General features: G+C 42.6%; 2 protein-coding genes across 2 annotated transcripts; one reads left to right on the forward strand and one right to left on the reverse strand.

Annotated features, from left to right (window-relative positions):
* The first annotated feature begins 17,050 nt into the window (after positions 1 to 17,050).
* Positions 17,051 to 28,785, forward strand: LOC147439715 (uncharacterized). The gene is made up of 3 exons (XM_086485517.1): positions 17,051 to 17,223; positions 17,326 to 17,498; positions 28,344 to 28,785. The coding sequence occupies exons 1-3, from the start codon at positions 17,136 to 17,138 to the stop codon at positions 28,620 to 28,622; spliced, it is 540 nt and encodes a 179-aa protein (XP_086341643.1). The 5' UTR covers positions 17,051 to 17,135; the 3' UTR covers positions 28,623 to 28,785.
* A 1,214-nt stretch (positions 28,786 to 29,999) lies between these two features.
* On the reverse strand, positions 30,000 to 46,756 carry LOC147439716 (tail fiber). Its single transcript, XM_086485518.1, has 3 exons — positions 46,573 to 46,756; positions 46,222 to 46,447; positions 30,000 to 30,574 (listed from the first exon to the last, which is right to left on the reverse strand). The coding sequence occupies exons 1-3, from the start codon at positions 46,647 to 46,649 to the stop codon at positions 30,293 to 30,295; spliced, it is 585 nt and encodes a 194-aa protein (XP_086341644.1). The 5' UTR covers positions 46,650 to 46,756; the 3' UTR covers positions 30,000 to 30,292.
* Between the last annotated feature and the right edge of the window lie 25,333 nt (positions 46,757 to 72,089).

Here is a 72,089-nt window from a genome sequence, read left to right on the forward strand (position 1 = left end):
ATATGGTAGTGTAACCCAAATCATCCAGCTGTCCCAACAGACATCAAACTCTTTGTCAATTTGCGTACATGTCTGACATTATGCAGCATAGACTCAGTGCCATTTCACATAGAAAATATGATGTTGTCCACACCGCATATATCAAGATCAAAAGAATTGCCTAGCGGCATTGTGCCATATGTGGCAGTGTACATAGAAACCACTCCTTGTGAAGAGACACGTGAAAGCTAGCACCTGAGTCCACAATCCAATTCTGCGCATAACACTCGTCAAGAGCTAACAATGCAACAAGACTCAAATCCGATGTGAAAATCAACACATCATTTGGCACGTCAGAAACTGTCTCAATGGCTAGAGACTCAACCACATTAATCTCTTCAATTTTTATGCTGCTTTTAAGGGTGTTCAGAACACATAAAATGGACTCACGGAAAAAATCCGGCGGTGTGTCCTCTGTATAGGGAGAAAACTCTCAAACCCGACAGGACAAAAGTAAGCACATAAACTGCTCAAAACAACCAATGGGCATAAACTTCTCAAAACCAACTGTCGTGTGACCACCAACTTGGTGTCAAAAGCAAAAAGGTCCCACCAAATACATATCCTATGGCAAGGGTACCGTAAGAGGGGAATTCTAGCTACCAGTATCACCAAAGGTATCTCAACATTCGAGACCCCAACTCAAAGAAAACCTCATGCAATGACCCTCCAAAAAGCTAAAGCAGACTAAAAATGACTAGCCAGAATCTTAGAAAGGGCTCTTTCGGTTCGAGTCTCAAAAACGGCCGGGAAAAATTGCCAAAATGTCAAGCCGAAACTGCACCACAAAAGACGTACAAAGTCAAAGACCGCAACTCAACATACATGAGTGACTGCGCATGAACAGGCGCCAAGGACTGCTACGTGCAGTAAAAAGGACCCATGTGGGGATAGTACTCTCAAAAGAGCTCAATAGCACTATGTGTGCTCAAAAGAACAAGCATCTTTCAATGCATGGTCGAGAATTGCCAAAATGATCGTCAAAATCGCCTGAAAGGTGTTGTGCCTATAAGCATCTAAAAACCTGGAGAAATTGATGTATGTGGACTAGAAACTCCTTGTAAACCTCTGCCGGTGTAGAATGGGAATTTCGGTGCAAATTTTCACCGCCGGACAAAAATGTGCTAGTCGAATAGCCGCCAAAGAAGTTGAAGCTGAAAACTGTGCCGTAGAGCGTAATCGTGTGCTCGGTGCTGATGTCGGATGTCACTCCTCTGTGATAAAGGCACCTCACCCGTGCATGTTGCAAGCACATCCATCTGCAAGAAAATGCTCGTCCACAGGAACGCTAGTATCAGGGTCGGATGTCAAAAATCTGCCGCATAATAAGAGGTGTCGAGCCGATGCGGAGCACCAACAAAGTAAATGTGCTCTCTCTCACTCACTCTATACGCCGATGTCGATGCCGGTGGGGAGTGGCAAGCCGTCAATGTGTTGATGTTTCAAATCCCTACTCTCTCTCTCTCTCTCTCTCTCTCTCTCTCTCTCTCTCACACACACACACACACACACACACACACACACACACACACTCACTCACTCACACACACACACACATAGCTCTACTCTCTCTCTCTCTCTCTCTCTCTCTCTCTCTCTCTCTCTCTCTCTCTCTCTCAAGCTCTCTCATGCTCGTCATCCTAGTTTGTCAAGGGCTTGGTGGGATCAATGTCTTGCACACATTGAAGTGTGTAAGTCAAAATTTAAAAGAAAAGTCAATTCTCTGCAGAAAGTCCAAATTACACTATCAAAAACCCGAATTCTTTGTGACAAGTGACAGCAAGCAGTGGGAGTGTGGGTGTGTGGAGCACTATTCACTTCTCCTTGCTTAGTGATGCTCTGCTTGTCGAATGGCTGCCCGCTTGTGAATTTGATGCAATGTGTGTGTGTGTGTGTGTGTGTGTGTGTGTGTGTGTGTGTGTGTGTGTGTGTGTGTGTGTGTGTGTGTGTGTGTGTGTGTGTGTGTGTGTGTGTGTGTGTGTGCACATTCACACACTCTTCCTCTACTCTATCGATTCGGTTCTCTAATTCTTGCTACTGCTTGACCAAGGAGACTATTACCACACTCTGCAAGGCCTTGTCAAGCTCTCTTCAATTCCCTACTCAGTTTTCTTCAATTTTCAACTTGTCGACTCTGTCTGCTCTCCTGCCCGATTGTGCCCTTTGCTCTCTATGCTCAAGTGTGTGTGTGTGTGTGTGTGTGTGTGTGTGTGTGTGTGTGTGTGTGTGTGTGTGTGTGTGTGTGTGTGTGTGTGTACACAAAAGCTTTCCAAAGCTCTTTGACTTTGCTCGATGCTCCCTTGCTGCATTGACTTCACCTTCTCTACAGATTTGCTTCCTAATCTCCCAAAGATTTCAATCTTCTTCTGGGCGTGTTGCACATGTGGGTAGCCGAGAATGTCGACGGGCTCTTGTGCTTTAATACCACTTGTGGGAACCGATGAGATGAGTACAAGAGAGGGAAGGAGAGAAGGGGGAAGGAGAAGAACATACAGTATTGGGTGGAGCACTTGAGAGAAATGACTCTCAACTCCTTATTTCTATTATAAGCAAATAATGTAAGTGGGCAGAGGCCCAGCCAAAAATGGCCACGAAGCTTGAAACCTAACAGCAAGTACTAAACTGAAATGCCTTAGATTTGATAATGGAGTTGAATATTTTAGCCAAGCTTTTGAAATATGTTGTGCTAGCAATGGCATTCAGAAGGCAGAAGACAACCCCAAAGACACCTCAACAAAATGGAGTTTTGAGAATGATGAGCATGTTAATCGTGGAGTGAGCAAGAAGCATGAGGCTACATGCATACTTGCCGCTTGAGCTTTGGGGAAAAGCAATAAGTACATCTATGTACTTGATAAACCGGTCACCCTTAACGGAACTAGATGGAGGAATTCTAAAAGAGGCATGGGCGAATAAACCGATGAATTATGGATGATTGAAAGTGTTTGGATGAATGCCTTTATTCACATAGCTAGACAAAGATATATGCTATGGTGGAAAGATTTCTACTTCAACTATTGTGTACTCTTAGAGGTCACTTAAACCATCCATACAAGTGACATAAGCGACTCATATACTATGACTAACTATATATCTACTAAATAATCTACTACTAAGTGTAAGTGTATATTCTCTAGTATCTCAAAGAAGAAGAAGAAGAAGAAGTGAGTGCAACCATGGATTAAGCTTCTTGAGTGTCTATATGAGTGTATGGGCTCTCTTATTCTCTAGAAGTGGTATCAGAGACAAGTTGGAGTGAATATTTAAGCATTCCAAGCACCGGTGGTTCAAAGAGAGTGAAGTCATTTTTGGTAGTGTACGATAACAATTCAGTTTTTTTTTCACATTTCTCACTCGGGGTGTTTGATTGATCCACAAACTGACGCTATAGAATCCACTTTGAATGCTATATCTCTTAGATAAAATTTATAGAAAGTTTGACTTTATCAACCCAAAACAACAACTAAATAGAACTGTTTTTTTGCATACACATTTTTCCTAAATCACTTGGTTGATTTGGATAAGTAAGGAATGGCTAATTGAAAGTGTATGTGGCAAGTTGTGGACACTTATATGCATAAAATATGAGGTTCGTGTGAAGATCTAAGAGGTTGTAGAAAGTGTTTTAGTGATTTGAAACTTATGTGTGAAGTTATGGTTTATTGCACATACTTGCATATTAGAGATTGTGGAAGCAAAGAGACTTGCTTATGCATCATACACTGATGGTATTTGTGGTTTAATTTATTTGAATCAAGTATGCCTAATTTGTCTTTGCAAATAACTCAAATTGTTGGTAAAAATCTGACAAAAGATAACTACCATGTATGGACATATTGAATAGAGAACTTCTAGATTTGTTGGGCAAAGGTGTATGGGATCTTGTCGATAGGTGAAAATGTATGTCCAAAATTGCCTCTAGATCCTTTGAAAGTGGAACAAAAGCATACAAATTGTGGATTGAGGAATCACAAAAAGTGTTGCATTGGATCTCCATATGTATTTGGAAAGCTTAATATCTCATATCAAGAAGACTAGTACACCAAAGGATGATTGGGATTGTATAGATAAGATATATGGTACAAATACTGAGGTGCATAAAATTGAATTAAAGTAAAGGTTCTATTGAGTATGGCAAGGAAGCCGTACAATGACAGAATACGTGTCTGAACTTAAACAAATTGCAAAAGGTTTGGCATCCATAAAATGCATTGTTAAAGATGATGATCTTGTTTTGGTTATCCTAAATGGTTTAGAATCACACTATAATTCATTGGATACCTCTATTTTCATGAGAGGTACTACGTTAGAGATGCGGTTTTCTACCATAATTGTGGAAGAGGAAGAGATTCAATTCACGGAAGAGGAAATCATGTGCAAATGGAATGATTGGGATGGAACAGAGACATGATAGCCACATGTGAACTGAATATGTCACATGTAGCAGTGATACCTTTCCAGGGGCCGTTAGGTTCAGTCGATGCTCGGGTCACTTATGTTGTGTCAACATTGATTGTCCATATTACTCGAGGACAAGACTCTACAATGAGGTTCATTGGCGAGGCCGGCTTTCAAAGTCATCTCCAAAAGGCATGCTTGACATGCAGTCATTGCTCTGAAATGCCAGAGTGTGTGGCAACCTGTCCTGCAGTTATTTATTATTGTATGCCAAGGGAGAAACAAAAGTGGACCCGTTGTGTGTTGCATCTAGGTGAGCATCAACATCCTTGTGCGGAAGGGAGGTCAAGAGTAAATGAGAAAAAAGTAGCATCAGTGCTTCAAGCTCGTGCTGCTCAAGAACCATTCACTACAGCCAAACAGCTCGAGCGCATGACTGCTCAGGATATGATCATGGGAAACCTTGTAATGGAAAATGCAGACAACATCGAATATATTGAAGATTGTGAGTTTGTTGAATTTCTGGACACAATCACACCTTTGTCAAGTAGACGAAGGATTGAACGAAGCTTGGAATGTGCCAAAAGATCAAAAAATATAAGTGCAAAAGGCTTAGAAGCAGTGCTTGACTTGAAGAGTAAGAGTAGGTATCCATATATACATGATGTTCTCTTCCTTGGTCAACTTGGAAATGCCTAGCAACCACATGTGTTCAAGATGTCAATAATTGGGCCAGGAAGTGGAGTTGATCTGGTTAATCGAATGCATCCGGGTGGAAATCTTGAGCAGATGTGGATACACTTTGATCATGTGCATCGTGTGCAAGGATGGCCCACAATGTCTGCACATGTTTATGATCCGTTTGTGCATGAACTTATGACAATCGCAACATGTGAGTTTACTGTGGAGAATAAGTTTGCACAGATAGAGTTTTGGAAGATGCTCAATAAGGTGGTTCAAGATCAAGGATTTGATAAGCCTGAGTTCAGAGGTTTCATGTCTGATGAGGCTAATGCAAATTGGATAGCAATTAGAACAGTTTACTTTGGGGGTCCCAACAAGGTTGTACCATCTAAGGAAAGGTCTTGCGTGTTTCATTGGGAGCAATCCATGATCCGGCATACTACTAAGTGTATCAAACCTTCCTCACAAGAGGAACACAAAATTAAATGGCAAAAATGGCAAAATGCACCATCAGAGAATCAAGCAGATATTTGCAAAGGAGAGCTTCGTCGCTTTTGGAGAGCAGGGCATGCTGTTGATGGTGGTGAAGTTTCATGTTTGGAGACATGGTTGGCTTGGTGGGATATCAGAGTTTCACATTGGGGAGGAAGATTTGTTATGCAAGATGAGTCTGGAATTTTTGTGCCAAACACTAACTTGTCTGACAATAAACATACTAGCATCCAGGCATGCTTTGGTGTCAAAGAGAAAATTAGTTTATATGAAGCCGCAGGGGCAGGTATGGCAATGGCTGTACTACAAAGTGTTAAGTACAATGCATACCTTAAAGGTGCAAAGACATGTAGTGGTCCCGGAATATAAGACCTTGCGCAAAGATTTTTAAATCATTCATCCACTGCCTCGGCTGCAACGAAGTTGGTTGATCTTACACACTGCTCAATGGACAAAATGGGTTTGCAAAGTCCACAGATGAATAGTTCAAATATAACGGAGAAGAGTGTAAAGAAAAAGAGACCAATCTTTGTGGATGTTGGTTTTGTGCTAGAGGATGATAGCCACAGGCCCGAGTATGTCACATTCATTGAACCCATTGGTAGAACAAAGTATGCACATGCACATGGGGAAACAAAGAATTGGCCTGAGGTGACTGTTTCAAAAACGGTATGGGCAATTAGGAGAACTAAACCTAGACGTAAAATGACATGTTTTGGAATTTTGCAAGATCAAACAGATAGATGTGGACGATTCATTAATCAAGGCTCACCTAATATTAATTCTGGGGTAGCTGCACCGTGCTTTTGGGGTCGAAGAAAATATCCCTCGTCAGGATCAAAGCCTGGTTGGGTTGTTGAGGGTTATGTATGCTTCTGCAATGCTAGTAACATGCACACATGGAAGATTCATGACATGGTGGTGGGGCCCCCCAGACCTGCACCAGGGGTTTGGAGGGTCGCAGAGGGCACAAATCTACTACCACATGAGGCAGAACAACTCCAGGAAAATGGATTTGTACTTCAACAACAACATGGGGTAGAATGTGCAACTGTGAATGGGGGCATTCGAGCAGCAAATAGAGTTCCAAGTGCCTTTCGGCCCAAATACAGGGATGGCAAGGTTATTAAATGGCGCTCAAAGCTAACAAAATAATTTCATACCAGAATTGATATTGGAAAATGCATGGTAGCAACATTAGGAGGTTATTGTTGTGTGCAATGAAACACATGTTTTCTACATTAGCAAAGAGGGGTCAAGGGCAAAGGGAGTTTCATACTCTGTGACATTGTCTGATTTTCCAAGATGTACATGTGAGGACTTCCAAAAGAGAGAGTCCAAGAGGTTGACATATGTGCCATGCAAGCATATTTACTATGTGTTTCTCCAAATTTTGGGTTTGGACTCTCATACCCATGAGTTCATGCACCAAGCAACCCTAACGAAGGTGGAGCTGTCTCAAGCTTTGGGAGGATTGCGGCCAAATGTGCAGCAATAGTTAAAGTGCCTCTAGATGTAAACTCTTTGTGTGGTATGTAGTTTAAAATGCAGCGGTATTTTGTCTACTTATGATAAGCCCTAGTTTGTGAGAGATCAACCCTATGATAAGCCCTAGCGGTATTTTGTCTACTTATGATAAGCCCTAGTTTGTGAGAGATCAGCACAAGTTTTGAGAGTGCATCTATTAATAGTTTCTTGTAAATTTCATATGTGTTTGTAAAAAAATGAACACTATTTTGTTTTAAACAATGTAAGATGCAACGGGTTTGCTACATAATCTTTATTGAAGATTGGGGTTCTTCATTCAATTTCTTTGTCAGTTTTTTGGTGGCTAGGTTAGTTCAAGTGCCTCTCTTAAATTTTCCATATACGTGTGCGAACAAATTAACATTATGGATCTTTTGTTATAAACAAAGTAAGATACAACAAGTTCGCTTATCTAACCTATCTCGCTCGGTTTTTTGTTTGCTCGGAAGTACTTGCTCGGGGATGGGGATTCCCCCTTATTTTGTATGCCTTGGGTTTTTTTATTTTCAAGGAAAAGCGCCCACACCGGGAACCTCTAGGGCTCTAGTACCATAGGCGATACATGTGAGTGGAGTACCAAATCAAGCTGAGGTTTCTCTTCCAGCTTAAGATTTTACATTGTGGCACTTTGGTTTTTTTGTTTGTCCATTTTCAGCATTTTAATTTTGTAACTTTGGGGGGTCATATAACACTGTTACCCTCCCCAGGCTCATCACACTAGTAAACTCCCTTTATAATACTTAAGCTAAAGGTCAATAGGGACTAAGTCCACTAGAAAGCTCTAGTACATTGCACACAGTGCTGCCTAAATTGAATTAAGAACCTAAGTAGCCATAGATTATTAGGAAGGCATTCCCCATGGTATTAAGAGAAGATCTCTAACACCTACCTTAGTCAAACTAGCTTAGTCGAACTGCTTGATTTTTAAACCTAGACAAGTGATTATGACAAAAATTACATTGAATTTAATGTTTGATATTAAGCAAATGTGTTGAATATTATGCTACCAATCACAATTAAAGCAGACAAACATGGATGCAAAAAGATAAGGGGCAATGCTAATGGACAAGAAACACCTGATTGTGTTGATGGTTGTGCTTGATTTGAAGTGTGAACGAGAGAAAGATTCCATGAAGGTCCAAATCCTAACAACAGCAACACGTTCTTGTACACACTAAGAAACACAAAGAATACCTCTAGGAGGCACATCAATGGGAAGAAAGAACTTTGCTAATCACTAAACTCTAAAACAGAAACACTCCTATCGTACTAATCTTACCTACCCTCCATCACTCGAGTGATGAGGATCAAAGGTATTTTATGACATAGGTTTCTGTTTCAGTGTACTGGATGTGAATGTGTAGGCTTGGGTCAATGTTTTGACTTTTATTGTGCATACTCGTTTGCTAATTGCTCTTGCTCTTTATTATTTTTGTTTTTGGTGAGTATAAGGCTTTATATATACATTCCCTAAGATTGGGAGATTGAGAGGTCAGGGAGGAAGGTTGAGAGGGGAGTGAGTGAATGATGACAGTCAGCAAACACTCCCCCCTTCCTTGGGTAGATCATACCGTTTGAAATGTGCTCGTCACCCTTTGAAACCAATTGTTCCAGTTGGTAATAAGTGAGCATTTTTTCCAGTAGTTTTCTATTACCTTAGGTGCCTCGTCGAGTTGCAAGGGTGGTAAGGTACTCTCCCACGATCGACCTTGAAGTGGTTCATCAGGTGATTCTTGAAGACTGGGAGGTGTGGATTCCTTTGTAGCTTTATGGAGGTCCACTACTGTAGGTGGAGGTTGTGGAGAAGCTTTTACCTCTATGGATGTATTACATGAGGAGCTAGAAGCTTCATGGGACTCCCCCCTTCCTGAGCTAGGTGGAACAAATTGTTCTTTCTTCGGTACCCAAGCTAGCAGCATTCTGTGATTTTTTTCTTTCTGCGATCGTTGATTCATTTTGGAGCTACTGGATTGGGCTCACATGGGTCAGGTGACAAGTAAGAACACAATCTACGTTTTGGCACCCAGATTTGATCATTTCCTTGATAGTAGCCTTGGGCTTCCAATAGTCGTTTAGGAATCCACCGCCACGTTTCCTTACATTTTTTGGAGCGAGTGGTATGTTTCTTACAAGGCTTTTGTTTTTTAGCACTATCTATGGTCTCTAAAGAAGCTTTCGAGATCCACTTGTATGTTTTCATCGTTATATTAGGATGAGTCTTGTCAGAAGCTATATGCATTGCTTGTAGCATATTTAAGGCTACGGGCATTTCATCCCCCTCAGGTGTTACCCAGGTCGTCCCCCTATTTCTCCAAGTGTCTATGGTTGCTGCTAGGTGGACCCAATCCACATTGTCCGACTCAGTCATCCCAGGTAGTACATCCATATAAGGAGAATCTTCCCCAATATCAGTGTCCGCTTTACACGTGTAACAATACTGCAATGGGGCCGAGTAAACTGTGGTGTCAAATCTATGATCAATTATAAACCTGTTTCCTAGGGGATGTGCTCGACCAGTTACAAGATCCACTCGAATGACAGAATCTTGGAACTGTAGGTAGACATGGTTTTTAGACCAGTCATGCACCATTTTTGCTTCCCTCATGAAAGGACGTCCTAAGATCATCTCCGATGCCATAGTGTGCTCGGAGAAATCCATAACAATGAAGGTAATCCTTATTTTATGTCCAAAGACCTTGATCTTGAGATATTCTATCATCCCAATAGGTTTAACAATAGACCCATTGGCCATCTTCACTACTATGGCTGTGGTCGCAAGGTGAGGTCTTCCCATAGTTTCCCAGCAATTTTTAGTCACAATGCTAACCCCAACACCACCATCAAGGATTCCCTTCACAGTTAATCCCTTAGTAGTGATTGGTATGGTCGTATTGGATTCATCACCCTCAAAGTATTGTCCCAACTTGTTAATAGGTATTTCTATAACAAGGTTCTCATCTAGGTTGGGTTGTGGATCTAAGTGTTCCTCCTCTATTGGCATCTCCCCAGCTCCATCCATCTGTGCAAATTGTGGTAGCCCAAACTTCAATTCTCCATTGAGGAAGGCTCGAAGAGCTGAGACTAGCTCAGGGTCTTTATATAGTTTGGACATGATGGTGGTTCTAACTTCTGAAGACATGAAATCCATCAATTTGGCAATGTTTAACGGCACCTTTTGGGCTTCATCCCCTTGACATGGGGTAGATGGGATCTCCATTTCTTCGATAGGATCAAGTAGTCCCTCTGTAAACATTCTTTCCATCAAGAAGTGAGTACGCCCACTTTCCCATGACTTTAAGTCACTTTCTTCTTGGATGACACTAGGTATGGCTAAGGGTCTATGGACTTGGTGAGGTTGTTGTTGCGTAGGGAACATGGTGTCTGTAATCTGGATCTGCCTAGGTGCTGCTTCTAGATCCCTTTGGATCTTCTATCAAACTCCTTCAAGCACATCCATCCCATATGCAATATTAGGATCTATATCTTCCTCACAGTCTTCCAAACAAGCCAAAGATGACTCACAACCCACTTGATTCACAGAAGTGATTCTCGAATATGGTGGTTGCGGTCCTAGCACAGGAGGTGGTAAGGGTGTTGTTTGAACAACATTCTTGGCCCTAGGGACCATGTGTTGTGACGTTTGTTCAAGAGGTGGGGCCGGCATCAATGCAGGTACTCGAGGTGTGTTTGTCCATGCTAAGGTTGTTCTATTGGCCATCGGGCACTTAAATACTATGCAATCCTTAGCTTGATGACCATACCTCCCACAGGCATTACAGTTCCCAATGAATTCTACTCTAAAAGTAGGGCATTCACTTGTACTATGCGGTCCATAGCATACTGAGCACCATTGTTGCTCCCTTCTTGGATACATATGATTGTTTTGTGGAGCACAATTGTCTCTAAGACTCTCTTGAATAGCCTTGGTGAGATCTGCTAAAGTCATCTCAGATATCTTTGGCTCCTTAGCAATAGGCTTTAGGGTCATTGGGTAATGCCCCGATGCTTGCGAGCTAACATATTTAGGCTCAACAGATACTCTTTCTCCTTCAATCATTAAATTATCCTCCAATTGGATCACATTGGTGGTGACTGCTTCCCAAGTGGTGATACCTCTAATGACTAGGCCATTGTAGATATCCTCATGTTGTAATCCCCTAATGAATCTATCAAGCAATTGATTATTATTGAAGCGCTCATTTGGATTACAACGAGAATTCAAATGCTTCAAGCGACTAATAAAGTCTCTCACCGACTCTCCTTCCTCTCGTTGGGCTTTCTGGAGCTCAGAGACTACACCCCAAAGCACTCCCTCTTGTATGTATTCTTTCAAGAACAGTCTCCTAAGAGTAGGGTAAATCGTTTTTTCTTCCACCCTTATGGTTCTATACCAATCCCCAGCCTTCCCACTTAAGGTTAGGCTTAAAGCATTACTCTTATGCAGGTCATTGTGTTCTCCTAGAGAATCACATATTTGTTCAAACACTTCGATATGCTTTCTTACATCCCCGTCTCCACTAAATTTTTGTGTGAGCTTGGCTATTTGTACTGCTTTACTTCTAGGTTCTCTATCAGGTGTGTTACGCATATTCTCAGCAATAGATCGTCTGATAGCTTGAGCAAATGTTGCCAAGTCGCCTAAGTGAGCAGGAACCGTGGGTGGAGGTGCTCCAGAGACTACATGTGGAGTAGGTATTGGCATTGGGCTTGGCGCATAGGAAGCCCTTGGGTTCCACCTTTGGTACGGTGTTGTGCCATGTGGTGGCCCAAAGTTCATATGGTGGCCCTGGGCATAGCAAACGTTGGATGTGACATGCCAATGCTAGCCGGTATGGTCTCATGGAAATAAGAACTTGGGTGTTGTGGTTGTGGAGCATAGGTTGTTGAAACAATGGGAGGGGTAGGAACTACATGAGTACGAGGATCCATGGGTGTATACGATTGGTACACACTTGTAGGTAGGCATTGAGCTACCATGTAGTGGTGCTTTACTAACAAATGAGGTGCATGGCGTGTTTCTCGACATGCCCATTATTGGGGTAGGCATGGTAGCCGTGGTGTCATCAAGGGAAAGATGAGCTAGACTTAGAGAGGTAAAGCTATCACTTGTGGGCTCAGATTGCACTGAGACCCCTGGCGAAACAACATATGGAGGATCCATCAGACTTACCGAGGGAGTCTCCATTTGCGATAAGGTCGGTTGTTTAGCCTTCCCTGTATCCAAGAATCTCATGAGACCCGTTGAAGGCATGTGGATCCCCTTGTTCTGTCTCTCTAGCTCAATAACCCTATGGATGACCTCACAAACTCTTTGTTGTTGCTCCTCCACACTAGTAGCACCCGTTGTGGATTGTAGGACATCTAACCAACCCACGTGATAGGTGTGACTTGTGTATAGGTCAGTTAGAGTTTCCGTTTGTATTTTGTACTCCCAGTTCTCATTTAGGAACGCTCCATCTAAGCTTGAGGTGCTAGGGTGTCCTTTGAACTAGATGCAATGTGGCTCTCTATGGGTTGACCCTTAGTGATCGCTAATTCAAGAGCACTCGATTGCTCTCCTAGCAAGGATATTGACATAGGAGCTTTTGATTTTAACTCTCTTCGTTGCTCCCCCTTGCGTAAGCTCTCTCTTTCCTTTTCCCTCGCTGCAAGGATATATCGCTCAACCTCTTGCACTTTGGCAAGGCTTCTACCATCAGGTAATATAACCTCATAGGGGAATAGTTCTGAAGAGTCAGGGGGTGCAATGAATGGAGTATTCACGTGCACATTCTCTAAGAGCATAGGGTCTACGTTGGTCATGAATGGCGAATTTACTTCCCCACCCCCCTCATTTACATCATTAGCTCCATGTTCGGAGCGAGTGGCTCTACTAAAGGTTTCCTTCAAGAGGCAAAGCACGCTCGGCTCGGACCGTGGACCCATGGCATGCATGTCTTGGCTTGAGCTATAAGGATTAGACATTGGGTAACCCTCCATGATGTCGTAGTCAGAGGAAGAGTCACTAGCCGCTATGTTTGGGTCTGGGCTTGGGCTTGGGCGTGAGCTTAGGCTTGGGTCTGGGGGATATTCCTAATCTCGATCCTACCTTTAATTTTTTTTAATTTTTTTTGGGATAAGGTCGCCACGGCTGCGATGTGCACGCGAGCACACACACACCTAACCTACCTATTTACCACTAATACAGCTATTGTTACACACTAACACACTACTACAACAACTCACTAGCTAACAGAACTACTTACTGTACTTTACACAGAAATAACATTATGGATCTACAACCTTCATACTAACACCTTATCACAAAGAAAACACACAGTACCTTTCAATTCCTTATTAGCAAAATAATACATAGCAGTAAAACAAACTCCTTCTTCTCAACACACACACCTTCCTTCTCTACCTTTCCTACAATTGAAATTGCACCACAAAGAAGCATAGAGTGCCATTCAAGCTTAGTGTATGGCATTCCCCGGTAGCGGCGCCAAAAATGTGCGCGTCTATCGCATGTGTCAATGCAAGGAACTTGCCAATACACTGTGTGCGAGCCACAAATGGCTCCAAGCACGCAACTAGCTTAAACTAGTAAGCTCAAAGATGGCGATGGTGTGTCACTCACCGCTCTACGCTTGCTATCGTGGAGGATTCCTCGCCACGAAGAAGAGGGAGCTGCCATTGTGCCGCGCTCAATCGCTTCGTCGCCGCCGTGCCGTTGTCGCAATGCTCGATCGCACTCTCTCTCTCTCTCTCGCTCTCTCTCTCTCTCTCTCTCTCTCTCTCTCTCTCTCTCTCTCACGCATACACACACACACACAAGGAGATGAAGAAGAAGAAGATGGAGATGGAGCAAGAGCACTCTTCAATTTCACAAATGAGAGAATGAGTGAATTTTAGGTTTAGTTGACTTTTAAATGAGCTCGCCCCATTCACACTTGGACGCCCATGCTTAGCCAACTAAACCCTTGAATGTTCCAGTTAGAGTGCGCCTCTCATCGACGATCACTCTTACCCTTTTCCTATTGGACCGACAAGCCCGGTACCTGACTCTACCAAATAAATAATACGGCATCCATCTTAGGTGATAGGAATGTGCGTGAGCGTTAACATTAAATAAAGCTTATTATCTCTCAAAGCTTGGAAAATTACCTGGAGGTGTTTCTTGTGCTCCTCAAGAGATTTGGAGAAGATGATTATATTGTTGAAGAATACTCTAGTGAAGTTGCGATATGATAGAAGGATTTTCTCCATCGTGCGATTGAAAGTGGTTGGAGCATTTGTCAAGACAAAAGGCATAACAAGATATTCATAAACACCAAATGTAGTACAACGGTCTTTAAAATATCTTCATTGACTATCCTTATTTGATGATAGCCACTTTTTTTAGGTCAATCCTGCTAAAGTAGGTAGACCCTTGCAACTTATCAAATATATCTTCTACCCGAGGCACGGTGAATCTATTCTTAATTGTGATTCTATTTAGGGATCTATAGTATGCGCACATGCGATAGGTGACATCTTTCTTTCGTACTAATAGAATCAACGAGCAAAATGGGGATGAACTAAGCCTTGTCATCCCTTTTTCTACCAATTCATTCACTTGCCTCATAATTTCCTCTTGTTGAGCTTGGGAGACTCTATAAGAAGTCTTATTGGGAGGTAAACTTCCTGATAGTAGCTCTATGACATGGTCTTCATCCCCTCATTTTGGAGGTAACTCTCTAGGGATGTCATCAATGAGACATCTTGAAATTGGTTTATGAAATTAGATACCTCTAATTCTTCTTGATTTCCATCATTGTTATTTAGTAAAGCAGTAGTGTCATTTATAGATTCTCTAACAAAAATCATGCATGCGAAAATCAAACTTTTCATTGACTTGTCAAAAGCTTGTGTATGTACAAGGGGTATGGTGTTACCTTTGTCACTTGCATCTATATACATATCTCACTCTCTATACTTAAAGTAGATTTTTCTCTCAGGAAACTTCATAGAGGTAGCCATGCGATTAAAACCATGGTGCCCCTAAAATTACATCTTCATGTTGAGAGGAGAGATAAAGAAGTCTTCTTTGTCCACATAACTTTGGACATGGAGTCTCAATTTCGCAAATCAAGGGAGTGACCGAGGCTTTCTGTCCCTTGAAATCCCCATCCACCTGCACAGTGTCCCCCATCTCATAAGCTTGTATCCCGAACTTGGTGGCTATCTCAATTGATATGAAAATATGGGTTGAGCCAGGAGCAAAGAGGATAAAAGCATCATGTTCTCTCACCTTGCCCCACACATAGGCCAGTGGTGACCCTTTACAATGACCATCCTCTTAATAATAGAGGCTCTAGGTGGTTCATTCCGTACATTTCTTTGTGGACAAGATCGATAGCCATGTCCTTGCTCCCCACACTTAAAACATTTGTTATCTTTACGATAATGCTCTAGCTCTACGGGTGAGAGTTTGTTTTTACCTTTGTAAACACTTTGTCCTTTGCTTTGTTGTTGTTGTTGTTGTTGGGGTTGCTTTTGGAAGAATTTTGCATAGCGTTATTCGTCCCCTTGGGATCATTTTTTTCCTTAATTTCCGTGGGCTTAAAGTTCTTCCTAGCCTTGTTGGAAAATAATTCTTAAAGCAACCATGGTGTGGTGAATGACCATTGAGATGGTTTTGGGCCTTTGAGAATTGACATATTTATTCATGTCTTCGGGTAGCCCGACACAAAATTGTTGCCTTTGCTCTCCAAAGCCTATCTTTTCGTAGACAATGGCTTTGAGAAGAAGGTCCCAAAACTTGTCTACATACTTGTGGATAGACTCATATGGAGACATCTATAAGCTTCACCATTTGGTGAGAACTTTATCTTCAACTAGGATCTAAGCTAGCTCATGGAGGGCTCAATTCTTATTGTTCTCTTTGTGGGCTATTCAATGAGGTTTAAGCTTGATTTTATAAAGCTTAATTTTCATTGGTCCTTCAAATTGGCTACCCAATAGGTTGCACGCTTGATTGTGGGCAACATAGATAGGAGCCTGACATGTGTCCTTTATGCCTTAAGCGAAAAGGTGAGCCCGCAAGTGGGGGGTGCCACTTGACCCACTTGGGGTCCATTTCAACCTTAGAATTAGCATTAAAAGGTCTAAAACACCTAGAGTTGGCAATAGTCTTTCCCATTGATCCTAGGCGTAAAGGACTTCAGCAGTAACCTTTGGAGGCTTTTATGAAGCTTACCCTAAGTTCATTTCAAGCTTCATTAGGTTCACATTGTTCTTTGATAGATTTTCTGTCTCCTTGGTCCCTTATTTGAGATAAGTTTAGCAGCACACACATTAATATGCTAACTCTTGGTCTCCGATTCTCCCTATTTAAAATGGCCAATTTAATATGAGAAAAGCATTTGAGAAAGTTAGATATTAAATTTTATGATGGTTGTTGTGGATGTTTGCTACTAAATTGTCTATAATCTTAAATTACTCGTTCATCATTATAATGTCTTTGTTTTTCATGTTTATTAACACTAGTCTTGTCAGGGAATGAGCCACTTTAATGGCTTTTAGAGGCTTTTGTTAAAAAAAAACACCAAAATTTGTGAGAAAGTCAAAATGAAAAATCGTTTCAGAAAAACACGTGCTGCACATAGTATGAGTTGAATAAAAATTGGAGAGAGATCTAGTGGTGTAAAAGTTTCCAATCCCATACCCATCTTCAAGCAAATTGTATTTCAATTTTTGTTAAAATATCGATTTCTTTCTACGCACGGTCTACTATCGATAAGCAAAGCCAAGAAAGCGAAACTAGCCAAGTTAAGTTTTAAAAAATACAAAAAGGGTGGGGGTTCACATGTCCCGTCCGTTTGATTTGTGTGCGACAAGTTTAATTTTATGGAAACCGAGAAAAGCAAAATGGCAATGTCGCTGATCGACCACGTTCACTGTCCAGAGCATGCATTCTTTTTATCTTGCTTCTCCCTCGCTCTCTCAAGCGAGCTACAGAAGAGGAGGTGGGTATGGGGAACTCTGTGGGTAGATTGCTGGAGAAGCTTTCGTGCACGCACAAGGAAGTGCGGATTGTCATGCTTGGCTTAGATGCAGCAGGTATTGCGTGTGTTTGTGTGTGTGTGTGTGTGTGTGTGTGTGAGAGAGAGAGAGAGAGAGAGAGAGAGAGAGAGAGAGAGAGAGAGCTCTGTGTTTGCGCAGGGAAGACGAGCATCATGTACAAGCTCAAGCTGGGCGAATACGTGAGAAGCATCCCCACCATCGGATTCAACATAGAGAAAGTGGAGTACAAGAGCATCCTGTTCACACTGTGGGATGCGGGTGGCCAGGAACAGATCCGTCATCTTTGGAGACACTACATTCGAGCTGCCCAGGTCTTAAACTTACAACCCTGTGATTTTTGCTTGTTGGTGTTTGATTCTTGGCATGTAGCTATCTTGGTGTAAACCTTTTAGTCTGTATAAAGAGTTGGACTCTCGTGTACAAGGCAGACTAGGGTGCCACCCTCCTAAACATAACCATAAACCTAGGAAAGAACTGAGAGAAGAAGAAGAAGAAGAAGAAGAGTATTTTAACGTCGTAGGAAACTATCCCGAGAGACCTTAAAGATCTATCCGACGAGGAGAGTTGAACTCAAGACCTCTTATTCAAGAGGGAAATGGCACTGCATATGGAGAGAGCCCTGGCGCACCATCGCCATGAGGATGGCCGAGGAACAGCCACCACCCATGACAAAACATCAGCAGTCCAAAACTGAGCTAGAGAACACCAACTGAACCAATCTGCCACTAGGGACTAGGCCATTGAGGCGGGCCATGCACCTTGGAAGGGCGAAGTAGGGTCCCCGAGGATGCCACGAGTAGGGCTAAGCCGCCCCCTCACACCAGACTAACGAAACCCAAGCCGCCATTTCTACTCTGCATCAAGTAAGGAGGTGTGAGCTGCCACCATCATCCCCAATCTCCACAAACAACTTCATCTCCCTTGATACTGCAAAGCGTCTCTGTGCCTCATACCTGACCAGTTAGGCACTCCGATCTCATCCCGATCTGCATTTGAGAGGTTGACTACCACACTTTGGTCCTATTCTCTTCCACTTGTGCATGTCACAATATGTGGAAATTCCCAAAATACCCTGCAAATTTCCAAAAATCCCAAATACCTCTCATGTTTTGCCTAAAATTCCCAAAATGCCCTTCATACTTTTATACATTCCCAAAATTATCCTTGTTAGTCTCAAAGACATTTTTCTTTCATAAGAAAATTGGCGCTCTCAATAAAATAAGAAGAGGATAGAACTGTTTAACCTCGCAGTACACACAACCTAAGCGACCTCAAAGATCTATCCAATGAGTCTTGAATTCAATACCTCTTATTTAAGAGCACATGTTTCCTACACCTGACACAATATAGACTTTAGTGGTTTCTTACCATTTTGCCTACATTATAGAGACTTTGCCCGTCTATCAGCTCTTATCACCAAATTAGAACTTAGATAGCAACATAAACAAATTGTACTTGAATGTCTTCAAAAATGAAGATATGTAATTTGTGAATATGGAGATATGCAAATTAACCTTATGATGATCGTCTTTGTACAAATTAAGAGTGTCAAATTGTTGACTCATTGTAATACTATGATGTGCACACGAATGGGACCAAACTGAATGTGTCACCTCCACGAGAGGGCACCTCCTTGTATTATGCTTAGGTAGTTACATATGGGCATTCACACCACGACCTATCCGGCACTCACTACACTTCATGGCAGTGGTAAACGAGCTCCCAGACTTTGCTTTCTTAGCGTGATTATTATTGCTTAGATTAAGCACGCTCATTGCCTTCTAGGGAGAACCCTCTCCTGAAGCTTGGTGCATTTACCATTTGTCTGGCTAGTGCCTCTTATTTAATTGTCACCGAGCCCCTCAATGGGAGTTTCATCGCTAGCATGGGTGATTCAAAGCTCATGGCAGCTCTCAGGAAGTGTCGCCGGATTTCTTTGGATGGAAGGAAAAGGGCTTCTCACTCTCAAGCAAATGCTTCCAACCCAAAGAAGATTTTGAAGCCCTCTTTCTTTGGTGCTCGGACACTATCATAGGAAATTCTACATGGTGTGATAAGGTCAATGAAACCGGCCCGTGGTGGGGCGGTAGGCGTTGGCTTTCACCCGAAATTCTTTACTTTAGACACACACACAGAGCACTTTGCAAAGAGAACCTGCAACGGGAATTAACACTTAAGAACACACACGGCTCGGAAGCTAGAATGCCCCGAGCAGACGCCGACAACCTGTAGGCCCCAAGATTGGCGCCCCTTTCAGTATTTCTTTATACTTTGAGAGGGTAAATTTACAAAGTAGAGTCTTGGGAATCCTTTGTCTATATCCAACTAGATACCACTTGATTTGGCCAAATTTCGGCAGCATAATAGCCCCAAAACCTGCGCGAAACCGATTCCCCTGCTGGAACTCACTTCCACTGGCATAAACCCTCTGATTCCTGCCCAAAAACAGTAAATTCAGCACGCTGTATTTATTGGTTTTTGCCCTGTTTTCAGCCCCAAACAGTGCCCTGACTGTCCTCTGCCAGTGGGGCACTATTCCCAATGGTTCTGGCGTCTGTATGGCTGAAAAACAGTCAATTTACAGTGCATACACAGCGCTGAAAACGCACCTGTACGGTGAGGTTATGACCCTCACCGATGCCTGCTTTGGAGTAGCAGTTAGCTACCCCTGTTCCTGCTCAAGGTGGCTCTTGCCTCAGCACAAAAGCATGAACCCACATAGCTGTACATCAGTCAAATGAAGAGCCCTCTTGTGGGGCATCACATAACTGCACGTAGGGGAGAGAGAGAGAGCAGTGTGTAGTGTGCAGGTCATCACTCCTAGCACCACACTGTACATAGAGAGGAAAGCATGCACTCCATAGCTCTTAACCTGTGATAGGTTCTCAATGTTCTCAATGAAGCATCCTCCCAGCATAAATCGAGCGCCCCCTCTGCTGCCCTTGACTTGTAATGCATCTATGAACAAATAGATGCAAAAAGGGGAAGATTTCCATGGCTGCCAAAACTTGCGTATCGCTGAAAACGCAGCAAAACAGCCCTGTAAACACGCATCTGATGCCTTCCAATGCTGAAAATGAGCTCCTTGGACCTAGGCAAAGTCATGGGAAGCTCAAAAATGGAGAGAAATGGCTGAAAATCAGAGTTAACAGCCTCCAAAACTGCTCCAAAAAGTCAGTTACGAGTTCTGTTCTCCCAAACTTGGCAAATTGACCAAAAAGTGCCACTTGGCACTCATGCATGCAATTTTCCCGCATTGGGTTTCCTGCTTAAAAATCTCTCAACTGGTGCATCAATTGACTTTGCAGCAGAGTACTAAAATGTTCCCCTTGTCATACCGGAGGTAATGACGTGAACACATTTCACGGCCCAAAATAGCAGTTCCCTAATTTTTAGGAGATGCTTCCGTTGGGCTCTCGTTGGTCTTCTGACCATCTATCCTCATTGGGACCGCATCCAAAAGTGCAATGTGGCCCAACTGTCGGATACTTTCTGTTGGTGATCCCACCTTGACTTTATGCCTTTATTGAGTTCACTTCCTAGTATCCACCAACTTGCTAAGTGCGATTGGGGGACCTGTATGATCTTGCTCTGAGCCTAGACATCCTCTTACTGTACGAATTCCAGTGCCGACCAACTTCCCGTCTGCGGGTGAAACTACCGTTCACATTGGCCATATAATGTCCGACCATTTGCAACTTCAAAAAGAGGGTCTCAAAAAGTAAACAAAAATCATTGGAAAGAAACCAACAACTAAGGTTAGCAGTTGCCACGTCCTCGTGACATACCCCCCTCTTGAAATCGCAATCGTCCTCGATTGCATATCATAAATACATGCCACTGATGATCTTGTGTTGTTAGCACTCTTTTATCATCGCATGTATCCGCAAGAAAGACTGTCAAAACATATGTACAAATGACTTAATGAGACCTTCATACTTTTGTCAAACTGTACACTGTTGTTGCACTGAATCCATAAGTACATTTCATGTGCTAGCTCTATCATTACCCCTCTTTTGTAGACATTGTGTTGGGGCATACGTAGGCTGTAACCCAAAGGCCTCAAGGTAAAGCTGCAATACATTTGGTGACTCTGACAGTTCATGCTCTTCCATCCACTTTGCATCCATAGGTGGATAGTTCTTGAACTTCACCACATGGCATCTTGCAACCTGTCCCTTAACATTTTACCTGTGCAAGAGGCTCTTGCCTCTGCAAACAAGCATAATTCCACAACACTGACGTACCACCCACGACCAAGTAAAGCTCAAATTTCAAGATGATTTACCAATGCGTCATAGAATCCAAGCAATCACCTCAGAGAATCGACAAGCAGCATGTCACCTGGCAGACCCACATCACTCCCGCAGGAGATCTAGTGGCCAATCTACCACCGTGAGACCTCTCCCTATCTCATCTTGGTTCATACTTGCAAACCCTAAAACGCGGCAGAAAATCAGCCCTAATTTGACCACTTTTTGGCAGGGCGAACATGCAGAATTTCTTGTCTGTCTTGTGAAGAGGAACCCTCTTCCATAATGCCCTTCCCTTTGTTGGCCATAGTGTAATCCCCGCGTTCCTGCACTGTGTGTCTTTATCCCAAAACAACCGAGGCTCACTCTTTGAGGAAAAAGTGATTGGTGTCCCGGCAACGGAACCATGAAACCGGCCCGTGGTGGGGCGGTAGGCGTTGGCTTTCACCCGAAATTCTTTACTTTAGACACACACACAGAGCACTTTGCAAAGAGAACCTGCAACGGGAATTAACACTTAAGAACACACACGGCTCGGAAGCTAGAATGCCCCGAGCAGACGCCGACAACCTGTAGGCCCCAAGATTGGCGCCCCTTTCAGTATTTCTTTATACTTTGAGAGGGTAAATTTACAAAGTAGAGTCTTGGGAATCCTTTGTCTATATCCAACTAGATACCACTCGATTTGGCCAAATTTCGGCAGCATAACAGCCCCAAAACCTACGCGGAACCAATTCCCTTGCTGGAACTCACTTCCACTGGCATAAACCCTCTGATTTCTGCCCAAAAACAGTAAATTCAGCACGCTGTATTTACTGGTTTTTGCCCTGTTTTCAGCCCCAAACAGTGCCCTGACTGTCCTCTGCCAGTGGGGCACTATTCCCAATGGTTCTGGCGTCCGTATAGCTGAAAAACAGTCAATTTACAGCGCATACACAGTTCTGAAAACGCACCTGTACGGTGAGGTTATGACCCTCACCGATGTCTGCTTTGGAGTAGCAGTTAGCTTACCCTGTTCCTGCTCAAGGAGGCTCTTGCCTCAGCACAAAAGCATGAACCCACATAGCTGTACATCAGTCAAATGAAGAGCCCTCTTGTGGGGCATCACATAACTGCACGTAGGGGAGAGAGAGAGCAGTGTGTAGTGTGCAGGTCATCACTCCTAGCACCACACTGTACATAGAGAGGAAAGCATGCACTCCATAGCTCTTAACCTGTGATATGTTCTCAATGAAGCATCCTCCCAGCATAAATCGAGCGCCCCCTCTGCTGCCCTTGACCTGTAATGCATCTATGAACAAATAGATGCAAAAAGGGGAAGATTTCCATGGCTGCCAAAACCTGCGTATCGTTGAAAACGTAGCAAAACAGCCCTGTAAACACGCATCTGATGCCTTCCAATGCTGAAAATGAGCTCCTTGGACCTAGGCAAAGTCATGGGAAGCTCAAAAATGGAGAGAAATGGCTGAAAATCAGAGTTAACAGCCTCCAAAACTGCTCCAAAAAGTCAGTTACGAGTTCTGTTCTCCCAAACTTGGCAAATTGACCAAAAAGTGCCACTTTGCACTCATGCATGCAATTTCTCCGCATTGGGTTTCCTGCTTAAAAATCTCTCAACTGGTGCATCAATTGACTTTGCAGCAGAGTACTAAAATGTTTCCCTTGTCATACCGGAGGTAATGACGCGAACACATTTCACGGCCCAAAATAGCAATTCCCTAATTTTTAGGAGATGCATCCGTTGGGCTCCCGCTGGTCTTCTGACCATCTATCCTCATTGGGACCGCATCCAAAAGTGCAATGTGGCCCAACTGTCGGATACTTTCTGTTGGTGATCCCACCTTGACTTTATGCCTTTATTGAGTTCACTTCCTAGTATCCACCAACTTGCTAAGTGCGACTGGGGGACCTGTATGATCTTGCTTGAGCCTAAACATCCTCTTACTGTACGAATTCCTGTGCCGACCAACTTCCCGTCTGCGGGTGAAACTAACACAAGGTTCCAATCCGAATTGGAAAAAGATTATAAAATGAAAGTCGTAGCTAATGAGCTGAATTTTTTTCCCATATTTTTACTTTTTTATTTGGAGCCACGGTTGAGGAGATATGATCAAAATACTGGACCCCAGTCTGCCCACATCATGCAGCCAAAAACTAAGGTTAGCAGTTGCCACGTCCTCGTGACAGTCAAGCTAGAAAAAAGCGAATGACGGGTACGTGGTGCAGGCAGAGTTCATCCCAAAAGTAGCGTTACAGAGCCTCATGACGTGCTGTGTAAACTCGGTTGTGCTTTATTTTATGGGCCGTCATATGTCGACACAAGGCTTATGGGAATGGGCAGTAGCAGCGACAAGCAATAGAAATGTGTTCTGCTAGTTCAAAGCAGTTGGGAAAGGCTTCTATGTGGTTGGATGTGACTCCGAGCAGATTGTTCGAGGTTTAACTATGAGAGGAGGCATTTGGGGTGCTTCTCACTTTGCTTATGCTATGCCCTGGACGCCCAAGTTTTGTCCGAATGACGAGTTTATGGATTTTTCTTTGTGTGGGTTACATTCAAGGGTTTTCCTCTTTGGCTTCAAGGCTATATCAACTCCATAGCTGCCATGCTGGGCAGGGTGTTGTTCATCTTGAAACTGCAGCGGTTTAGATCGGATTTAGACATAAATGTCTGTATACTGTAGATTATGAGCAAGCCCATCCCCAAGTATCTGGATTTGAATATGGGCAATTTTGGCGCCTTCCGGCAAGAGTTAGTGTTTGCCTTGTTCCAAATGCTTGTTACAAATGTTGAAGAATCGGCCATTATGCTAGGGGCTGTCCCGAGGTGGATACGTCCTACGGTCAGAGGATCGGAACAACTTGGAGGAGGGTCAACAGAGAGGTCTCTAGGACGGAAGCGAAGTGCTGTGAACAAGAAGCGACTTGCAAAGAGCGTGCTGAAGAGACGAGTTTGGCTAAAGAGATGGATTGCCTGGCGGTGGAGGTGCAAGAAGAACCAGCTGCGACGGTCGGACCCTTTGAAGAGAAAAGTAAAAAGATAGAAAGCTCGATTGAAGAGATGCAAGATAGACCTGAGACGATTGATAATGATGCTCCAGTGTCACAGACGTCAAGTGAATATTGCCAGCCTGAGCCAATTACTAGCGATGCTCGGGGCGAAAAAATAGACATCATCAGTCATATTGTTAAGGTTATGGGTAATAAAACCAACACTAGAAGTGTCAACTGCTTAAGCAGCAAAAGAAGAAAAGATGAATTTCCTAGTTTCTTCTGATAGTGGTTAGTTATCGGTGCCCTCGCTTGGTGATCAAGGGGATTGTTGTGACAGAGCTTTCTCCTTGGTGGCAACCCCATGACAGAGTTGGATCCTTCTTGCTACTTATGGTCTTAGGGTGCTCCCTTAGTCTCAAGGTCTCAACTGATGAATGCACATTATATAGGGGGGTTTCAAATAGTGAATCTCTTGAGTCCGAGTGTAAATAGCTTTGTGTAACCACGACACTAGTAGCACTTTTTTCAAAAATCTTATTACTAACTTGTGTACGACGAGATTTTTCAATTATTCTCTCATGCTAAAGATCTCGTGGTTTAGGGCTCCAGAAACTCGAGCATTTGGATACTAGTTGTGCACGACAAACACAAGTTGGTATTTGCATTCTTTATATCCAAAGAGGAGTATATTGCAACTCTTTTTGTATACATGATTGAAAGACATGCAAACTATAGAAAACAATAGATGGCAAACGAAAAAAAAAGACATACGTGCACAAAATGTATATACATGTGCACGCACAAGCGCTTGTACACACACGTATGTGTATGCGTGCACACACAGTTATACACTAACTTATCATGCTCATTGAAGGATTGAAACCAAATATCAAAGACAATATCTTGTAAGGAAGAGGATAAAGGTGTGTGGGGTAGAGAGAGGACTATTATGTTCCACATTAAGAAGAATTGGCACCTTTCCTTATGGTGAAAATGAAGATGCTTAGTAGGACGAGGTATGCATGAGCTTGCATGCATGCATTCTCATTTTTTCAAAGCTCAAGAGCTCAGACTTGTATATAATGTGTGTTTAGAGGGTACTTTAAGAACGCCTCTTTTAATGACTTTTTAACTGGTTTTGTTTTCCAGATTTTATCATATTAAAAAAGATTGGTACCCCCTACTAGCTTACCTTGTTAGGGGCCTACTGGGTCGTTTCTCTTTATATTAGCTAGATACTTTCTAGATTCTTCCACCCACAATAATCGCAGCAGTGCAACCAATCTACCTCGTGACAGGAAGCAAAACTACCATCACCTCGCAGGTATCGATCTCTGGCAGCCTCGACCAGACCCAAGAAGCCTGGGCTAACCGTCCCACCACTCCCAGCCTTCTCCTCCTGCGGCAGCTGCTGTTCGGGCACGTCCTGGTCATAGCAGCATAGACGGAAAAAAAGCTTAGTGCACTCGTTCGCGTACAGCTGTGGCCTGCCCTGCTCCTCTATGCGCGTCTTTGCTACCGCCTCTTCACCTATTCTCCTGGCAGCCACCGGCTTCTGCAATTGGCAGCTATAACGGCTCCTGCAATTGGCAGCTATAATGGCATCTTATTAACCCTTTTTTTACAATTGGGTACCCCCGGGCCCCTACTACTACCTTAAACTTGTTAAGAATCCCTTTTGTTAGCACATTTTGTATTATTTGTTCCACAATTAAACTTAAAGACCCTTCCTATTGAATTCACAAGGTACAATATCATGATTAGAAAGTGCACCCCTTGAGCCTAAGACTAAGGTAGCATTCAGATTGCCACATGGAACACTCCAGTAGGGCCATTTGTCCTTCGTGGCATGATTTGGTTGGAGCCAAGAGAAAATGTTCATATCCGTACCTACCATGTAGCGAGCAGCCTCATACCCCCAGAATAAAACCTGCTTTTCAACGCTAAATGTAGGGAGGGCTTCGAATCCATGACCCCAAGACAAGGGGGTCTAGCCATGAGGCCAAAGCCCATGTGCTGTGGGAAAAGCATCTTAACATTGTCCATGCCCAATGTGAACAAAATGTGCATGGAAATGGGAAAAGGATGTGTGCGCTTGTGCGCAGTCTCAACCTGCCCTAAGAATAAGCCAATGGGTACCTCTGTTTTTAGACTATTTCTAGGCACTCCTTGTACTCTTAAGGCCTACTCTCTTGATTTAGCATTCTACCACTTACTTTTGAACGAATTTTTATCCTAAGAAACTAAACTACAAAATCTCTTATTGAAAACACTGATACTTTCCCATATACATTCTTCCTCACACCTATCTTGGTTCGAAAATACTCACTAGGATAATTGTGTCTAAAATGTTGGCATTTATTCCTAGTCATTTTCTTTTATTTTATGTTTTAATATGATGCTTCACATGAATTGGATTGCACCCACACTTGTATGTCGCAAGGGTTGAACCATGGAGAGTGCGCTTAAAGCCCCTCGCCTTTATTGCTAGGCAAACTCCCCTTGACTCCCAGTCATTTTATTAAACAACTAACATGGAAGAGGGGTTAGACACTAAGATTGAGCTAACTCATAAGCCACTTGTCTTTCCTCTTTAATTAACACTAGACTTGTAATGGTATTGAGACACTTTTATGTCCTCTTAAGTTGCCAACTTTCTTTATTTATTTAAGAGTTACAATTGAATTTATGAGTGCTTTACATATACAAAGTTGTCTCACGAGATGAAAAAACTTGGCATTTTTTTAGGCCCCCATTAGCTTTATTCTTGCAAATGGTTTCTCAACCTCGAATGTGCCAAAAAAATGTTTGTTGTCTTTGCCATTTATTAATTTTTTGCAACTATATCATCCTAAAAGCCCTCTAGGTGAGGTCTGGATTGCTACATGACTAGCCTTAGTAGTCCTCAACGTGATTACATGCTTTCAAGGAGAAGAAAAGGTAGACATTAGAAGTTACAGTCTATTTATGAAAATTTGTCGATGCTGTTTTTTGGGTAAAATATGTCCTTTCATGATTTTTTTGTAATTTTTTAACAGAATCCAAAGGCAAGATTGATTGTGCAAGTACATTCTATCAGATATAACTCTTCTTCCGAGAGTTTTGAGACACTTAATATCCCATATAGATAACAATATAATCCTGGTCAGAGTTTTTTGGTTCAACTTGAATCATTTTGAGTTGGAATTGATAGCTTCATTTACATTGCTATTTTGATAGAAAAATCATATTAACTTTGTACCTTATATCAATGTTTAATCATACCTTTTAGATTTACCTTTATATTGGGGGGTTTTCTAATAAATTGTAAAGGCCACGATGTGAAACCCAATTTTTTATGTGTGCTATTTTATATAAAATTTGGTGATAGATCAACAAAATGAAGAAAATGAGACTATTTTGTACCTTATTCCATTTCCCAAAAAAAAAAGTGGGGCTTAAAAAATCATAAGGCGTGATAGAATATCTAAGAATTAGGGTTCACAGGCTTGCAGGCTGAGAATGGGTGTGGGGCGGGGGGAGGCCCCAGTTACAAGGTACCTCCGAGGGAGGGGCCCTTGACTGGACGACCTTTCTTCTCAGGCTCGGCGACGTTTGTGACTCTCTATTTTCATAACCAAGGCTCCAAGGGGGTCACTTGCAGAGATGCGGGAAACCTTGTAGAGGCATGGCGTTCTAGCTTCGGAGAAGCCTTTTTTGAGGGTTGTTGGCTTGGTACGGGGAGTGGGCACCGCTAATTGAGTTTGGGGGCTACTACAGTTTTGCCAAGCCTTTGGTGCTCCATTGTTGTCTTACATCTTCTTTTTATATTTGATGGTAATCAAACTGTAAATTGATCCCTAGCACCTAGCAATTGCTTGAATTGAGGTATTGGATTGACATTCATTAACATTGCTAATATTTTCAATACAGGGGGTAATTTTTGTAGTGGATAGTTGTGATCATGAAAGAACGGAGCAAGCAAAAGAAGAATTAACACAAGTCATGGCAAACCCTGATGTGGCTCACATGCAAGTGCTTGTGCTAGCAAACAAGCATGACCTCCCACATGCCATGCCTCTTCTTGAGACTATCGACAAGCTTGGTCTTAGATCTGTTAAACAAAAGAAATGGCACATTCAAACTTGTAGTGCTAGAACAGGTGAAGGTCTTCATCAAGGTCTGGATTGGCTAGCCTCCACCTTGACCTAAGAAAATTAGAAACTATATTTTAATTCAAATTAGCTTTTCTAAGCCATATTCCATTTGATCTATCAATGCTTTTAATTGTAACGATTCTAGTCTCTTAAGGGTGCTACATTTGATTTTGTAATTAATTTCCTTGAATTAAACACAATCATTTTTCCTAGAGCCATCAAAAGCCCAATCAACTTGAGAGTCATTTCAAGGTTGCAATATGCAAAGACCCCAATAAACTAAAATTAGAGGATGGCCAAAATCAAGCCAAGGCAATGTGTGTGAGGCTTCATGACAACCCAAAAAAAAAGGCAAACTATTGCATAAATGTTGATCTAAAACCTTTAATCAAGCTTTGAAATTTTATAATTCATCACCTGAACTTGGGTGGTACATCGTATATGTAAGCTTTAAAGTGGTGGCATTCATAACCCGTGTGTGTGTGTGTGCGCGAGAGAGAGAGAGAGAGAGAGAGAGAGAGAGAGGAATGTGTACAGCTTCAACGTCACTAATTTAAGAAAGATTGACAGACAACTTGACCACAAACTTCCACGAACACAGATTTCTATCTACAAACTGTATGACGATATATCAAATATATCCACACGACAAAGCACCCCAATTTATGAGTCATTTTGGGTGCAAGAGCAACAACAAGTCCCTAACTGATGGGCTATTTCTCTCGAGCACTATCTCAAAAGGATTTCATTGCAGTGAGTCAAATGTTGTGAAACTCAAATGTCTCACCTCTCCAAAACACCAAAATCTTCACAACCGTCTCCTTACAAAAGACTCCAAAACTTTTTGTGTGACTAGAGTAGATTGTTAATTTTATCACCATACATGAGAAAAACGAAAGCGCATAGAAATAAGAGTAAAAAGGTTGCAGACTCAAACAAAACTCCTCATTCAAAGTAGCACGTTGTTCATTATCTTAAAATGCAAGATTGCGATACTAGACTCGGATCCAAATCATGTTTTAAGTGAAGGCTCAAGCCTTGTGTTCTGAATATTGGAAGTGAGTAGGTACCCCCAATCGATGTGTATAAAAAGAGCCTCTCTCTCTCTCTCTCTCTCTCTCTCTCTCTCTCTCTCTCTCTCTCTCTCTCTGTGTGTGTTTGTGTGTGTAACTTAGCTATTTATCTTTTGCATTAAAGTCCTAATTTTTTGAAGGAGAGTGAAGATAGCATGGTCATGGGGAAGCGATGACCAACTCATTGAGTTCTACTCGTAAAAACACTACACTAGAAGACACACAATGGGATGGTAAAATAGTTGTTTCTAGAAGTGGGCTTGGAGACAGCATAATAACATGACTTGTTCAATATCAAAATAACTCCCTGGAAGACATGATTCGAAAGATCGCCGAGCCCAAAAATCACACGTTACCACTAGATCAAAATCACTCCATGTTAATTATTGAGCAAAATATGTGAAAAAAGAATCGGTTTCTGAAATAGCAGCCTTTCAACTGAGGATGTGCTAGAACATCTTCTTTCAGCCCCAATGTCCCAAAACCTCGCAAGTCCCTTAATACAAAAAATAATTCTTAATAATGCCTTTTCACTACACACCCACAGGACATTCATCGAATGTCACCTCTTAACTCCTCATCTCTCAAAATCAGTCGTAAAACAGATACCCATTCAGGCATGCGAATTGGTATCAAGCTAAAGTTGAAGAATCTACTTGAGTTTTGACTTTGCTGAGCTTTTGAGAGGCCGAGCCACAGGCCTTGCTAGCCTTTGCACCTTTTGAGTATCATATTTCACCGACAGGAAGGCGCATGCAACAGCGAACAGCATAAGCGGAGACATGTATACTGATGATGGCTTACCTGACTTGTCAAACAAGCCCTCCCTGATGAGGCCCCACACCAAAAGCAAAACTCCAAACAAGCTCATCCTTCCTGGCTTCAATAATCCGGCCACCCCACCAGCTACAGCAAAATAGCTTCCAATCAAGAGCTGCAAAATTTAAAAGAAACCTTTTAGGGAAAATTAATTGTTCGATGGATTTGATCACTCCCCAGTAAAAACTTTCTTTTTGAAAAAAGAAAGACTACATTAACGTCCTTTGGAGGCAAAATCTGACATCCACATATTGAACTCTTGCCTGCTTTCCTTTAATATCAACATGAGTGAGGTCCTCGACAAAAGGAACTCGTGACTCTTTCTTTGAGTGCATCTGTGCACCTGGAATTTCTTCTACTGGATCGTTTCCTTTGGTCCGATCGTTTGGCAATCCCCTAATTCTCACATAGTTTTAATGCTTTCCACCTTGTCACGAGACTGTGATAAACACTAACTTTATTTGTTGGTTTCCTTCCCTTGATTTTTATTTAATTTTTGGGACCCTCTTTTTGAAATCATAAATGCCCGGACATTGCATGGCCAGTGTGAAACGGCCGTTGGCAGAGTTTCACCCGCAGGGATCAAGGCCAGGCAGGCTGGCAGCCACGAGATGGTTGGGCCGATCGACACTGAAGTGGCTAGGCTCAATCGAAGTCTTACAGACCCCTTGGCGATACTTCATAAGTTGGAGGGGGCTAGGAATTAAACCAAATGGGGCAAACTAGGCACATGTCAGAAGGAGAGCCACTTGCTTGACTTCTCTCCCCCCAGAAGACCTCTTCCCAGGCGGGGGCGCCCAAATATGAGAGTGGGGGGCCGATTTTCACTTTGTAAGTGGATTTTCAGCTCTGTAGCTTTAATGGAAAGCATGCCTTCTCCCTTGTCTCATGTAGCACGATAATTTTCTCTCGTGCATATATGGTAATGTCCCACAAGTTGGGCTATTCAAATGACCATGTACAGTTTTGTGGGTTTTAAGCGCGTTGCCAAGGCAAGAGCCTTCTGAACAGGAAAAAAATTAGCTAATTGCTAACCCCCCACAGGTACGCACAGTTCCATCACGGTAAATTGTGAAAATGAAGAGTTTTCTCACATGAAAACTCGTCCAAACCAAAGGGGAAATGTCCCATTGCGTGCGTGAGCTCTTGAGAGACGTGTATACCTGTTTTCTCTCCTCAAAACGATCCAAAACAGAGAATTACAGCCTGCTGTGTTTATTTGCAGGTTGAGGGTTTCTCACCTAAACTGCAGGATAACACCAAGGAAGCCTCAGGGAAGCCTTGGGGTGGTTATATAGGGGTTTGGGCACCTAACAGTGACCAAAACAGGAAATTACAGCATGCTGGAATTGACCTACAGCTCACCGGCAAGCTTCTAAAATGCAAGGAATCCATCCTAGACAGGTTTTGGCGCCGTTATGATGCTGAAGTTGGATCGAAAACCTGCAATTCCAGCCCTTGACACGTTTGAACAGCTTGGTAAGAGTTTGGTGTGAGTGTTCGGGTCATCTGTTTGCAATTGAATAAAGAAATACCATAACAGGCGCGAACCCTCTTTTTGAAATCACAAATGCCCGCACATTGCATGGCCAGTGTGAAACGGCCATTGGTAGAGAATTTCACCCGCAGGGGTCAAGGCGAGGCAGCCACGAAATGGTTGGGCTGATCGACAATGAAATTTGACTAGTAAAGAATTGGCTAGGCTCACTTAAAGTCTTACAGGCCCCTCGGTGAGACTCCATAAGTTCGAGGGGATTAGTAATTAAACTAAATGGGGCAAACTGGACACATGTCATCAGTAGGACACTTGCTCGACTTCTCTCTCTCCGATTGGCCTCTTCCCAGTTGGGGGCACCCAAATATGAGAGTAGGGGGCTGATTTTCACTTCGTAATTGGATTTTCAAGTTCTGCAGCTGTCACAACCCAGTGACGTGGCATAACCCTAGGGTCGCAGACCAGACACACACACACACTCTCTTGCAGGGGCAGAAGCTCTCAAATTTTTCGCTGTCTTGCTGACGTGGCAGGTCCGTACGGCAGTCCCGCAAATCACGCCAGAAAATGCGCTGCAGAGTTGACGTGGCAGATCTCCGTACGGCAGTTTCTACGTTAAAAAGACAAAAAAAAACTGGCAGCTTTTGGCTACGCAAAGCATAAGAGAAAGAGAGAGAGAGCTTTTTGCTTTACTTTATTGCAAGGCTTCTGATTTACAGCTTTTGGGCTCTGGTTTTGGCATCCCTTGTAAAACCTTTTTAAGTGTGGGAGAGCTCCCACTTCTCAGAGCATTTGGACGCAGAGTCTGAGAGAGACCCTCCCACTCCCTTGTACTTTGAGTTGCAGATTAATACAAAAAGAAAGACGAAAAGGGCGCCAGTCTTTGGGGCCAATATCTCTAGTCACATAACTCCGCCGGGCCGTGTCGAATCAATTGTGAACTGTGAACTGTTTTGAAGTGAATATGTCACAAAGTGTTGACGTGGTTACCGACAGCAAAAACCCTAATTTCTGGAAACCCTAACCCTAACTACTGGCTGGAAACCCTAATTAGGCGAAAATGCCACGTGGCAGCAGGTACGGAATCTCGGATTTTGCGGAAGCTGAGAAAAGCAACTAGCGACGCTACAAATGCTTTTTTTTTTGGCTACGCTTTGAGAGAAAGATAGATTTGATCTGCTTTATTTTGCTCTCATTGAGAGAGAGAGAAATTGCTTTTGATTTTTAAGCTTTTGGGGCTCTGCTTTTGGGCATCCCTTGTAACCTTTTTATTAGTGGTTTAGGGCTCACTTCTCAGAGCATCTGGACGCAGAGTCTGAAAATGAAACCTTAACCGCTCTCTTGTACTTTGATGATTGATTAATACATAAAGAAACACCGAAAGGGGCGCCAGTCTTTGGGGCCAATATCTCTAGGCACGGAACTCCGCAGGGCCAGTGCAAATCTATTGTGATTTGTGAATTGTTTTGAAGTGGTTATTTCGTGCTGTCGCAATTGATTCTTGACTTGGAGTGTCCCAGTATGTTACAGAGGTATCAGAGCACGGCCGATTTCTCTTCTACGGGAAATCCGATCCCCAATTTTTTTCCGCGGCACCTATGGCTTCACGCAAGGATCAATCGACTCCCTCTGCATCTAGAGATGCGGATGCGGGCAGGGATCACAACGAAGATTCTGACAGAGAGTTTGGCCTGCCTAGGCCTACTTAGGCGGAGCAAAGAGAGATGAAGCGTCGTCAATTGATCGGCGATGCAACAAAGATGATGCTCAGTTTTGCGAAGGATCCGAAATTGGCAAAATATATGAGCGAGACTTCTTTTCAGGAAGTGCATGCGTAGTGGCAGAAAACCACTACACCACCCTTGAAACCCGCTCTCAAGAAACCTTCTAATCACAAACAGTATTCAGAGAAGGAATTACAAGAGGTGGTTGATGCACGGATTCCTCAGCTTTTTGACACGCAAAAGAAAGCCAGAAAGTACGGCAAAAAGCAGAAGAAAAGCACTGACTTCCCACGATATTTGGGTCGTCAGTCGACTTTTGACAAGGCAAAGAAACAAAAGAAGCGTATTCGATTTGAAGGAGTACACAGTTCTTCTTCTCCTCCTTGTTCTTCTTCTTCTGACAGTTCTTCTAGCTCTTCAGATTCGAGCGAAGAAGACAGAAAAGGTAAAAAGCGAAGCAAGAACCAAAGCTTCGGAAAGGGCAAGAAAAAGGCAAAGAAGGCTAAATCTCGCCCAGAGATTGACAGTTCTACTGAGGACTCATCTACAGACAGCTCAGATTCTGATGTGACAGAAACTTTTATGCGAACAAGAAGAATTTTTACAAAGCCAACCAGTATGACTTTCTCGAAGATAAAAGCAAGAAAGTCCGAGAATTTAAGGAAGGTGGCCACTCGATCAAGTTTGATACTTTTTCAAGATACTCAGATGCTTCGAAGGCTTTGTCTTTTATACAGCAGTTTAACATCGCTTTCGCGGGAGGACGCTATTCAGAGCACTCCAAGATTCGGAGAGCTACCTCTTACTTTAAGGGGAATGCTCGTACTTGGTGGTCGACGCTTCTTTTAAACAAGACTGCGCCAGTTAAATGGCTGAAATTTAAGAAGCTTTTTATTTCTTCTTGGTTGACGCAAGAATATGAACGAGATGTAGGAGTTGCTTGGAACCATCTTCGGATGACCAAGAAAGATACAATCAATGCTTACTGTGAAAGATTCTGGAGCTCTTTTCTACCCGCCTCTTCATTCAAGAAGATCTCGTTCAGAGAACAGATTGAGCGGTTCACCTTGGGTCTACCTACAGAGATCCGAGATCACTGCTTGGAACAGAAGTCAACTTCTATTCAGGAGTTGATGAGTCATGCGAAGCGGCGCTTTGCCATTCACTCTCGCAGTCTGACCTACCCCACAGATGAGGCCATGACACAACGAGCCGAACAGTCTTCTGGGAATGAAAGTAGAAAGAAAAAGGGAAATCCAGAGAAAAAGGATGCACGACCCAAGCATACTCCTGAGGAGAGAGCTAGCTTCATCAGAAGGGGAAGTGCTTTGGATGCGGGGAACATGGACACATCTCCGCGCAGTGCCCTAAAAAGGCACAGAAAGAACAGAATGATAAAGACGACGACAGGCCTCAGAGATCGATAGCAGTTGAGGAACGTGGCATGAAAGGTAGATAGAAAAGCAGAACAGGTACCACATGGCGTGGGACCTGCACCGAATCAAATGACTGAAAGTACAAACTTTGCCGCTTTTGGGACAAAGTGAAGGATCAGGAAGCTCTTTTGAAGGAGCCAAGGCCAACTTCTTTTCACTTGGAATTGGCGGCTTGATTTGGAATTATGCCCGATAGATTGACGCCACATGCGGAGGTAGTTCGACTGGCACCCGGATGGGATGTTGCCATTACACCGAGCATTGGCAAACTGCCATTACACCGAGCATTGGCAAACTGCCATTACACCGAGCATTGGCAAACTTCGTTTGCAATGACAGGGGTGTTCAGGGCACGCGAGTGACGTTCTACTCAGGATCCCTTGGTACCACAAGAACTACGCTGTGGTTGACTACCGGGGTCGAGAAAGCGACTTTGATAAATGAAGGGCTCAGAGATTGTACTTGATGAACTTCAGTTTCTTTACTCATTCTTCTGGCGATGGATAAAGGTTGAATATGTTTTGACCTGATCAAAAGAACGCCACGATTTTTCTCCACACTCATGCCGATTGCTTTTTAGAGGGCCTGAAGATCAAACCATTGACCTGATACCTGGAAACACGTAACCAAACCGGCCACCTTACTGTGTGAGCCGAGTACAGAATGAAAAGATTATGAACTCAATGAAAGACCTCTTGGAAAAGGGTCTTGTCCAGCATAGTACTTCACCGTATTGCCCTCCACTGTTGTTGGATTTGAAGAAAAACGGATCTTGGAGAATGTGCATTGATTATAGAAGCTCTCAACAAAATCATCAACAAGAACAGATTTCCGATTCCTAGGATCGATGATATACTGACAGGTTACAGGGATCCTCGTGCTTTAGCAGGATTGATCTGAAGAGTGGATATCATCAGATCCGAATCGTGACGGGAGACGTCTACAAGACAACCTTCCGGACTACCTTTTGGATTATTTGAGTTTTTGGTGATGCCTTTTGGCTTAACCAATGCTCCTGCGACATTTAACCGGATGATGGACATGATTTTTCAAGAGTACAGGCTATTTGTTGGCACTTTCTTTGATGATATCATTGTTTTCTCCAAGAATGAAGCAGAACACAGAGATCATATGCTTCAGAGATACATTTTTTTTTTGGGACACTTTTGTTGAGCGCGCGGCGGTGTGTGCAAGTGAAAGAGCACACGAGAGTGTGTGGGGTGTGTGCAAAGCCTTTGGTCATTTTCTATGATCCTCTCTCAAACAAGCTGTTGTAACCATGGATATCCATCTGACCAACAGAAAGCAGACTCTTCTTGATTCCCGGCACATATCTAACATCATGCAAGACAAGCTCATTTGTGTCATCTATGGAGAGATGCACAGTACCAATACCCTCAATGGAACATGCATGATTGTTTCCAAGGTATACATGGCCACGCTCGCCTACATCAAAAGTAGAGAAACACTCCTTGATAGGAGTCACATGAAATGAAGCACCGGAATCAACAATCCAAGTCTGGGACAATGCATCATTGACACTCAACAAAGCATCAATAAGATCACTCTTGGTGATCTGCATGTCCTGTGAATGAACATTTAGAGAGGCATCAAAGTCATAAGCATCATTATCTGACAAAGTGGACACAAGATGTCCTCTACATCTGCCAGCTCCTCAATCACGACACTAGAAGCTACATTGGCCTTCTCTTTGTCCTTTGAGCTATCCTGAGCATTTGCCTTGACTTCCTTCTTCTCTTTCTTTTTGTCTCAGCCATTCTTTTTCCTTTCTAACTCAGCTTTATAGTACCTGCAATCGGATTTCTTGTGACCTTTCCTGCCACATTGATAGTAGCAAGTCACATCGCCCTTGCCTTTGCTTGCATTTCCCCTTTCTTTACTCTTACTCTTACTCCTTTGTGCATAAGCATTCTTCTTTTCTGTCCTGCCTCTAACCATGTTGGCAGAGTTGCCTCCCTCTCCACTTGCTTTCCTCCTGATTTCTTCATTCAAGATAGAACCCCTAACACCATCAAAGGTCAAATTGGGTTATTGGACAACGAAACCACCAAAGTTTCCCATGACTCACGTAAGGTCATAAGCAAGAAGATAGCTTTTAGCTTATCATCAAAAGGGGGCAAGCCAGAATCCTGTATTGCGACAAAGTACCTGCGAACAATGACAAGTGCTCTGCCGCGCTCTTGGACTCATCAAGTTGCATGCCAACAAGTTTTCGCATTAAGTGCACCTGGTTGACAGGCGTTGTATTTTCATACATTCCCTTTAACTTCTCCCACACATCAAAACCAGTCATGAGACCTTTCACATCAATGACGGTCTCATCCGTCATAACCATTTTAATGTATGTAATGGCCTTCCTGTTCATGCTAACCCATGCTTCATCCGTCATATCTGTGGCTTCACCTGTTCAAGTGCCCCTTCGCAATCCTTAAGAAATAGGATTCCCTGAATCCTGTCTTTCCAAAGATCAAAACTTGTTCCATCGAACCTCCTAATCTCGAAGAGGTTCTTCACATCCGAAGAAGATGAGGCCATAGTTGCACGAAATAAGAGGGATAATAGGCTGAATTTTGGGCAAAATGCGCAAAAATCGGAGTATAGCCTCACACAGATGTGCACTACAGCTCCAAATGGTCACAGGAGCAATTTGGGGCAAAATAAATCGATTTGGGCACAAAATTCAATTTCTGAAATTTATGCGCAGGAAATTTCAGCAAGCGAATTTGTGCTCGAAAACAACAAATTTAGTTGTTTTTAGCCTCAGAAGACATACATAAGGCTAATACGCAGCCTTTAGAAGCACGTAAGCACAAAAGCCCCAATTTGTAGCATCAAAATTGCATGAAATTGAGCCACAAATGGTCATACATAAGCAAAATTTGTCAAACGTGCGTAGATTGCATCAATTTGCACTTTCCCCAATGTAATCGCACCATAAAAACATTTGCATAAACCTGCGCAAATCTGAAATTTGCTTAAAACACCTGTTTTAGGGCTTGTTTTCGGCAATTTCAGTGTTTTCGGGTAGCGGGGACTTCGCAAAAGTATTCCCACACCTTAATACATCATTTGCAAAACCTGTATTTTGCTGTCATAACCTGTAAATTCCTGTTTTTGACCTAATTTCAGCCTGTTTTAGGTCAATTTTGGTTGCCGGGAGCTCTCTAGTGTCCGGGGACGAGTCCTTTGGCGACGAAATTACAAAATCTCACGTGAAAGTTGACCTTCTTGGCTGAAATTCAGTGTTTGCAGGTTTGGGGGGAAACCCTAATCGGACTCTGATACCAATTGTTGAGCGCGCGGCTGTGTGCAAGTGAAAGAGCACGCGAGAGTGCGGGGTGTGTGCGTTGCAGAGGAGGCACAGTGTTGCAGAAGAGGGGCGCTAGCAAATCGTTGGAGCAGAGAGAGCGCTCGTTTTCTTCAAAGGGGATAAGTGAGAGAGTTTGTAAAAACTCACTATCCCTTTTATTATTGTATAAGGACCAATTTAATAAGTTAGTGGCCTGTTCAATGTGAACTTGGCCAAAGGTTAGTAACCTTTAAAATGTACATTAAAGGGGGTCATTTGGGCCTTTAACCCCAACAACTTTGTCTCAGCAGCAGGAGTGCAAATGGATCCGGCCAAGATAGACACTATCCGTGATGGGCCCGATTCGAAGAAAGTCCATGAAGTTGGAAGCTTCTTGGGACTATGTTCGTACTACAGACGGTTCATTCGAAAGTTTGCAGAGGTTGCTTCCCCTTTGCATATCTTGATATAGAAAGGAGTCCCTTTTCTCGTGGGGATCCACAGAGGTGACTGCCTTTCAGACATTGAAAGAGAAATTGACTACAGGACCAGATTTGACTTTGCCGGACTTGCAGAAGTCATTTGAAGTATTTTGTGATGCTTATGGTCGTAGTCTGGGTGTGGTCTTGATGCAAGAAGGCCATGTCATTGCTTACGAGAGCCGATTGTTCTCTAGGCTTAAGATGACAGCACAGATTTATGAGAAAGAGCTTTTGGCGGTTATCCATGCTCTTACTCAGCGGCGGCACTACCTACTCGGAGCAGATTTGACTGTCTTTACAGACCATCAGAGTTTGCGCTACTTCTTGTCACAGAAGCAGCTTTCGGAAAAGCAGATGCGGTGAACGAACATCTTGTCACACTTTCACTTCCAAATTGTCCATATACAGGGACAGAAGAATGGAATGGCAAATGCTTTGTCTCAGAAGCCGTTGGTTCTAGCTATTTCCACGATACATCATAGGAGCTTCGAGGATATGGTCGATCAGTATGCCACAGATACAGATTTTGTAGATTTCTTTTCACACGGATACGGGATGGGGCGACAGTAGCAGGATACTCCATTCGGGACGGCTACTTGATGAGAAAAACCATGTTGTGCGTTACACAACCGTTGAGGGAAAAGGTTATGACTGAATGCCACTGTCCACCTTTTACGGGTCACCGCGGCATTGCTACCACCATGAAAGGGGTAGAGAGATACTTCTTTTGGCCGAGACTCAAAAAGGATGTGGAAGAGTTGTGCGCAATATGCCGAAAGGTCAAGTTTGACAGGCATAAGGCACAGGGATTGTTATAGCCTTTACCCATACCCACCCGCCCCTGGGAAAGTATTGAAATGGATTTCATTTTTGATCTCCCGAGAACACAGAATGATCACGATGATTTTCCGATTACATGGCACGTCTGAGACGATTGTCTCCAACAGAGACCCCAGATTTATGAGTTTGTTTTGGAAGGCAATTTGGGAGAACATTGGCACACAGCTGCAGTTCTCGTCATCGTTCCACTTGCAGACTAACGGGCAATCTGAGATTGCCAATTCAGTGGTTTTATATTTATTGAAGTCTTGTATCTCGGATCAGAAGACTCAATGGGAAAAGAACTTACCTTTGGTGGAATTTGCCTACAATAACACGATACACAATTCGACGGGGAAGACACCATTTGAGATTGTTGAAAGTGCTGCGAAGGTTCCATCCTTCCTGAGCACGAAAGATTAGATATTTGAAGTGGATGAATATTCGCGAGATTTGGATACGGCTTTTGCCAAGGTTCGCGAGACTTTGCAGGAGTCTCAAGAACGACAAAAAAAAGGCAGCGGATCGCCATCGTCGCGACTTGAAATTGAAGGAGGATGATTGGGTGCTCTTACGTTTTGAGAAGGCACGCCTAAGAAAGACAAAGGGAAAGGAGAGGCTTTTTCCAAAGCTTAGTATGCGATACTACGGACCTTTCCAGATTACTGAAAAGGTAAATGATGTCTCCTTCTGATTGAAACTGCCAGATACTTGGAGGATTCACAATGAATGCATTGTATGTGAGTCTCTTGAAACCTTTTAGGGGTGATGTGCCTGATGATGGGGAGCCTGATGAGCAACCCGGAGTGGAAGAAAACGAGGAGACCCTTGTTCCTGAACAGATTTTGGCACATAGAGATACGAAGAAAGGTAAAGTCCGAAGGCGTTTCTTGGTTAAGTTCAAGAACTATCCTGCATTTCATGCGAAGTGGATGGAGAAGGAGGACCTAGCAGATACTCTTAAGGATTGCGAAACTTTACCTCGATGCTTTGGTTTAGCATAGTCTACTCCAAACGGAACCCAGAAATTCAACTTGGCCAGAGATATGGTGCAGTGGGATGCACAAGAGGGGAGTTACTCCACTCCTTTGTCAACAGATGCCTTGATTTTGATACTAAAGTCATGTCTCTTTGAGCTTCAGGGATACTGAGAGCTAACAGTATTCTGCTGGATGACTTTATGAAATGGAATTCCTGATAAAGATACTGATTTGTTCTTGACTTCTTTTGCGTGCAGGAACTGATAGACGAAATGACTGCAACATTTTGGTCTGATTGATCTCGAATAGACATGCTTGCAATAGGGGTTAGTCAATCGGACATCGATGAGGTCCCGATTGGACCTAGATGTGATTACTAGCTACATTGCCGATAAATCATGGTCTAAGATCCGAATGAATGTTGAATGTCATGTGATGTGACTGTCGATTTGGTACATGTGCTAGATGTGTGTTCCTAGTACGTAGGTACTAACAGTCAGTGTCTGCTAAGACGGTTTATGGCTTTTGACGGTTTTGCAGGCGTAATCGCCGTCAATTACAATGCTTTCAAGAGGGGGGTATGTCACAAAGTGATGACGTGGCTACCGACAGCAGAAACCCTAATTTCTGCCAGAAACCCTAAAAATCCTGCAAACCCTAATTTCTGCCAAAACCCTAATTTTCAAAAACCCTAATTCTGAAAACCCTAACCCTAACTGCTGGCTGGAAACCCTAATCAGGCGGAAATGCCTCGTGGCAGCAGGTACAGAATCCCGGATTTTACGGAAGCTGAGAAACCAACTAGCGACGCTACAAATGCTTTTTTTTTGCTACGCTTTGAGAGAGAGAGAGAGAAAGAGAGATTTGATCTGCTTTATTTTGCTCTCATTGAGAGAGAGAGAAATTGCTTTTGATTTTTAAGCTTTTGGGGCTCTGCTTTTGGGCGTCCCTTGTAACCTTTTTATTAATGGTTTAGGGCTCACTTCTCAGAGCATCTGGACGCAGAGTCTGAGAGTGAAACCTTAACCACTCTCTTGTACTTTGATGATTGATTAATACATAAAGAAATACCGAAAGGAGCGCCAATCTTTGGGGCCAATATCTCTAGGCATGGAACTCCGCCGGGCCAGTGCAAATCTATTGTGATCTGTGAATTGTTTTGAAGTGGTTATTTGGTGCTGTCGCAATTGATTCTTCACTTGGAGTGTCCAAGTTTGTTATAGAATACCTGTTGTGTCGCGGTAGAATCTTGATTTGGAGTGTCTAAGTTTGTTACGGTGGTATCAGAGCGCGGCCGATTTCTCTTCTACTGGGAAATCCGATCCTTTTTCTAGCGGCACTTATGGATTCAGACAGAGATCAGTCGACTTCCTCTGCATCTGGAGATGTAGGAAGAGATCACGAAGAAGATTCTCACGAGGAGTATGGCCCGCCTCGGCCTACTCACGCAGAGATTGAAGAGATGGAGCGTCGACGATTGATTGACGATGCAACAAAGATGATGCAAATTTTTGCGAAGGACCCGAAATTTGCAAAATTTTTGACCCAGATCTTCTTCAACGAGGTGCACTCACAATGGCGGCAAACCACAAAACCAACACTCAAGAAACCTCCTACTCCAAGGATGTTTACAGAGCAAGAATTAGAAGAGGTGGTTGATACACGGATTCTCAGCTTTTTGACGCGCAGAACAAAGCTGAAAAGCACGACAAAAAGCAGAAGAAAAGAAGAAAGAAACTCACTTCCCGGGTTATTTGGGTCGTCAATCTGCTTTTGCCTTGGCAAGAAAGCAGAAAAAGCATGTCAAATTTGAAGGAGTATCCTTCTTCTTCTTTTGACAGTTCTTCTAGCTCTTCTGACTCGAGCGAAGAAGACAGAAAAGGGAAAAAGCGAAGCAAAAAGCAAAGCTTCGGAAAGGGCAAGAAAAAGGCAAAGAAGCCTAGATTTCGCCTAGTTTCTGACAGTTCTACAGAGGACTCGTCTTCAGACAGTTCGGACTCCGATGATCACAAATTCTATGCAAAGAAGAAGAATTTTATAAAGCCAACCAATATGACTTTCTGGAAGATAAAAGCAAGAAAGTCCGAAAGTTTAAAGAAGGTAGACAGTCAATTAAATTTGACACGTTTTCTGGATATCGAGATGCTTCGAAGGCTTTGGCCTTCATACAACAGTTTTGACATAGCTTTCTCTGGAGGGCGTTACTCAAAGCACTCCAAGATTTGGAGGGTTACCTCTTACTTCAAGGGAAATACTCGACCTTGGTGGTCCACGCTTCTATTGAACAAGACAGCGCCAGTTAAATGGCTGAAATTTAAAAGGCTTTTTATTTCTTCTTGGTTGACTCAAGAGTAAGAAGGATACATTGGATGCATATTGCGAGAGATTCTGAAGCTCTTTTCTACCAGCCTCTTCATTTAAGAAGATCTCGTTCAAAGAACAGATCGAGCGGTTTACCTTGGGACTTCCTACAGAGATCTGAGGTCACTGCTTGGGGCAAAAGTCAGATTCCATTCAGGAACTGATGAGTCACGCAAAACGGGGTTTTGCCATTCATTCAGGCAGTTTGACCTACCCAACATATGAAATCATGACGCAAAGGACCGAACATTCTTCGAACAATGAACGTAGAAAGAAGAAGAGCAACCCAGAAAAGAAAGAAAAGGATGCACGACCCAAGCTCACTCTACAAGAAAGAGCTCTCTACATCAAAGAGGGAAAGTGCTTTGGATGCGGGGAAACTGGGCACATCTCCGTGAAGTGCCCTAAAAAGGCACTGAAAGAACAGAACGACAAAGATGAAGACAGGCCCGAGGGTTCAAAAGCAGCTCAGGAATGTGGATGAAAAGGCAAGATGAAAGCATGATTGGTTCCAGATTGCATGGGTACTGACCCAAGCACGATTGACGAAAGTACAGAACTTTGCCGAGCTTGGGGCAAAGTGAAAGACCAAGAAGCCTTGATCTTCTTTGATGGAGGAGCCAAGGCCAACTTCATTTCACCTGAATTGGCGGCGCGGCTCGAGATTACGCCCGATTGGATTGGACCACTAGCAAAGGCAGTTCTAGCGGCGCCCGGCAGGGTTGTAGCCATTACACCTGTCATTGACAAACTTCAGTTGCATTGTCAGGGGTATTTGGTGCACGAGGACTTCTACATAATGCCCTTGGAAGGTTGTGATGTCCTCCTGGGAATTCCAGGGTACCATAAGAACAACGCTGTGGTCGACTATCGGGCGAGAAAAGCGACTTTGACTACAGAGAAGGGCCGAACTATTGTACTTGATGTGAAACTTAAGGGCATGTCTGTCCTATTGTATCGGCTTCGGTCGTTTCAAAATTAATAAAATCCAGTCTGTTTGTTTACTCGATCTTTTTGAAAGAGTTGAATGATGAGAATAGGACAGATATGTCTGAACTTGATGAAGAACACCAAGATTTTCTCCACACTCATGCCGATTGCTTTTCAGAGGGCCTGCCAGGCGATTTACCACCAGCTCGTCCTGAGGATCATACCATTGATCTGATACATGGAAGCACACCACCGAACCGGCCACCTCACCATGTGAGCTGAGCCCAAAATGAAGAGATTATGAACCAAGTGAAAGAAGGGTCTTGTCCAGCCTAGTACTTCATCGTATTCCTCTCCAATATTCTTGGTTGTTTTCAAGGCTGACAAATTCGTGCAAGATTTGGATATCGCCTACACAAAGATTAAAGAAGCTTTACAAAAATCTCAAGACGAGCAAAGGTGATTTATCGACAAATATCACAAACGGATTGACATCAAAGTTGATGACTAGGTTTTACTTCGCTTTGAGAAGGCACGGCTATGCAAGAAGAAAGGCAAAGAACGACTATATCCCAAACTCAGTTCAAGAGACTGAAGAGATTTTAATCCCTAAATAGATTCTTGCTCTAAAAGATTTAACCAACAACACGAAGGGGTAAAATTCAAGAACTACATGGACGTTCAATGGATGAGCTCTGAAGAGTCAACAAATCATGATGATCCGATACAATTGTATAAAGAAGCTTTTGGATTAGCGTGATTTTTGTATATATAAATTTGACTAGTATGGCTGACGGCATGCGTCCATCGTATCATGAAGAAGATGTTCACTTTTGTGGACCTCCACTGGCTTTGGATAGATGATCGCATCCAAAGAGACATCAATTGGAAACTTGCCCTTTGATGAGATCCAATGTCATTTGTATATGCATTGGAATGATGTACACCTAAGACAGATTTTCAAATGCACTCGAGGTGTCGCAGGTAGCTTATCTCTTTTATGCACATGGCCATCATTGCACAAATAGGCATGACTAAATGATCACTCCCTGGGATTCCAATTGTATAAATATTAAAAGTGTAAATATTCTTTATTGATTTCTTTTTGTGCTATATATCCTGCAGTCGAGGACGATTGCTTTGATTTTAGAGGACAGTATGTAATGGGTTTTGAGGTTAGGGTTTCTATGTCATGGTTATATACACAATTGATCACTGGGTTCGTTTGGCCAATCATTCTCTCTCTCTCTCTCTCTCTCTCTCTCTCTCTCTCTCTCTCTCTCTCAAGTTATTTTGAAGTGAAAGTGTTACACAATTTTGCAGATTGTAGTTATCTTTGTGTTTCCATCCAATCCCTCATCAGAAGTGATTACAAAAGGGATTAGTTTTAAAATCCTGACCTTGCCCAACTTACAAATTAGCGGCCGAGGGGCCTAAACTCTCAAAAGAGCCAACAAATGACAAATTGCATGAGAAGATGATGATGTGGCAGCCTGTACAGCTATTGCGTTGGCTTTGCTTTTGGATCAGCTGCTTTTCATGTAACCTAGAGACCAAGGGCCTTTAAATAAACTGTGTAGGCTCTCTCTCTCTCGCATTCTAACGCGAGGAGAAGCATAACAGAGTTCCCAATGTTTTACTTTGTCGATGCAATATAAAGAAATACCGAAAGGGGCACCAAGGTTTGGGGCCATGCCCTCTGGGAGTGGAACTCCGCCACTCCGAGCCTCGTGTGGACAGTCTCTCTCTCTCTCTCTCTCTCTCTCTCTCTCTCTCTCTCTCTCTCTCCTAGGTCATTTTGGCCTTTTGAAGACGTTAATATAACATTTCATTTCTCCAGTTGTTTTGAAGTGCCTTACACAGGCTTATCCATGTGACTCAACAATTTGCCAAACAATCAAAAGTTATTGTGAACCATTTACAACCCATTCCTATGTGATAAGGCTTGCCCCAGCCCACTTGCATCTCATGTCACCGCTGTTGTCATTCCTAGATCCCTCCCAAGGTCTACAAAGGCACCACTCATTGTACATTTCAGGCAACTTCTTTATAACAACCTTTAGGTTCTCCTTATTTGTTTCATCATATGCTCTCTGCACACATTCATATACACCTTCAATTTAACATGCCTGTCATGAACGCCTTCAACCGAGTCCACATTCACATATTGGAACAAGTGTAAAGATCAGAAAACAGAAAGTGATTAAGGGAAATTTGAACAGCACCTCCAAACGATTGAGCTCAACAGATTGCGTTGTTACATCTGTTAGGTTGTACTTCTCAAAAAGAGTGGACCATTGAGGAAGAGTGGAAACAGAAAAAATAGTCTGGATGCAAGCCCCTGGATACAGCAGGGCCTTAACAACACCATGCGGAATCACCTTGCTTGTAACCAGCTGAGCTGCGGTGATCTGCAAAGGCGAAGTGCAGGTACCCGATCTGCATGGTACTCTGTCATGCACGAAGACAAGTACCATAAGAATTACACAAAGATAACAGCACCTGGGCGGCGTGCAACTGAGCATACTGCAGACTAAGCGTAACACATTCAACACACCTGCGTAAATTGAGATTACCTGAATAGAGGAATCTGCAGCAGAATTACGAAGAAGAAAATTTGGCCGGCACGGATAGGAATAGACGCGCTCCACATGGTGCGCAGTGCGATCCTGGATCTGGCGTCGCCCAAGTAACTGGCCCGTATTAGCTTGCCATTTTTTGTAAAATCGACTGACCAGGTCGCCACCTTGATTTGAACCCAAAACCAACACGTTTTGTCTAACAAGGAAGAGACCTCAGCTGATGAGTCTTGAACGCGAAAGAGAGATGATTACCTTTAAAAACTAGTTTGCCTTGATTGCTTCACTATGTATATGGTAAGAAGTAAAAAATTGATAGTAGTGCGGATTTTACCGCATGGCATAGCTTTTGATGAAGGCTCCACAGCATCTTTCCTCAAAGATTTCGCCATAAGCTCTACGACCTCGCATCACAAATGAGATTTTGCATTAAAAAAAGTATGGATGTAAAAATTTTCACATTATAATAAAAACGGAGCAAGATGCATTTTGTGCATTTGCAATGCTTGTGCCAAAAAAAAAACCACACGTATGTATGGTGTGGAGCTGGCACAGTTCTCCACATTTATAAAGATACCGTAAGGAATGTGCCCTTCCCCCGCCACTTGTATCCCCTCCAGTGTTGAAGGGCGACTTATGCTTCTCCTTCGGTGTTAGATGGACTTTTTATTGTAGAATATCATAATTGTACAAGGAAGAACTCATTACCAATGTTTAATAAAGACATGTATCATTCCGCATTGCCATGTCTTGTTGTATTGTCCGTGTGTCCCTTTGTTGGGCATAACAAGTTGTTGTCACCTTCATCTGAAATCTTTTCAACAAAAATGATATAAATTCATTGCTTTATTGTATACATGATGTAATCTAAGAACTTTGACATCACATAGAGGAAATCAAAACACAAAATATGAGTGTACCTTTGCTATTCGTCGTCTGCATGAAGCACAATGCTGGATGGATCGGCTGCCAAACCTCTCTTGCGTTGTTGCATCACCTTCCCACCATTATGTGTTGCTCGACTTTTGTCAACATGTTGACTCTCACATTCACTTTTTCTATCATGCATACCAAAACCTACATTACTTTTGATGTCCATGGTCTTAGGGTAGGTTGAATCTTCCGGATGGTCCCTGGTTGCCCTTGTGGAGAAAATCCTGCAATTAGGAGAGAGGCCATCGTTTCGTGTCCACCGAAAAGTACCCCTTTGGGCCAAATCTTGCAATCGGTGCATTCTAGCTCTGGATGGGAAGCTTTTCGAGAAGTTTTGGTGCTCTCTAAACTGCACCACATGGTTTCAAGATGCACGCGTACGTGATTGCATCAGGAGAGAGGCCCTCGATTTGCATCGACTAAAAACAACCTAAAGATTTATGCCCTACTCCTCTTGTGCATATCCCACAATCGATACACTCCAAGAGATGATGTTCCGAACAGGAAGCTCCTCAAGCACTTTTTGTGCTTTCTGAAGTGCACCACATTTGGCATACATATCGCGCAAGGCATGCCAAGCATGACATTTTTTGCAACAACCCTCGGACTAACAATATCAGAAGTGAATTTCTAAAGTGCACCACATTTAGCAAACATGTCAACCTAGGCATTCCCAAGAATGACATCTTTTTCAACATTTCCCGAATAACAATATCAGTGTGAATTTTTATGCACATATCAGCATCTTGTGTAGAGCCACATGCCTTCAAGATGCACGCGTATGTGAGTGCATCAGGAGAGAGGCCATCACTTTGCATCCGCTAAAAACAACCTAGAGATTTTTGGTCCTGCTTATGTTGCACGTATCCCGTAATCAATGCACTCCAAGAGACGACATTCCAGACATAAATGTCCTCAAGTACTTTCTGTGCTCCCTAAAGTACAACAGATTTGGCCTACATATCAACAAAGGCATTCCAAAGCACGATAGTTTTTTGCAACAACCCGAGACTAACCATATCACAGTGAATTTTGAAGTCCATATCAACATCGTGCATAGAGCCACATGCCTTCAAGATGCACGCGTAGGTGATTTCATCTGGACAAAGGCCCTCACTTTGCATCCACTGAACATAGCCTAGAGCTTTTTGGCCCTGCTCTTGTGGTGCATATCTTGCAATCAGTGATTGGCATACATATCGACCAAGGCAGTGCAAAGTATGACATCATTTTTCAATAGCCTTTAACTAACAATACAATTGTGATTTTTTTGTGCCCACATCAGCATCTTGCGTAGAGCCACATGCTTTCAAGATGCATACGTAGCTGATTGCATCTGGAGAGAGGCCCTCGCTTCGCATCTGCTGAAAACAGACTGGAGTTTTTTGGCCCTACCTTGTGTGGCGAATCCTTCAATCAGTGCATTCGAAGTGTCCAAACTCTGGACAAAAAGCTCCTTGAGCACTTTTTGTGCTCTCTTAAGGGCACCACATTTAGCAAACACGTCAACCAAGGCATTGTGCACGATACCCTTTTTCAACAACCCTTGACTAACAATATGAGCAAGAATTTTCATGCCCATATCAGTATCTTGCATAGATCCACGTGCCTTCTAGATGCACGCATATATGATTGCACCTGGAGAGAAGTCCTTGCTATGCATTGGTCGCTAGAATCAGCCTGGAGCTCTCTGGCCCTGCTTCTGTTGTGCATATCCCGCAATCAATGCACGACATTCTAGACAGAAGGTCCTCAAGAGCTTTGTGTGCTTTACAAAATGCACCACATTTGGCATACATATCGACCAAGGCGTTGCCAAGCACAACAATCTTTTGCAACAGCCCCTCAGTAATAATATTAGAGTAGATTTTTAAGCCCATATCAACATCTTGCGTAGAGTCGCATGCCTTCAAGATGCATGCGTAGGCGATTGCATATGGACAGAGGCCCTCGCCTTGCATTAGTATCTTGTGTAGAGCCACATTAATTCATACGTAGGTGATTGCATCTGGAGAGAGGCCCTCACTTCACATCTGCTGAAAACAGATTAGCACATCTCTTTTCAGCAGCCTTAGACTAACAATATCATTGTGAATTTTTGTGTCTATATCAGCATCTTGCGTAGAGCCACAATGCGCATGCCTTTAAGATGCATGCGTAGGTGATTGCATCTGGGGATAGGCCCTTGCTACCCACCAGCTGAAAACAGCCCACAGCTTCCTAGCCCTGTCTAGGCTTATCCTGCAATCAGTGCATTCCACAAGATGAAATCTTGCACGGTAACCTTGTCAAAGACTTGATAGGTGCACCGCACTTGACATACTTACTGACCAACATTTTCCCCAAGTATGCATTTTTTTCAAGTAACTCACTATCTCAAATATCAGCATGAATGTTATTGCCTTGGTACAAAACCTTCTCCTTAGCACAGTCTTTAAGTGAGCTAACAAAAGAAAGACTCGTTCTCTTGCTCTTGAATTTTGCCTGTCTAGCCTTTATTGCTGCTTGCTTGGGGGTGTTGCGAGAGAAAATGGATGTGTGTGGAGCAAGGCATTGCCAAGCACAACAAATTTTGCAAGAACCCTTTGCTAACAATATCAAAGCAAATATTTAAGCCCATATCAACATCTTGGGTAGAGCCGCATGCCTCCATGCATAGGTGATTGCATCTCTGCTGAGCATATCCTGCAATCAGTGCGTTCCACAAGACTACGTCCCATACAGTAAGCGCATCAAAGACTTGTTGCGCACTAACAACACTTGACATACATACTGACCAACATGTTTCCAAGTATGCATTCTTTTCAAGTTACCCACTATCGCGAATATCAACATCAATCCTAGTGCCTTGATACAGAAGGTCAAGATGCATGCGTATGTGATTACATCTAGAGAGAAGCTCTTGCTTTGCATCCATTGAAAATAGCCTTGAGCTTTTTGGCTTGCTCTTGTTACATGCATCCCTCAATCAATGCACTCCAAGAGAAAACAATCCGGATAAAAAGCTCCTCAAGCACTTTTTGTGCTTTTTGAAGTGTCCCACATTCAGCATACATATCAAGCAAGGCATAGCAAATCACGAAAGTTTTTTGAAACAACAGTGCATTCCAAGAGACGCTGTTTCAAACAAAAAGCTCCTCAAGCACTATTTATGCTTTCTCAAGTGCACCACATTTGGCATACACATTGACCAAGGCAGTGCCGAGCACATCGGTTTTCAGTAGCCTCTGACTAACAATATCATCGTGAATATTTGTGTGCATATCAGCATCTTGCATAGAGCCACAATGCGCCTGCCTTTCAAATGCACGTGTAGGTGATTGCATCTGGAGACAGCAGGCCCTCACTATGCATCAGGTGAAAACAGCCCACAACTTCCTAGCCTTGTCTCGGTTGGGCATATCCTGCAATCAGTGCATTCCACAAGATGACATCTCGCATAGTAACATCGTCAAAGATTTTTTGTGCGGTGCACCGCACTTGACATACATATTGACCAACAATTTTCCCAAGTATGCATTCTTTTCAAGTAACCAACCCACTATCGCAAATATCAGCATAACTGCTACTGCCTTGGTACAAAACCTTCTCGTTAGCACAGTCTTTAAGTGAGCTCACAAAAGGAAGATTCATCTTGTTACTCTTTATTTTTGCTTGTGTAGCCTTTACTATTGCTTGCTTGGCGACGTTTCAAGAGAAAACGGATGTGTGTGGAGCAAGGAATTGCCAAGCACAACAATTTTTGCAACAACCCTTGGTTAACAATATCATAGAAAATATTTAAGCCCATATCAGCATCTTGGGTAGAGCCACATGCCTTTAAGATGCATGCATAGGTGATTGCATATGGACAGAAGCCCTCACTTTGCAACCGCTAAAAACAGCCTAAAGCTTTCTAGCCGTGGCGCTCCTATTGTGCGTATCCTGCAATCAGTGCATTCCAAGAGATGCCACTCCGAACAATAAGCTCCTCAAGCACTTTTTGTGCTTTCTGCATACATGCCAAGGCAGTGCCAAGTACACTGTTTTTTCCAACAATGTCAATTCTTTTGCCCATATCAGCATCTTGCATAACGCCACATGCCTTCAAGCTACAAGTGTAGATGAATGCATTTGGAGAGCTTCCTTCTCTTTGCATGTGCTGAAAATAGCCCAAAGTTTCCTGGCCCTACCATTATTGGGCAATATCCCGCGATCAAAGCATTCCAAGAGACGACATTCCAGAGAGGAAGCTCGTCAAGCACTTTTTGTAAAAACAGTCTAGAGCTTCGTGCCCTGCCACTATTGAGCATATCCCGCGATCAAAGCATTCCAAGAGATGACATTCTGGACAGGAAGCCCATATCAGCATCTTGCATAATGCCACATGCCTTCAAGATACAAGCATAGTTGAATGCATTTGGAGACCTTCCTTCTCTTTGCATGTGCTGAAAAGCCCAAAGTTTCCTGGCCCTGCCGCTATTGGGCAATATCCCATGATCAAAGCATTCCAAGAGACGACATTCTGAAGAGGAAGCTCATCAAGCACTTTTTGTGAAAACAGTCAAGAGCTTCCTGGCCCTGCCACTATTGAGCATATCCCGCAATCAAAGCATTCCAAGAGATGACATTTTAGAGAGGAAGCTCGTCTAGCACTTTTCATGCTTCATGAAGTACACCACATTTGTCATACATGTTAGCCAAGGCAGTGCCAAGCACTTTTTGTGAAAACAGTTCAGAGCTTCCTGCCACGATCAAAGCATGTTAGCCAAGGCAGTGCCAATAACCTCTCTCTCTTTTGTGAAAACAGTCCAGAGCATATCCCGCAATCAAAGCAATCCAAGAGATGACATTCTGGAGAGGAAGCTCGTCTAGCACTTTTTGTGCTTCATGAAGTACACCACATTTGTCATACATGTTAGCCAAGGCAGTGCCAAGCACTTTTTGTGAAAACAGTCCAGAGCTTCCTGCCGCGATCAAAGCATGTTAGCCAATGTAGTTCCAATAACCTCTCTCTCTTTTGTGAAAACAGTCCAGAGCATATCCCGCAATCAAAGCAATCCAAGAGATGACATTTTGGAGCGGAAGCTCGTCTAGCACTTTTTGTGCTTCATGAAGTACACCACATTTGTCATACATGTTAGCCAAGGCAGTGCCAATCACTTTTTGTGAAAACAGTCCAGAGCATATCCCGCAATCAAAGCAATCCAAGAGATGACATTCTGGAGAGGAAGCTCGTCCTTCCTGCCGCGATCAAAGCGTGTTAGCCAAGGTAGTGCCAATAACCTCTCTCTCTTTTGTGAAAACAGTCCAGAGCATATCCTGCAATCAAAGCAATCCAAGAGATGACATTCTGGAGAGGAAGCTCGTCTAGCACTTTTTGTGCTTCATGAAGTACACCACATTTGTCATACATGTTAGCCAAGGCAGTGCCAAGCACTTTTTGTGAAAACAGTCCAGAGCTTCCTGCCGCGATCAAAGCATGTTAGCCAAGGTAGTGCCAATAACCTCTCTCTCTTTTGTGAAAACAGTCCAGAGCATATCCCGCAATCAAAGCAATCCAAGAGATGACATTCTGGAGAGGAAGCTCGTCTAGCACTTTTTGTGCTTCATGAAGTACAACACATTTGTCATACATGTTAGCCAAGGCAGTGCCAAGCACTTTTTGTGAAAACAATCCAGAGCTTCCTGCCGCGATCAAAGCATGTTAGCCAAGGCAGTGCCAATAACCTCTCTCTCTTTATTCTGCGTTTTAGTGCACAACGCAGCTCTCTCTCTCTCTCTCTCTCTCTCTCTCTCTCTCTCTCTCTCTCTCTCTCTCTCTCTCTCTCTCTCTCTCAATATCTCTTTGCGCTTCCATCTCCTTTTCATAATGTGCTACGGCCCAGTGCTTTGATCTTCTTGCGCCATTGCGTTTCTCGTTATTTCTGTCTGCGTTTTACCATGCGTTTTTTATTTTACAAACTCTCCTATTTTAAGATCCACTTAATTCTCGCCACATGGCATAGCTAGCTTTGCTGCATTCTTCAAATTGTTATTACATAATCAAGGTAACAAGGTGAAGAGACACGAAGGCCTGCTAAGTTAAGGGAGGAATGAGATTTAAGGAAAGTAAGTTTCAATGAGTGCCTACAATAACATTAAATTTTTATTGTGTTTTAATATAAAACTAGTATGTGACCCGCGAGTTGTTGAGACCAAGAAAAACATGGCAACTCTCTCTCTCTCTCTCTCTCTCTCTCTCTCTCTCTCCCTCTCTCTCTCTCTCTCACACACACACACACACACACACAAAGTCATACATAGGTTAGGTATGCCTTCTCTCTATCTTTCTCCCTCTCATATTAGATCAGGAGATCAACACTCATCGAGTACATTTTTGCTATCTCTTTTTTCACTTTCTTTTCTCCCTTTCTCGATTCTTTTGAGTTAAAGACTTGCTAGGTGTTGGGGTCACTTTTGGAGGGCACCAGGTTGCCAAGGAAAGTCTCTCTCTCTCTCTCTCTCTCTCTCTCTCTCTCTCTCTCTCTCTCTCTCTCTCTCTCTCTCTCTCTCAATTCTAGACTAACTTGTCATTCAATATATTTTGTATACCTCGAAATGATGCCATAAGCATGCTCTCTCTCTCTCTCTCTCTCTCTCTCTCTCTCTCTCTCTCTCTCTCTCTCTCTCTCTCTCTCATTCAAGACTTTCTCGCTAAATTTTCAATGTCCCTTTGGAGATTGTTCCTATGCTATTTAAAAATTATGCTCTCTCTCTCTCTCTCTCTCTCTCACACACACACACACACACACACACACACACACACACACACACATGCTTTGGGATAGATGTAAAGCATCTATATCTTTTCCAAATATGTCTAGCTCAAGTAGTCGGAGGTAGTGGCTCCCAGAAGATAAAATGATACTTCTAGCCACCGAAGAAGCCCAAATGTATCCAATGCTAGGACACTTCATTCTTGGATCCCCCATTAAGGTCATCTTGTATTTCCCATTGCAAGAAAAGACCCATTTTGACTTTTCACTTCAATTGCTACATCACCACCATAATGCGTAGATAAATATCTCTCGATCATTTGCACGTTGTTGGAAAAGGCTTGATTTGCACAATCTAAGGGGCCCTCTCTCTCTCTCTCTCTCTCTCACACACACACACACACACACACACACACACAAAGGTTGTTCGACGTCCTATTTTAACTATTGCCGGTCATTGCGAAAGGATGGAGTTGCATAGAATCTGAACTACTTTATGCAATTTTGGAAAGTTCTTTCATGCGACTATGGCAAGGAGGATGACCCAAAAGGGACTTAGTAGCTTAATTTTGGCGTTGATCCAACAGGCCATGCAAATCAACCAAAAGGTGATGCCTCTCCTTCCTCTGATTTTCAAGCTCCATTATGAAAAATATAGAGGATGGACTATTGACTAATAGCAAAAAAACTATTGTGTACCCGAGTGCTCGAGAAAAACCTAGATTTAGTGTAACCCCACGTGCAAATTTTCTCAACTATATCTAATGCACCTTGGAAGCCCCTACTATGTGACATAAGGAAATGGCTCGGAGGGGGGCTAGGAGTTGGAGACAAGGCAGAGAAAGAAAGAGAGTGGATTGGGCACAAAGAAAATGGTGTGTGTGTGTGTGTGTGTGTGTGTGTGTCCATAGGATGGGCCACACAATTGTAAGATTTATGAAGGTTAGGACACCCTCGACAATTGCAAAAAAAAACCTAGGTTTAGTATAATCCCACCCACAAATTTTGAGATTTACCTCTATTTTTTTTTGAAAAAAATGTTTTTACCAGCACTCACTCATCACATTGAGTTGTAATAAATTAGAAACATAAAAAGTGTCATAAAATATAATATCTAACTTTACCAAATGATTTTCTCATATTAAATTGATCATTTAATATGGAAAGATAAAAGGGAAACAAGAGTTAGGATATACATGTGTGCTTCTAAACCTATCTCAATAGGGGACCAAAAGAAGAAATGGTTGCATCTCAATAGGGGTCCAAAAGGAGACGGTCTACCAAAGAGCAATGTGCAATAAGTGCTTCTAGATTTACCTCAGCAAGGGACCAAGATGAGAGATGGTTACATCTGAATAGGGGTACAAAAGAAGGTAGTCTATCAAAGAGCAACATGCATCTAATGGAGCTTGAAAGACCTTAGGGTTAGCTTCATTATAAAGACCTCCAAAAGTTAGTGTTAAAAAGTCCTTTGACCTTAGGCAAGCTAGGGTTGACCTTAAGGTGGGAATCCTACCCAAGCATGAGGTGCTTGTCGGCATGCTAAGTGTTTGTGGGAACCTTGCCCAAAGCTTGAGGTGATTTTTATGCTTAAATGACTAAGGTTCTTGAAGTGTTTAATTCAAAGATAAACTCTCAAGAGGCATCAACGGTTTCCATGCTTGATTGACTAAGTGCTTGAAGTATTCAATTCAAATCAAATGACCTAAGAAGCATAAAAGACACATGTTCAAATGATCCTCCACATGTGGCTTTCATCGTGTGCTTGAATCCTATTGGATAGGTTTTAAAGGGGTCCAATGAGAATTTAGATGCATAAAAATTAAATAATTAAGTTTTCTCTCTCAAAGAGAAAAGAGAGGACACATGTCCAAATGAAATAATTAAATAATATGAGAGAGAGAGAGAGAGAGAGAGAGAGAGAGAGAGAGGTGGACCAAGCATGAGAGGGGAGTATACTCTCCCACACAGACACACACGCATTCTCTCATTGTGTGGAGTGCAAAGTGTAAGAGCTCCATCTCCTTCTCCAAGCTTGTTGAGAAGTGGAGAGCCTACACCAACACTCTTGGCTATGGAATGCAAATCCAACCAAGAGCCATGCTTCAATGCTTAAGCTTTCCATCTTCTTCATATTCATTACTATGCTATTCTGTTATGCTAAGCAAGAAGAGTGATGATAAGTGAGGAACTATTTCTTTCTCCTATGGATGATTCTTCTTCCTCTTCCCTACCCTCGTTCCCCGCTAGCTCTCTCCACCTTCGAAGGTGTTTGACAAAGAAGACTTTTTCTATCTCTCCTCTCCAACATGAGGAACTATTTCTTTCTCCTATGGATGATTCTTCTTCCTCTTCCCTACCCTCGTTCCCCGCTAGCTCTCTCCACCTTCGAAGGTGTTTGACAAAGAAGACTTTTTCTATCTCTCCTCTCCAACATGAGGATGTTATCCTAGGGGCACCATGGTTCAACCGCATGGCTTCCAACATGAAGTTCCCTAAAAGGAGAATCTATGTCATCTACAAGGAAAGAGCATGTACATAGATGTTAATGATTTAGGGAACACTATATCCCTGGTAAATACGCTTGCTTTTGATAAGTCAATGAAACACTCTAGTTTTGCGTATATGATTTTTGTTAGAGATTCTGTAAATGATTCTAATGTTTTCACAAGTAGCAATAAAGGGGATCAAGAGGAATTAGAGTTGTTTAATTTCCTAAATGGATTCCAAAATGTTTTCATTGACGACATCCCTAGTGAGCTACCTCCAAAACGAGGGGATGATGACCATGCAATAGAGCTTCTACTAGGAAGCTCACCACCTAATAAACCTCCTTGTTGAGTTTCACAATCTCAACAAGAGGAGATCATGAGGCAAGTACATCGATTGGTGGAAAAAGGGATGGCAAGGCCTAGCTCCTCTCCATTCTGTTCACCAGTACTTTTAGTGCAAAAGAAAGATGGCACATATCACATGTGTGTCGACTATAGAGCACTAATAGGATCACTATAAAAAAAGATTTCTTGTGCTGCGGGTAGGAGATCTATTTGATAAGTTACAAGTTTTGACCTGACAAATGCTCCAGCCGCATTTAAACTCACAATGGACAAAAATCTTTAGGCAACTCAAATTCTCTTGAGGAGTACAAGCAACACCTCCAGGTAATCTTTCAAGTTGTGAGAGAGAATAAGCTTTTCATTAATAAAAAGAAAAGTAATTTTTTCCTACAAGAGATTCAATATTTAGGTCACATTATCTCTCAAGATAGTATATGTATGAATCCATCAAAATTGGAGGTAATAAAAGCATGGCCTAATCCAAGGAATTTACATAAGCTAAAAAGCTTTATTGATATGTGTGCATACTATAGACCGTTCATAGCAAAATTCTCTCAAATAGCAGGACCATTGCATGACTTAACAAAGAAGAACGTTAAGTACTCATAGACTGCTAAAGGACAAAATGCTTTTGACAAGCTCAAAGAGAAGCTTACCTCCCAACCAGTCCTTATGATTCCAGATCTCTCAAAGCCATTTGAGGCCTAATGTGATGCTTGTGGTGATTGCCTTGGAGCAGTTTTGCTTCATGAAGGGCATGCCATACTATATGAGAGCCAAAGGCTCAATGCCGATGAACGGGTCTTGGGTGTATGCGAAAAAGAGCTTTTAGCTATTCTACATGCCCTAGACACATGGAAGCACTATCTCTTGGGGGCTCCATTCATCTTACAAATGGATCACAAAGCCTCAAGAACTTCATGATGCAAACCAAGCTCTCCAACAAACAAATGAGGTGGGAAAATTTTCTTTCGCAATTTAAATTTCATATTGCTCCCATTGTTGGCAAGCACAATCAAGTAGTCGATGCACTTTCACAATGGCCAAGGGTAAATGTGGTGTCTATAGCAACTCACAATGATCTATTTTTATAATAAATGAGTATGTTACTGACGGAGACTTTAAGTACGTAATTATAGCCTTTGCATTAGGGAAGAAAAAAGAACCATTCACCTTGAAGGATGGTTATCTTCCAAACAGAAATAGGCTATGTGTTACTCACCAATACAATAAGAAAGCCATGTATGAATCCCATGCTTCTCCTTATGTGGGGCAAAGAGGGATTCCATAATCTACTCTTCGAGGAGTAGAAACGTATTTCTGTTGGTCTACCATGAAAAGTAAACATACAAGAGTATGTTTCAAAATGCGTGGTATACCAAAAATTGAAATTTGATCGAGGGAATTAACTCAGATTGTTTTAGTTGACAGGCTTAGCAAGAAAACACACTCTATGCCTGTCGAAAAGACTATTAAGTCACATACAATGGCAACCCTCTTTAGATCTCAAATTTTCAAGTGTCCGACAAAGATCCTAGAATGACCAGTAATTTCTAGAAGGGTCTCTTTGAGAATCTAGGAAGTAGATTAAATTTCTCTTTCAACCTATCCACAAACGGATGACCAAAGGGAAATAACTAATCTTTTCATAATAACTAATATCTAATTCTCCTAAATGATTTTCTCATGTTAAACTGATCATTTAATATGGGGAAGTGCCAGGGGAGAAAAAGCTAGAATATTGGTTAAGCTGGCAGACTGGCCACAGTAGGGATCCAAAGGAGGGAAAATAGGGATCCAAATGGGGAGCCATCTGCAAAAGAGCTATGTGCAACAATGGGCTCCAAAGACCTTAGGGTTCAGCCCATTAAGACTTCCAAAATGCTAAGGTTCCAAAATTCAAAGGTTGTCCAAAGGTCAAAAGCCTAGGGAAATTGGATGATTTGTGTGTCCCAAAAGTCTTTTTCAAGCCCTACAAAGGAGGGGGCAAGCCCAAGAAGTAGGGGATGAGAGAGAAACTCACTCACACACACACACACACACACACACACACACACACACACAAGCTTCCTTTGTACACAAGGGGAAAGAGGGACACATGTCAGCTCCCTAGCCCAGATGCCCACAAGGTGTACTCAAATCCTATTGGATGGCCTTGGAGGTGGACCAATGAGAATTAGGCTAGAGTAAATCTACTTTAATCAATTTAAAAACACTTAATAAAAGAACCAATAAGAATTAAGCTCTCTAGAAGACTATTGGACAGTCTCTCAAGGGGTCCAATGAGCATTCAACAGTCCAATGGCTTGCCGGATTCCTATTGGCCAGGGGCAAAGGGGTCCAATGAGAGTTTAGTTGCATTTATTAATTACCTAAAGCTCTCACAAAAGGGGAAAGGGGGACACATGTCAGAAGGCTATCACTTATGCTGCTTAATTTCCATTGGCTGTGGTGGTTGGGGAGGTCCAATACGATGTGAGCATGAGCAAATAGCAAGGGGGGTCGACCAAGAGAGAGAGAGGGGGCTGATTTTTCAAAGGCATTATTCACCTACACACTCACACAATCATGTGTGGAGCAAGAAGACTCTCTCTCTCTCTCTCCTTCTCAAGCTTTAATAAAAAGCTTATCACCTACTCCAAGCTTGTGAGAAGGGAGGACTACACCAACAACTCTTGGCTTTGTGATGCAAATCCAACCAAGATCCAAGCTTCAATGCATGCTCATCTCCTCTACCATGCTAATTACTAAGCTAAGCTATGCTAATATGAGTGATTATGTGAGGAGATGCACATCTTTATCGTAAGACTACTCCTTCCTCTCAATCTACTCTCATACCCTGCTAGCTCTCACCATCTTCGAAGGTATGTGAGGTCTTGGGTCTGAGACCGTGAGGGAATTGATGTTGTGTTTGATAAGTGTATTGCTTAGTGCTTGAAGTTTCCATCTTCATTGCACTAGCTAGTATTGAAGGAACACAAAGAACTGTATTGTAAAATGTCTCTCTTGATAGGAGAAACCATAATACAAAGCCTTTTGGAGGGGGGACCAGCTCCATGCAAATCCGGTCCTCAACTGTTGTCAATTGCTTAATTTCTCTCTCTTTTGAAGTATTGTTCATGCTATCTAATTAGGTGTTATACTTTTTGTTGCTCTCTCCACCCAAGCACTCTTGTTATTCTCATTAGGAATCTATTCTAATGAAATGCTCACTATGTTCATGCTATTTTCCTCTACACACAAGTTACTAGACCATTAAATGTTACATTGGTATTAGAGCTCAAGGTTTCTCTTTTCTTGCTCAAGAAGGGAGGTCCTCAAGCTAGCTATAAATGGTTGGTATTATTAATTTCACGTGAGTAAGTAGAATAGGGATTTTTCAGCCTTTGTGCAGTTAATGGGGCATCATCGTCGAGAGCTATGGTCGTAATAGTGGAGTCCTATGGGGCTTGCCTACGGCTTAACCACTATTGAGCTATTAGAAGCTTGACAGGAGCCAGTGCCGTTTTGGTTTTGAACGACCCTCTCTTCTATTCCTTGCAATTAAATGGTATTCGAGCCACGGGTACAGTAACTTGAGTGCTTTTTCTAAAGGGGTAAAGAGGAGTAGCAACTAGGTCTTGAAGTGCCAAAGTACACCTAAAAAGTTTACACCTAAAAGTTGTTAGAATGGTTGACAATAGTAAAGAGAGTGAAATTACTGTTGATAACTTTGATTTTTCTAATGAGCAGGCTACTAATGATGCCCCGATGCTTGTTAACTATCTTGTTTCTAGGCTTCAACAAGCCATGGGCAATCCATCCCTCCAAAGTGAAGTGCAACGACAGCTTCGTGCTCATGGGATTCTCCAAGCTCCCCACCATGACGAGAGAGCACCTAGGAAGTCTCCTTGCGAGACTTCCAAAAGAGGCCTCTCTCCGATGAAGAGGATCCATATGAAGGGCTCAGAAATTTGCTTCTTGATGACGCATCTCCTTCTCAAAGGAGAATTCAAGAGCCTCCACAGAAGGAACGAGAAAGAAGTGAGTCTCCTGCCACCTCGGCGGAGATGGCTCCACGAAGATGGCGGGCTAAACGCTCTCCATCACCTCCAAAACGGAGAAGACCATCGCATACTTCTCCACACCATACTTCAAAGAGGGATGACAAAAAGCAAGAGAAGAAAAAGGCAAGAAAGAGGACACCCTCTTCTCCATCTTCTTCATCCTCTTCCTCTTATGAAAGTGATGGTGAAGACAACAAAGATGGAGAAGAGGACACCCTCTTCTCCATCTTCTTCATCCTCTTCCTCTACTAAAGTGATGGTGAAGACAACGAAGATCAAGGCAAGGAAAAGGCGAGAAAGAGGTCACCCTCTTCTCCATCTTCCTTAAATTCTTCATCTCCTGAAGAAAGTGATGGTGCAACTTTTGAACCATAAAAAAGAAGAGGCCATAGGAAATCCTATGCCGCATGGAAGAGGTCATCCAAGCTCAAGAAGTTCAAAGAGGGAGGGAAGAGCATCTCTTTCCTTACCTATCCTGGCACCTTTGGTGCTACAGACAAAGTCTTAGCCTTTATCCAACAATTCGATGCGGCATTTGGAGATGAGGTCTTCACGGAATCCTCTAAGCTACACCATGTAAAACTATGCCGCATGGAAGAGGTCATCCAAGCTCAAGAAGTTCAAAGAGGGAGGGAAGAGCATCTCTTTCCTTACCTATCCTGGCACCTTTGGTGCTACAGACAAAGTCTTAGCCTTTATCCAACAATTCGATGCGGCATTTGGAGATGAGGTCTTCACGGAATCCTCTAAGCTACACCATGTAAAACTATGCCGCATGGAAGAGGTCATCCAAGCTCAAGAAGTTCAAAGAGGGAGGGAAGAGCATCTCTTTCCTTACCTATCCTGGCACCTTTGGTGCTACAGACAAAGTCTTAGCCTTTATCCAACAATTCGATGCGGCATTTGGAGATGAGGTCTTCACGGAGTCCTCTAAGCTACACCATGTAGCTATGCACTTTCAAAAGTTCGCCAGGCAATGGTGGTCTAGCATACAGGCCAACGGTGAAGCTCCACGAACATGGAAAGCTTTAAGAGCTTCCATTATGAAGCAATTTTTGGCCACTGATGCCAAAGATAAAGTACTCACCAAATGGCGAAGCTTGAAGCTCTCTCCCTATGAATTCATTCACAAATATGTAGACAAGTTTTGGGACCTACAACTCAAAGCCACTGTCTTCAAAAAGTTGGATTTTGGAGAGCAAAAGCAACAATTTTGTGCGGGCTTAACTAAAGAAATGGCGGAGTGTGTCAACTCCCAAAGGCCACGCAACATTTCAACGGTTATACACCATACTATGGTGGCTTCTCGAATCAATTTCCAAATGGGGGCTAAAAGAAATTCTAAGCCCATGGAAAACAAGGGTTCCAATGAGCCTAAGGGGAAGGACAATGTCCAAAAGTCTCCTAAGGGCAACTCCAACAAAGCTAAGGAGAAGGGAGTTTACAAAGGCAAAAACAAACTCTCTCCTGAAGAGCTTGAGCATTATCTCAAGGATAACCGCTATTTCAAGTGTGGCAAGCAAGGGCACGTGTACCACGCTTGTCCCCAAAAGAACACCCACCATGAACCTCCTAGAGCTACCTTGGTCGAAATCCAAGAGGAGGAAACCCACCACAAAGGATCTCCTCTATGCCATGCTTGGGAAAAGGTAAGAGAACATGATGCTTTTATTCTCTTTGACCCTGGTTCTACTCACAATTTCATATCCACAGAGTTGGCCACCAAGCTCAGTATACAAGCTTACGAGATGGGAGATGTCCTACCCGTAGATGATGCTTTCAAGGGGCAAGAAGCTTCAGTCACTCCCTTAATCGGGAAATTGAGGCTCCATGTCCAAAGCTATGTGGACAAAGAGGATTTCTTTATCTCTCATGTCAACCATGAGGATGCAATCCTAGGGGCACCATGGTTTGATTGCATGGCTGCCAATGTTAAATTCCCTAAAAGGAGAATCTCCTTTAGGTTCAGGGAAAAAGATATGTACATAGATGCTAAGGAAATGGGTAACACCATACCCATTGTACATATGCAAGCTTTCAATAAGTCAATAAAGCTCTATTTCCGTGTACATGATTTTTGTTAAAGACTCTCAAAATGAACCTAATGTTTTAGCAAAAGAAAATATACACAATCAAAAGGAACTAGAGTTATCCAATTTTTTCAAGGGGTTTCAAGATGTCTTTATTGACGACATCCCTTGTGAGCTACCTCCTAAACGAGGCAATGATAAACCATGCAATTGAACTTCTTCCAGGAAGTTCACCGCCTAACAAACCTCCTTATAGAGTTTCTCAAGCTCAACAAGAGGAGATTATGTGGCAAGTGCATGAGTTAGTCAAGAAGGGCATGGTTAGGCCTAGCTCATCTCCATTTTGTTCTCATGTGCTACTAGTGCAAAAGAAGGACAACACATATTGTATGTGTGTCGACTATACAACACTAAATAGGATCACTATCAAGATAGGTTTCCTGTTCCACGGGTAGAAGACCTATTTGATAAGCTACAAGGGTCCACCTACTTTAGTAGGATTGACCTAAAAAGTGGCTATCATCAAATAAGGATAGTTGATCAAGACATTGTAAAGACCGCATTTTGCACTACGTTTGGTCTTTATGAGTACATTGTCATGCCTTTTGGCTTGACCAATGCACTAGCCACATTCAACCGCTTGATGGACAAGCTATAAAGGCCTCACTGAACCTTTACTAGAGTGTTCTTTGATATATCATCATCTACTCTAATTCATTAGACGAACACAAGCAACACCTCCAGGTAATATTTTAACTCTTAAGAGAGAATAAACTTTATGTTGATCGAAAGAAAAGTGAATTTTTTCTTACAAGAGATTCAGTATTACATTATCTCTCAAGATGGCATTCAAATGGATCCATCAAAGTTGGAGGTAATAAAAGGATGGCCTAAACCAAGGAATCTTCATGAACTAAGAAGCTTTATAGGTATGTGTGCATACTATAGACGCTTCATAGAAAAGTTTGCACTAATAACACGATCATTACATGACCTAACAAAGAAAAATGTTAGGTACACATGGTCTGCCAAGGAGAACAATGATTTTGAAAAGCTTATCTCTCAACATGTGCTTACACTATCGGATCTCTCAAAGCCATTTGAGGTCCAATGTGATGCTTGTGTTGATTGCCTTGGAGTTGTTTTTCTCCAAGAAGGGCACGCCATAGGCTATGAAAGTCGAAGGCTTGACCCTGTTGAGCAAGCTCTAGGCATATATGAAAAGGATCTCCTTGCAATTCTACATGCCTTAGACTCGTGGAAGCACTATTTATTGGGGACTCATTTCATTCAGCGAACGGATCACCAAAGTCTTAAGTACTTCATGACGCAGACCAAGCTCTCTGACAAAACAAATGAGGTGGGCAAAGTTTCTTTCGCAATTTCATTGTCATATTGCTCACATTGCTGGCAAGCATAATCAAGTAGCCGATGCACTCTCAAGATGGCCGAGAGTGAATGCGGTTTCATAGCAACTCACAATGATCTATCCTCTATGATAGGTGAGTATGCTATTGATCCCGATTTTAGAGATATGATTTCAGCCCTTGCACTAGGGAAGAAAGAGGAACCATTTACTTTACAAGATGGTTATCTTCTCTATGGAAATAGACTATGCGTTACTAACTCACTCCGTGAGAAAGTAATGTATGAATCTCATGCTCCTCCTTATGTGGGGCATAGAGGGATTCAATCTACACTAAAGGGGATTGAAACATATTTCTATTGGCCTACCATGAAAGCAAACATACAAGAGTATGTTTCTAAATATGTGGTATGCCAAAAGACGAAGTTTGATAGAGGGAAGCAACCTGGTCTGCTTCAACCTTTGCCAATCCCTAATTCACCATGGGAGAGCATATCCATGGATTTTATCTTTGGATTGCCTAAGTCTATCCATGGGAATACGGGAATATGGACGATAGTAGACAGGTTCAGTAAACAAGCTCATTTTATCCATGTCAAAGAGACTATCAAAGCCCATCAAATGGCAACCCCTCTTCATTTCACAAATCTTCAAGTACCATGGCTTGCCAATGTCCATAGTGTTGGATAGAGATCCTAGAATGACGAGTAATTTCTCGAAGGGTCTCTTTGAAAATTTAGGAACAAGGCTAAACTTCTCTTCGGCGTATCACCCGCAAACGGATGGCCAAAGTGAAATACCTAACCTAACAATTCTCAATCTACTAAAAGCCTATGTAACGGAAGTAGATAAAAAATCCCAATGGGAGAAGTACTTACCCTTAGTGGAGTATGCCTACAATAACATTGTACATACTTCCACGGGAAAAGCACCTTTTGAGATAATTGAGGGAAGATAAAAAAGTCCCCTGTTTAAGGTACACGGGAAGATCTTCGCTGCAGATGAGTATAGCCGAGACCTACAAGAATCTTTCCAAAAGATTAAGGATGTTATCTCTATCTCATAGCAAAGGCAAAAGGCTGCAGCTGAAAAGCACAGAAGAGCCCAAGACTTTAAAGAAAATGATTTTGTCTTACTCAAAATTCCCAAGGCTTAGTTAAGGCACACAACGGGCAAGAATCCTACAGGACACCAAAAGTACTATGCTAAGTTAGCAAAAAGGTACTATGGTCTCTTTCAGATTCTGCCAATCAATGAAATGGCCTATCAACTCAAGTGGCCCAACCATTGGATCATACAAAATGCTTTCCATGTGAGCCTACTAAAGCCTTACAAAGGAGAGCCACCTCAAGAAACAACTATTGAAGACCCACCGGAGATCGAGGACCAAGAAGAGGTGCTGCAGCCCGAGTCCATTCTCCAACATGAAGACAAGATACTAAGAGGCGGTAAGACTATCTGACGATATCTTATTAAGTTTAAGAATTATCCTTTTGAAGATGCTAGATGGATGCAAGGCATTCAAATAAAGGATAACCTAAACTTTGTCAATGCTTATAATGCTTCCCAAGAGTAAGCAAATGTACAAATGTTAAAAATGAACAAAATTTTTGTCTTATAAGACTCTCTTTTTCTTTATTGTGCACAAATGTGAAGTAGTATGCATGCTTAGATCAAGTTTGCGGAGACGACGTCTCCCAAACACCAAGTAGAGCTTGTCACTCTACTATGGAAGATTGATAAGACTAATGTGCAGACATGTTCGCGGCAGCTTAGGCTCTCAAAGCGCCAAATGGACTAGTCATCCATTGTGGAACGATGTCTTAGGGTAACATAGGGATCCTCTACCCGCTAGAAAAAGAACTAATGAATATGCTTTATCTTCTTTACCCCGTAGTCAAGGACGACTATGATTTCAAGAGAGAGGTGGTGTCATAATAACTAATATCTAATTCTCCTAAATGATTTTCTCATGTTAAACTGATCATTTAATATGGGGAAGTGCCAGGGGAGAAAAAGCTAGAATATTGGTTAAGCTAGCATACCGGCCACAATAGGGATCCAAAGGAGAGAAAATAGGGATCTAAAGGGGGGTGCCATATGCAAAAGAGCTATCTGTAACAATGGGCTCTAAAGACCTTTGGGTTCAGCCCATTAAGACTTCCAAAATGCTAAGGTTCCAAAGTTGTGTCCAAAGGTCAAAAGCCTAGGGAAATTGGATGATTTGTGTGTCCCAAAAGTATTTCTCAAGCCCTACAAAGGAGGGGGCAAGCCCAAGAAGTAGGGGATGAGAGAGAAACTCTCTCACACACACACACACACACACACACACACACACACACACACACACACACACACACAAGCTTCCTTTGTACACAAGGGGAAAGAGGGACACATGTCAGCTCCCTAGCCCAGATGCCCACAAGGTGTACTCAAATCCTATTGGATGGCCTTGGAGGTGGACCAATGAGAATTAGGCTAGAGTAAATCTAGTTTTATCAATTTAAAAACACTTAATAAAAGAACCAATAAGAATTAAGCTCTCTAGAAGACTATTGGATAGTCTCCCAAGGGGTCCAATGAGCATTCAACAGTCCAATGGCTTGCCTGATTCCTATTGGCCAGGAGGCAAAGGGGTCCAATGAGAGTTTAGTTGCATTTATTAATTACCTAAAGCTCTCACAAAAGGGGAAAGGGGGACACATGTCAGTAGGCTATCACTTATGATGCTTAATTTCCATTGGTTGAGGCTGGGGAGGTCCAATAGGATGTGAGCATGAGCAAATAGCAAGGGGAGTCAACCAAGAGAGAGAGGGGGACTAATTTTTTAAAGGCATTATTCACCTACTCACACAATCTATGTGTGGAGCAAGAAGACCCTCTCTCTCTCTCTCCTTCTCAAGCTTTAATGGAAAGCTTATCACCTACTCCAAGCTTGTGAGAAGGGAGGCCTACACCAAAAACTCTTGGCTTTGTGATGCAAATCCAACCAAGACCCAAGCTTCAATGCATGCTCATCTCCTCTACCATGCTAATTACTAAGCTAAGCTATGCTAATATGAGTGACTATGTGAGGAGATGTACATATTTCTCGTAAGACTACTCCTTCTTCCTCTCAATCTACTCTCATACCCCACTAGCTCTCACCATCTTCGAAGCTGTGTGAGGTCTTGGGTCTGAGACCGTGAGGGAATGATGGTGTGTTTGATAAGTGTATTGCTTAGTGCTTGAAGTTTCCATCTTCATTGCACTAGCTAGTATTGAAGGAACACAAAGAATTGTATTGTATATCTCCTCTACCATGCTAATTACTAAGCTAAGCTATGCTAATATGAGTGACTATGTGAGGAGATGTACATCTTTCTCGTAAGACTACTCCTTCCTCTCAATCTACTCTCATACCCCGCTAGCTCTCACCATCTTCGAAGCTGTGTGAGGTCTTGGGTCTGAGACCGTGAGGGAATGATGTTGTGTTTGATAAGTGTATTGCTTAGTGCTTGAAGTTTCCATCTTCATTGCACTAGCTAGTATTGAAGGAACACAAAGAACTGTATTGTAAAATGTCTCTCTTGATGGGAGAAACCATAATACAAAGCCTTTTGGAGGGGGGATTGACTCCATGCAAATCGGGTCCTCAACTGTTGTCAATTGCTTAATTTCTCTCTCTTTTGAAGTATCGTTCATGCTATCTAACTAGGTGTTATGCTTTTTGTTGCTCTCTCCACCCAAGCACTCTTGTTATTCTCATTAGGAATCTATTCTAATAAAATGCTCACTATGTTCATGCTATTTTCCGCTACACACAAGTTACTAGACCATTAAATGTTACAAATCTAGCGATTCTTGAATCTACTAAAAGCCTATGTCATGGAAGTAGATCAATGTTCTCAATGAGAGAATTGCCTACCTCTTATAGAGTATGCGTACAATGACTTGTACATACTTCTATGGGAAAAGCACCTTTCAAGATTAAAAAGGGATGATCCAAAAGTCCCTTACTACTTCAAGTACATGGGAAGATCTTTGCTGCTGCGGATGAATATAGCTACACAAGACTCTTTTTCAAACATTAAGAGGTTATATCCGTCTCAAAGAAAAGGCAAAAAGGAATGTTGCTAATAAGCACATAAGAGCCTTAGCTTTTAAGTTGGGTCTTGCTAAAGTTTCTCAAGGCTCGTCTAAGGCATACTACGGACAAGAATCCTACAAGCCACCAAGAGTATTATGCTAAACTAGCAAAAAGATACTATGGTCCTTTCTTTTAAAATTCTTAAGCCAATCAATGAGTTAAAGTTGCCCAACCATTGGCTCATTCACAATGCTAACTATGTGAGCCTACTCATGCCTTACAAAGGAGAGCCACCAAAAGAACCAATAATGGAGGACCCGCCAGAGATCAAAGATCAAGAAGAGGTGTTGCAGCCCGAATCGATTCTTCTACACGAAGACAAGGTATTAAGAAATGGTAAGATGATCCGACTATATCTTATTAAGTTTAAGGATTATTTTTTTAAAGATGCTAGAGGGATGCAAGGAACCTAGCTTAAGGATAATATGAACCTTCTCAATACTTACAATGCTACACTAGAGTAAGCAAATGAAAATGCATTTTAAATGAACAATGTTTTTGTCTTATAAGACTCCTTCTCTTTCTTTACTTGGTGAGCCCAAGGCCCTTTTTCTGATATATGAACGGAGCAGCCACCACGTGGCATTAGGTTTAATTTTTAAAAAAATCGTTGCCAAACTTTACCGTGAAAAGCTACCAGGTGAATAAAAAACCATATATAGCAAGCGCGACTCCAGCTCGACAACACTGCAAGGTTCATTATCTGCATCCAATTTTCCACGCGCATGCGTTTGCTTGGTGCAACACATAAAGGCTACGGGGCAGGGCACGACCTCCGTCTCTTATGTTTTTTTGGAACAGACCACAGTGCCAACTCTCCACCATACTTTTGTATGGCACCTTTGTATGACGTGCACTATATACTTTGTTAAAGAATATGATGTTAAAGAATATGTCCATTGTGCTATGGGCGACTGGACACTGACTATACTATGTTGTAAATATACTTTGGATAATAGTTCAAAAGAGAAGAAGAGAAGAGCAGCTCGTTGAATGGCTGCTGCAGGGTAACGATTGTGTGTGTGTGTCTCGATGTGTGTTGGTGTGTGTGTTTAGTCTTCTTTCCTACCTTCTCCATCACCTGCGCACTCTACAAAGTGGTATCAGAGCTCAGTTTGAGGAGCTACAGTCAATACACAGGTTTCCGCAGCTCTGGAAAATAGCAAAAAAGAGAGGTTTTTTGGTCATAACCCCCTCACCGGAACTCGGAATACAGTGATCCAGGAGTCTATCTTTATGTTTTTGGGCGTTCCGGACGCATTGGCATACTCAGATTTTCCAAAATCTGCAATTTTCTGCAGCAAACAGCCAGCTCACACAAGCATAGGAGATGTCCAGTTTTGCACTCGGTAGTAGATTTACAGGTTACAGGTGAAGAATTCAGCATTTACACAGGTTTTGGAGAGCGACATAGAGCTTTTGCATCATGATATTGTGTTATCGAAGATTATGTTTGGTTGTTGTGGGTCCGTTATGGACAGCCGCCTATGTAAGAAAGGTTGTGGGAAGAAGTTGAGGCGGTTATATTGTCAGATTGAGTACTTTGTGGTTATGTATGGATATGCGGTCAATGTATTTTGGAAAACTGCAGCCTTTGTGAGGATCGAGTGAGGTTTTTTGAAGCCTTGCCTTGGGAGCTTTCGTACCTTGGCAAGGTGGATTAGGTACTGGAGCGAACCCCCGACTGGCCCCTCGAAAGACCTCATATGTCGTTTACGACTATGGGAAGAAGGTGGATGTATGGATATGTGGTACAGGACAGCGTATGGATTGCATTTGCATACAAGTCCATGTGGACATTGTTTTAGAGTATTTATGCATAGTACTGAGTCAATCTGTGGCAAAGTGAGTCAGTGGATTTTCCCTTGGCAGTGAGAGATTTTCTGTCAGTGTTTATGAGCACTTTGGTTAAGATTTTCACTTGAGATATTGTCCAAATACAAATGAAACTCTGCCGAAATTTTGTCAAAATCCTTTGGAAGAAATTGAGAGAGTGAAGATGGCAGAAAGTTCAACTCAAGTCACACAGATTGTTGGAGAGAAGCTGACCAGAGAGAACTACAGCATATGGTCTTACAGGATGGAGAACTTTATCATGGGCAAAGGTTTATGGGATTATGTTAGAGGTGAACAAGAGTGTCCCGGGGTTGGTTTGGAACCAAATAGAGAGAATGTTGAAGCACATAAAACATGGCAAGCAAGAGTAGAAGCTTACAAGAAGTGGATCGAGAATTCAAGGAAAGTGATGCATTGGATTTCACTATGCATTAGTGACTTCTTTATACCACATGTGAAGAAGGCTCAATCTCCAAAGGAAGCATGGGAGATACTAGCAAGAATGAACAGCTCCAATACAGAACCACGAAAAGTTCACTTGAAGCAAAGGTTACATTGTGTATGGCGAGGAAATAGATCCATATCAGATTATGTGATAGAGATAAAGCAAATACAGGAAGATCTTACGAGCATTAATGTTGAAGTTCCAGATGATGACTTAGTTTCAGTGACATTGAATGGTTTGGGACCAGAATACAAGTCATTGGATACATCTATATCTGTTCGAGGACACATGCCTGATTTTGAAGAGTTAGTAAACCTTTGTTTGCAAGAAGAGGTGAAGTTAGGCAAGTCAAGTCCTTCTACATCAAATAACGATTCCAGAGATCAGGTTTTTTACTCTAGAGGTCGTGGAAACAATAGAGGTGGAAGAGGAAACTATGGTCGTGGAAACAATGTTGGAAGAGGTCAATGGCAAAACCAACAAAGTCAAAGTTACAATGATTATAGCCAAAGAGGTAGGGGGAGAGCCCGAACTCGTGGACGTGGAGGTGGACGATTTGTACATCCTCAAAGAGATGGATATTGTAACAGATGTGGCATTTATGGTCACTTTGAAAGAGAATGTTTCACAAGGCTAAATCAAAATCGTGATCGTGGTGGAAGAGGCCGAGGTTATGGCAGACATGGAGGAAACTTTGCTGGATACAATCCTCATGATCAAAATATATATGACAATAGATCGAGTGGACATTTATTTCCTATGGAGCATGTTGTTGGAAGCATGGTGGAGCCACATCATACAGATGATTGGTATTTAGATAGTGGTGCCACAAATCATATGACATATCATGGTGAATGGTTTGACAGAAAAGAGAAATTAGAAGAGGATGAGTTTGTCGCTACAGGTGATGATACTATGCATCGGATTACACATGTTGGTTCAGTTCCATTGCTAGAAAAAGACGGGACATACAACACATTGGGAGATGTTCTATATGTGCCTTCGATCACAAAGAATTTAGCATCAGTTGGACAAATGACAGATCAAGGGTTGCAAGTCCGTTTTAATCGTTATGGCTGCTTCATAGAGGAGTTTCACAAAGGCAGACCAGGCAAGATATTGGCACGTGGAAGAAAGAAAGGTCGCTTGTTCTCA

Source organism: Adiantum capillus-veneris, chromosome 16 (genome assembly GCF_014529385.1).
Source record: "Adiantum capillus-veneris isolate H3 chromosome 16, ASM1452938v2, whole genome shotgun sequence".
Lineage (NCBI taxonomy): Eukaryota > Viridiplantae > Streptophyta > Polypodiopsida > Polypodiales > Pteridaceae > Adiantum > Adiantum capillus-veneris.

What these genes read in the sequence shown, in the direction of transcription:
- LOC147439715 (XM_086485517.1), top strand. Translation starts at nt 17,136, where the DNA reads ATGGGGAACTCTGTGGGTAGATTGCTGGAGAAGCTTTCGTGCACGCAC. An exon ending in GCTTGGCTTAGATGCAGCAG is followed by an intron (nt 17,224 to 17,325) that starts GTATTGCGTGTG and finishes GTGTTTGCGCAG; the next exon opens with GGAAGACGAGCATCATGTAC. An exon ending in ACTACATTCGAGCTGCCCAG is followed by an intron (nt 17,499 to 28,343) that starts GTCTTAAACTTA and finishes TTTTCAATACAG; the next exon opens with GGGGTAATTTTTGTAGTGGA.
- LOC147439716 (XM_086485518.1), bottom strand. Translation starts at nt 46,649, where the DNA reads ATGTGGAGCGCGTCTATTCCTATCCGTGCCGGCCAAATTTTCTTCTTC. An exon ending in CTGCAGATTCCTCTATTCAG is followed by an intron (nt 46,448 to 46,572) that starts GTAATCTCAATT and finishes CGTGCATGACAG; the next exon opens with AGTACCATGCAGATCGGGTA. An exon ending in TTGAGCTCAATCGTTTGGAG is followed by an intron (nt 30,575 to 46,221) that starts GTGCTGTTCAAA and finishes TAAATTTTGCAG; the next exon opens with CTCTTGATTGGAAGCTATTT.